General features: G+C 43.4%; 2 protein-coding genes across 2 annotated transcripts in view; one reads left to right on the forward strand and one right to left on the reverse strand.

Annotated features, from left to right (window-relative positions):
* The window catches only part of LOC119385135 (calcium and integrin-binding family member 3), a 6490-nt gene extending 1127 nt beyond the window's left edge, over positions 1-5363 (forward strand). Inside the window, exons 2-6 of the mRNA XM_037652667.2 lie at positions 98-132; positions 1138-1255; positions 2059-2206; positions 3101-3296; positions 4795-5363. Coding sequence (XP_037508595.1) covers positions 98-132; positions 1138-1255; positions 2059-2206; positions 3101-3296; positions 4795-4816 — 519 coding nt within the window. The 3' untranslated portion in view covers positions 4817-5363. The remainder of the gene's footprint in view (positions 1-97; positions 133-1137; positions 1256-2058; positions 2207-3100; positions 3297-4794) is intronic.
* A 15857-nt stretch (positions 5364-21220) lies between these two features.
* Positions 21221-50303, reverse strand: LOC119387506 (tyrosine-protein kinase JAK2). The gene is made up of 20 exons (XM_037654913.2): positions 50205-50303; positions 49064-49411; positions 44920-45101; positions 44577-44694; positions 43512-43676; positions 42470-42574; positions 41452-41609; positions 39246-39532; positions 38120-38358; positions 35301-35513; positions 33897-34018; positions 33657-33801; positions 32653-32809; positions 31165-31546; positions 29432-29540; positions 28528-28732; positions 25974-26095; positions 24010-24182; positions 21527-22556; positions 21221-21493 (listed from the first exon to the last, which is right to left on the reverse strand). Exons 2-19 carry the CDS (start codon positions 49337-49339, stop codon positions 22277-22279), a joined length of 3438 nt encoding a protein of 1145 aa, XP_037510841.1. The 5' UTR covers positions 49340-49411; positions 50205-50303; the 3' UTR covers positions 21221-21493; positions 21527-22276.
* Between the last annotated feature and the right edge of the window lie 3264 nt (positions 50304-53567).

The following is a 53567-nucleotide window of genomic DNA, read 5'->3' on the forward strand; positions in this document are numbered from 1 at the left end:
ACAGACTGCGCTCGTGTGAAATCACTGGCAACTTTAAGCAAATAAAGTGTGCTGCTTAATACTTGACAACACTTCTTCTCCCGCTGCCGCCGTAAAGGACTGCACCTACTTTACAAGGAAAGAAATTCTCAGGTAAGAGACGGATTATAATTAGATCAGCTAAACTCACTTCACAGTTGGACAAATGACAAGTCTTCATTGCATGTCAAAAACATGAAAACTGCGCTAACTGTAGACGATAAATACAGAGACTTTAGTGCATGTGCGATACCATAATCGCGATACATCGAGTAACAAAAGTGGCTGTTCACTACCACGAAGCGGCCGTGTCACTACATAGGATCATAAAGCGATCGACGTTAGTGGGGCAAAGTTTACAAAGGGAAAAGAAAAGATAAACAAACTAAACAAACATTAGCTCGACATCTCTCTGTTTCTCTCTCTCTCCCTCTTTCGTAGACTTTGCTCCACTCACTTCAACAGCTATGCATGAACTAGATCCTCAGCCCAGTACTTTGTTAAATTACAGATCATAACGCGGTCGACAGGTGAATGTGAGACGGCCACCCACTGCTAAACGGTGGCTTTACAAATATTAGGACTGTATTCGACTCATCTGGTCACACTGGATACTCCTGTCAAATGGTGCACAATGTAGATAAACAGTACGGACAAGCTTGTTTACTTCGCCCGAGTGCCTCGTGGCGTGCACTTCCTTCGTTTGCGCAGTGCTTTGAAGAAGTTTTTGCTCTTTGTAATGAATCTTATGTTTATATATCTCGCTGTTCCTTCTTAAGCTTTCGAACTTCCTTAGTAACATCAAATGTTGACACAACGTTGCCGCCACGTTGGGAAAGTTGCTTCAACGTTGTGGCAACATTGAGTGCTACTAGGGTTACTGCTGTTATTTCTACTTGCAAGATGCGTATCTACATTACTGCAATGTATTTTTTGTCACAAGTTATTATTTTTTCACATATCTTTTTATTACCCATTCCTGCCTTGGGCCTTTAATCAGGCTGGCAGTACGAAATAAGTAAACAAGCAACTTACGGCTGACCAACTAAAGTAGGTGTGTGCAACGAAAGCCGAGCGAACGTTCTAGCTCTGGGGGGACGCTTCAAACGATGCCTGCAGGATACAGAAGCGGTTCCGAGAGCTGGACAGCCAGCGGGTTCCCATTGTCATGACGGGGAACGAGGCGCACACCATTGTCGTTCCCATGGAGAAGATTGAGAAGATGCCCGAACTTAAGGTACGCCAAACTCTGCCCTAAAACCAGGTTAACAGGGCCGTATCGGTTGATCCAACAGGCGCGTCCCATTAGTCCCTCCCATTAGTCCATTTTTGAAAGCAGGCGTTTGCGCACGACCTGCACGTAGCTCTTAGTCCTTGGCGGACTCACCGTTCATCCGGTGGTCTAATGGTCTCACCGGCGGTCTAATGGCTTAAATAAGTCCGACTTTACCCGCTTTTGGCGTAACAACGTACTTAAAAGAACACTTCGCTAGGGCCTGTTAGTGCTTGACGGTATGTCACGCGTATTCGCAACAAAAATCTTACGCTAGAGTATGTCGTAAAAAAATATCCCACCAATCGTGATGGTGAACGAAGTTCTGTGGATTCATCTCTAAGTTGTTGTGTGCGTTGTGAAAAACGCACACGTGAAAACGTATATGCGGGATTTGTGTTGACGAAGTGTGAAAAAAGCACAGTGTCAACAGCAGAAGATCAACACGCAACCGTTTATGTGTGTGTGTGTGTTTTGTGGCGCAGGAAAATATCTGCCTGCATAACTTGAGAGTAATGAAAAATGAAACTTGACTTGAGGAAGACAGAAACGCAGGAAAATCTCAATTTATTGGTGCTTGATGAGTCTTGAAATACCTTAATTATCGAGACCTCTTAATTATGGCTCGGCCGGCACGACGTTTGACATTCGACCTCTGAGATTAAATGACGATCACTGCGCATAAATCTCGTGCACAGTCAGCCAACAAAACATCGAAGTGCTAACGCCTGCGAGCTGATAAGCCTGTCCTGTGATGTGTGTTGCAGGAAAACCCGTTCAAGGAGCGCATCTGCAAGGTCTTCTCGCACGACGGCAGCGGCAACATGACCTTCGATGACTTCCTGGACATGCTGTCCGTGTTCAGCGAACCATCACCACGCGACGTCAAAGTATTTTATGCATTCCGCATCTACGGTGAGCATCACGCGTTCCAGCCACTGTGCGATCTCTTCTCAGTGATCACGTGACAGATTTATGCTGAAAACCATCTCTGCCTGTCCAGGCTTGAACAGTGCTGCTTAAGTTTTATTTACCATGTGTTTTTTTTTCTTATTTATTTATTGTGGACGGAGATACTTCCGCTCAAACGTCTCAATGAGAAAACACAAGAGACCGCGAAAACTCTTCGTTATGCGGCCAGCTCGACTGTAGAAATTGATACATCTTCCCATTCCGCCCGTTTCGTTAATGCTGTATTCGTCCTCCCCCTTGCCGATGGCGGAGAGGGTTATATTAATTTTAATTATATTATTTTTATTTAATAATATTGCAGGCCTCAAAGTGATACAGACCCGTACTCTGTTGGACTACCATATTATATATATATATATATATATTATATATATATATATATATAATATATATATATATATAATTATATATATATATTATATATATATATATATATATTGTGAGCACGTTCCAAACGTTCGTGAACATCGTCCAACAGCAATGGAATTAACAGCAATCAGAAAACAACAGTTATGTAATTACCTCGCCATTTCTTAGTAATCATTGATGTGCGTCTATAACACTATTTCTTCGTGAACCACGCTGTTCTGACGTTGCGTACTGCTTGTGAGAAGACGCTTTGAGTAATATTTCACGCTTCGACAGCATCACTTCTTTCGTCCGAGGGCTATGGAGATAATGCGTTTCACCAAACTCCGTGCCTTCTTTCGCTTCATTACAGATTATAACGTTAGGTTAGGAAACCAACCGCTGAACCTCTTGCGTGAAGTACGCCGCAGTTGTTTCTCAATCGCAACGCAATCCACGCCTGTCTGTATATAATGTGCCACGTCGCAGATTACGACGAAGATCAGATGCTGGGTCCCGGGGACATCGAAAAGGCGACGATAGCACTGACGCGCTCCGAGCTGACACCCGAAGAGGTTCAGATCGTGGTCGAGAAAGTGCTGGAGGAGGCCGACATGGACGACGACGGAAAGATCTCCTTCACCGAATTCGAACACGTCATCACGCGCGCACCAGATTTCATCAGGTGAATGTACGGTGTCGTGTAACGATACCTACTGGTTTGCAGACAGTCTGGAAAACACCGCGTTGTGACGCAAAACGAAATACAATCATACCGCCAGAATGTAAGATCACGAAAGAGTCAAGACAAGTCGATATCATGCACAGGCTTTGCGCGTTTCGCATACGTTCAAAAGAAGAGAGCAATCAAGTTGTGTTCTTTGATTAACCAATTCCTTATTTAATACTACCAGCGAACTGCCAGTTTATCTGTAGTTCTGTAATAGTTGTGTTTCAATGCGTGAAACTAATGGCAGCGTGCCTTTACTACGCACCCTGCTTCATTTCCTGCGGCAGAGAATATGGTGTCAACACGATCGTGACAAACGTGGCAGTTGCATCACGTTTTCTATCTTTCTTTCATTTTTTTTTCTTCAGAAAGGCAAGCTAAAACAAAGTGCAGAGCAATAAAGCACCAAGTCCTATTATTTTAATTAAGCCGCTGAGGCTTTCCTCACTCCTTGGAAAGCGAGATCGCACCTTGTAATCGTCTACTGCAAGAGTGGCTTCGCCGCAGTAGAACTGTGTGTGCAGTGCGGCACGCTTTACAGGAAACAACCAACGAGATTAAAAACGGCGCTCGATCACCTACCTCACACTGACGTTTTCCAACAACAGTTTACATTTCAAAACGTACGTGAAAAGCTTCACAATGCGCTTGAAGATCATAAAAAGTAGAAGCTTTCAGTACAACTTCCAGAAATGTATATTTACTCAGCGGTTCATCATTCCATCGCTTGGAAGCCACAACAGCGTGCGAGAAGTAGTGTCCCTGAACTGCGGACAAACTATCTTTACACTGAAAGCCTTGAGGAAAAAATTTAGACATCCTAAGCACCACCAGAAAAAAAGACGCTACAGTAAAAGCACAGGAATTTTTCCCTCAAGTTATGTACCCAGCAACAAGTTCTCATAAGCTACACTGCAAGCCTCCTTCTTTGTGGAAAGCAGGAAGGGGGGGGGGGACTTGAGAATGGCGACGGCTGTTCTGAAAATGCACTAACTCAAAGCTGCGTGCGTCATCCTTGAATTGTTTAATACACAACCATCATTCTTGCATTGTTTAATACACGATAAGCTGTATTTATACTGATGCCCTGCGAATTCTACACCGTGCTATTGACAGAGAACGGTCACAAGAACCATGTGCATTCTTAACTACGAAGCTCCGTCGTTGAGACAACTTAGTGATGCCATAACTACAGCGAAATACACTATCAAACCTCTATCGCCCACTCCTTTGCTTTTATTTTTTTTCCCTCTCCCCTCGAACATCAGCCTTTTGGAGATAACACGGTGCTGCGGCCGCGTTGCCCATATACCAATAAATTAACAGAAATTCGTTCACTCATAGAGAGCTCCGGTGAATTCCGGTTCCCTGTTCAAATCAATGCAGAGATGATGCACTCCATGTTGACCTAGCGCAAGTCGATTAATTGGTGCATTTTTCTTTTCTTTTGCAGCGCCTTTCACATCAGAATATGAACCTCGTCGGGTGACACAGCCCGGAAAAAGCAAGCCTTCGTGATTGCCCTTTCTGAGAGAATAAGCCAACGTCAGTGAGAGGAAGCGAACCACAACACAAGCAAACTTAGGTCCAAACCACTAGCGGCCTTCAGTATTGTCCCATGTCTTTGGATTTCCTTTAAAATCAAGGCAGTCAACCCAGCACTCTGTCCTTACTGCGTCATTCTCGTTGGAACCTACGTTGCAATCAATGAACGACAACCAGTTGTACCGTAATGAAGTATTGAAATACTCGATGTTTGTCACATAATTCATATAGCGCGGAAGTCGTACTAACTGTGCATAGAGGGAGACGCCCGAAGTAAATAAGCGATTATTGTGACAGAAACTCAGAAATTTATTTACGCATGGTTCATTCCAGCTAAATGTCAAGAACAAGATGCAGCCAGACAGCCGACAAGTGAGAGTTCCCAACGTTTGCGACCCCAAAGGGTGGGCAAGTTTTGGTGCGCAAACACTCCTGCCCCCTGCCCGATCGTAATTGACGGTTATGATCGATTGGACAACGGTATTCCTTTTTTCGTAACAAAGTGCTTGACGCGCAAGACAACGAAATGCACAGTGATAGTTGAAAACCGGCACTTGCTTTTTTCAATGCAGTACAAAGTTGCCATAGCCCTTAGAGCAAAAGCACTATTTCTATCGTGAAAACCCGTGGCTCCTGTTCCCACAGCAACCATTTTTGGGGCTTTTTTGTCTTTTTCCTTTCTTGATATATGTCGGGCCTGAAACAGAGCACACACGAATACTCGCTCCGTTTTGCCCCACCGAAACGGAAACGTCGTTAGCTGGCTGGCTACAAGTCTACTGCTAGTTTTTATATAATCTAGAATCACAGATTAGTCTGACATATTTCTGCTGTCAAACAGAATCTAAGAGTCTACAAAGCTTGTTAAATATAATGCAGACCTACCCAATAAAAGATAAGTTTGATACTAAATCCAGCCATATAAGAAAAAGAAGTACTTTGTGCACTTGGTGGCACATCACCAATAGAAAGCCATTTATTCGAACATCATTACACGTATAACATTTGTACAAGGTTACATCATTTGCACAGTCCACGATGGTCACACAGAGAAGTTTGTAAAGGTACATACGTATCCATCACAAAAATAAGTGCACATACGTGCTAAGCATACCCCGATCGGCTTGAGATCAAATCCCTTCCAAAGCGCGTAAACAGTGTTAAGCCCAATGCCCATTTATTACACAAACTGGAAAAAACGACAGGTGAACTACGAGCAATCACTTTCGACTAGCACCAGAAACTTTCGAGGCGTACTGTTACACCTACGACACGTCAACAAAAGAAGAGAATCAGACAGATAAAGTTTCCAGTACTTTCGTGATGTTCCGGGTGCACCCACGACGATTTCAAGCAAAGCATGCATTCCCATGTCTCTGTGCTGACAACAGTGCACACTATGTGCAAGATGACTAAGAAACCTTGCAGCTGCATAATTCTGCCACAGAAATGCCCACACACATAACACTAACAAAACAATCCAGTCATGGCACCGCAATAGAGTCTTATATACGTATGAGGTCAGTATTCAGTGGAAAGTTGCAAACCAATGCAATGCAACAATCATAAAAGCACAGAGAATGAGTATGCAGTCAACACCCAAGGCTCAAGCAGATACCAGAGGCACAGCACAAAAACGCTCGCTGGCCAGAATGCACCACTGCAGCACAATAATAATCAAAACCGTAAAGAATTATTGTGATACAGCCACTTCACACAATAACAGGACTATGCCTACCTTGAATCCTGCTTCTTGTAATACACTTTAGTCGGTCGCATTCAGTGTTGTTAAACTACCAAAAATATGTTTCTGAACTTACCAAACAGACATCGATAAACATACACATTGCACAAAGGACTTCACAATGTCTATACCTTTTGTCCACTTTGATGAATCACCAACATTCTCTAAAGAACACATCACAGAGAGGCAAGCATGTGTCAGCCCCCTGCTACTCTGCACATAAAAGAATACATGTACTAACATTGATTCGCTTAAATTACAGTCAATGCACTTACATGCCTCATACAGTTAATATACACACTTGGTGGCCCACTGTCGCATGCCTGCTCAAAATCGTCAGCCAGACATGGCAAAGGCTAACTGAAGAAAATGCCAAGACTGTGCTCCGAAGAGAATTAGCAGAACCCAACATCACCTATAGGCACCTTAAAGATGAAGAAATGTGTGCCTGGCAACAGGAAGTGAATGCTGGCCTCATTACCAGGTCTAGGCAGGTTTACATTCTTACCATGCAAACATAATGGATTATTGGATTATTGGCATACATGACTTTAGGTGCCACCACAGCAGACATTTTCCTATGCCACCATTTGGTCATTAAAATATTCCAACATTTCTCACCCGCCAATGCTCTGCTGGGAAGTCATTTCATGAATTATGATGATAATAATAATGGTAATAATTTGTGGGGTTTTACATGCTATACACACTCCTGGGCCACAAAGCGCATCACAGTGGAAATGTACAGATTATATTTAATCCCTTTAGGTTAGTTCACATGCCCCTAAATCTTGAGAACTCTTGTGCATTTTTTAAAATTTTACCCTCGTTGAAATGCTGCTTACGGTGTGTGTACAAGATTTCAATATATGCATCAAAATGTAGCCAAAGTAAGCAATGTCAGCGAGAAATTTAAAAGTTGGCTGCCTCGATAGCATTGGCTTTTTACTGACGAGCTTGAGTTCATGGGTTCAATTCCCAACATGAGGAACAGCATCCTGATAAGGATGAAATGTAAAAATGCTTCTGTACTTAAATTTAGATAGACTGATTAGAGGAATTCCAAGTTGTCGCGATTATGCCATGATCCTTCTTCGCAACCCTTGAGTTTCTCTAGGTAGTAAAACCCCATATCATAATTTTTGAAACATCTAAATTAATAAAATGGCCAAGACATGTCAGTAATGCCTATGTTGTCCTCAATAGCCTTTGTTTCTTTTTAATAATTCGCTGGCCCCTTAAAAGCCAGGTAATTCAAAGAACTGCAATATTTTCGAAGTTGGTATTAACAAAATTCCATTCAATCCCATCCATTCATCAATTCCAAAGCTTGCTAAGCAAACATGTGCTTCATTCATTAGTGATTCATTTGAGGACTTAAACATTGGAGAAGGGTGACACACAAGTGATACTACTCTGGAATTACATACTCTTGAATATACATGCATACTATCACATATGTAACAAATGACCAGAGGTAATGGGAATGATTAATGTGATATATTCACAGCTTGATATAAAAGAGGAAACTAGTGTTGCAAAAATATGGACTGCACAATGAGCGAAATGTTTTAGGTCAAATAAAACATGCAGCAAGATACCTTATGCTACACACACATTAAAGGTAGGCTGTGTTGATATACAGAGCTAAGAGATGTACTTAAGAACACCTAAGAATGTGTCAAATTTTTGAGAACCTACTCGAGCGTCTTATTACGTCATTATCAAAGAAACTCTTAGTTCTTCATAACAGGCAACTGCTATGGTTTTTCCAATGAAAGCTAGTATTAGGCATCCTAAGACACAAATGTGAAATCAGTATAAAAAATAACTCAAAGCACAATAAATTTTAAATGTTGCATCTTAAAATAGGTAATGGAACCATGAAACAGTGAAGACATTCTAAAAATATGTGCAACTGATTAATTCTGACAACAAGTCTGCAGGATTAGTCATCGTTCGTAAATACTAAGACTACATAAAGTGTCTGAGCTCAGTGCAACAAACCTAAGCTCTGCTACAAAGTTACTACTCATTTTAAAAAGTGTGTGACAAGTTCTAGACATAGAAAAGTATGCTTGGAGCATGCTTTACACATCAGTGGTGTTGTTCCCATAGAGGTATGAGCAAAAAATTCGTTCCACGTTCCTCACAGTGCTTTAAAGCACATGTCCAAGGTGCAAGGTAATTTTGCTTAGAGTACAAAAATAGCGTGAGATCCCACTACCATTTAGAAAGACACTGATGCTGTTAAGAATCACAATGTGAAGCAGCCTTTGAACTAGCGATGCCTATTTTAATCGTGCAAAAGCACACTATGGCTGGCGTGTGCTGTAGTTACGTGCTATGTCTGACCTTAAAAAGAGTATTCAAAAGTCAATTAGAGTATTCTTTTTTTTTTTTCGATAAACAGTGAGAGCTGAAGCACCATGAATTTATTGAGATATACAAGGCAAGGCCAAGAACGCGCAGCTAGTATTTTAAGCTTTTCGTGATTATAATCCATGATTATCGAAATTATTCACACTTCCTGGATTGAGTAGTACGAGTCAAAGCGGTATATCCAAAGAACAGCTACAGCTGAAAGCAATAGAATTCCCCATGCTGCTCTGCGTAACTAGTGATAAGATTTCACAGTAATGCTCTCAAATCACGTCAACGTTATAAATATGGGGTACACAAAATGTGTGTACCTACTTGTACAAAAGGCACAGCTCTCATTCAGCAGGCACTTGAAATTAGACAAATCTCTTTCCCAGAATCACCTACAAGTGCCTGCAACCAAGTGTACCCACACGCTCGAACACCGTATCTTGTCACAATGCCTGGCAGCACGATAGCAAAGCTCATGCTCTTTGAAGCTTTAAAAACTGTCAAAGATGTAACTGTTCTTGGTATTAATATAAGCTCTGTACAAGAGCTACATTAGCAAGGAACAAGCATTTCAAAGCAAAAGGTGCAGTTTCACACGGAGCAGTTTCACAAGGTGCAGCTGCGCAAGCAGACAAGTCATAAAGATAGGGTCAGACAGTGGTACGACACCTAACACAAGAATGTTTACTATTTCAAAGAACAAGCAATTGAACACAAAAAGATTGCAAGAGATTATAAACACTGCGAGACAAGATTCAAGTGTGTGTGTCAAGATATAACAGGTCACATATGAGCTAACCAACTTCACGTATCCCTCCACTGTGACCACATTTTATGCATCAATGAGTGAATCCTTATTTCCACACTGACAGCTTTTTTGTCTTGACCCCCCCCCCACCAAGATCAGAGTGTTGGTAGTCTTGCCTTCTTCTGTATTACTTGGCTTGTTCTTGGGAACACAATATTCATCCGAGAACACCACTCCTGACAGACTCTCACTGTGTTTATTCTTTCCACATTACCATACTCTATTTTGCCTATAGAGTAGTTCTTACCAACTGACCCTATCTCCTGTGTGACTTATGAAGAGCGCTATACAAGACAAATGGATATATTAAAGCATATTAAACTATCAGAATAAACAGTAAAGTTATATCGACAAGAATCGTCAGGAAAAAAAACTAGTACGCTCTCTTTGTGTAAGCTGCTCCTATTTCTATTGTATCACATGAACACACAAAGCCAGTTATGGCTGAATGCTTGGCTGTTCAACATGGTATAATAGCAAGCGTTTATTTATCACCTTACAATAAGTTTAGAGGTGTAGAAATCCCGACACCACTCTTTACATATAGGGGAATGCCTGGTTGAGATCTTCCCATCACACCCTGCTTTGAGCTATCAAAGAAGTAACAGGCTGTGGTAATACTAACACTGAGCACACTTCCTGTCGTACACTGCGAAAGTGAATGTTAGTACGAATGAGCCTAGATATTCAACCATCAGTCAATTCCTTAACATCAGTGAATGGAATGCAAAGAACAAAAAGGTTGTCTCCTATGTGACAGCATGTCCTCTTGCAAATATCAAGCAAGCTGAACATTGTATACACTTCCTATGCCGAGAAAAACTCCCTTACAAGCTCTCAGAATGTAAAGAATTCCCATTAAATGATTATGCAAACGCACTCTGAGCAAACATGCGATACGATGCCAAGGCATTTGACAGATATGACGAAGGTGGAAAACAGATGTGTGACAAAAGAAAACAAACATTGAAGATGCTCGTTATTTCAATAAGTGACTTCACGTCATTGCACCATTTCTTACATGTTTTCTCTCAGTCGGTCTGTCCAGACAAATTGATTTATCTTCCACATCCAATCAGTGCCAATCTATAATAGAAATTAGTAAAAAAACGCCAGTAGAATACTTGCGTCATGATTTGTAAGGAGAAATACCACCTGTCAAAGAGGGCCTAAGTACAACATCAAGTTCCAACACATCAAGTGCAGCAACGTCATCATTACTGTGCTGAGAAATAAGAGATCATGAAGCTTTCATTTATATGGAATCAGTTGGCAATGACGAAAATACACTTCAAATACACTTCAAATTAAAGGCCCTTAATTAATCTGCTCAGGTACATGATCAAGCCACTCTAAATTGATGAATAACATTGCAAACGATAGCCCATTTAGTATTAACAATATTCAGATATAGTAAATGCTACAGTAAACCTCTATAATATATATACACACATCCAGGGATTAGCCTATATACGTTAAACAAACATACAGATATTTATGTATGTGAATCAAGACACAAAGCATTTTCAAAATAGATGTTTCAAAGCCAGCGGTTATTTTGTTTTACAGGTCAAGTGTCAAATATTGCAAAAAACGTAATTGACAACAAAGCAAGACACACAAGTTCAGGTTCAAAGAGTCCAAAAAAGCTAGACACAAATCCAACAACATTGTTGGCAACTCTGTGGAAGAAAACAAGGCCCAAAGTTCCTTTCTGTATAAGGAAAATAGGGAGGATATTAAGGTGCTTGCACTCCATTTTCTTGAAATAACACAAGTCGCGTGCAAGAGACTAAAAACTGCTTTCACACAAATAAACGTACAAGTATGCTACAAAAGCAAAAAGCAAGGTGGCATTATGCCTAAAAAAAGCATAAAACATAAAAAGTATAAAGCATAAAAGTTATATCTCCTGTTCACAATACGAGTAACAAAAAACCACTTCCAGCACTACATTTTCAGAGCGGACATGAATGTCTTATAGTTCCATGATACCGTTAAGTAAACGTTTTTAATTATTTAAGCCACCTCCAATTTTTATTTATTTCAGGCTGCAAACGATCTCAAATCACTATACGGAAAATGTTCAAGACAAGTGTTTTCAGCAGTAAATGTAATCTTCAGTGAAAGCTTGTAAAGACATATATCTCTTGGCTAAGGTGGCAAAAAGTTACCTGTTTCAATGCTACAAAAGACAAGCGATGCTCCATTTCTGCAGCATATGGTATGAACACAAACTGATGGTATCTTGAATATGTCATAAGCAAAATGTCCTCACTCGTGTTAATCTAGCTAACATGGCTTCAAGAAATAAAAGAAATAAATAACGAAGCATTGTCGTTTTACAGTCAAAAATAATTTTCTACACATTAATAAAATGGTAACAATGCTTTGTGAAGCTCTGAGAGACTGTAGAGTCTGTCGAGCTAAAGTGTGACTTATATTTAGAAGCACTTCAAGTGATAGCTAACCACTGTCAACGATGCAGAGAGCTCCACGTCTTATCCAACTAAATAGAACATTATTTTATGGTTGCAAAGCACTGAGAATACAATAAACTATACTGGTGTACAGCAAGGCATTTGTTCCATAGCAAAGTTTAGTACAGCTTATCACATGCCCTATGCCAGAGGTCCACCGACCTATTTCCGGGCATCGCTGAAAGCCGAGACAACTTTTTAGTGCCTGGAGAAGTCTTAAGCAGAAAGATTTGTGCGAGCAGTCTATGTGCAGTGGACATCCCATCAGATGAGCGTAAAGAAAGGAGTGCAGCTTAACCTTTTTCAACCCCAAATCCCAATTTTCATGACTTCTTAATTATGAGTTCACAATTTGCTATGGGACAAGCAAGCATGAGAAAGCCAGATTCTGATGTCATGTCCCACTGTCCTGTACACAGCTAGCAGCATTTCCTAATGACACGTCTTGCAAATACAGTTGAACCCCTTTATAAGAGACACTGATATAAGAGACACGTGGGGTATAAGAGATACCAGTGTGCTACATGAAAGTAAGGGTTAATAGGAAAATGCATAACTTAATACCCTGCTTATAAGAGACACCTCATATAACAGGCAAGAATTTCTCCCCCATGTGTGCCTCTTATAAAGGGGTTCAACTGTAGTCATGACCTACACAAGAAATTTACAAAAAAGCAGAATGATCCAAGAAACCTAAAGGGCTGCACTCTTGATTCAGCTGCAGATGTGCAATGTTTTATGTCTGCAGCACCATTTAAAATGTTGCCAAAAGATAGAAGACAGCATTTTCAAAGCATAGATCAGACAGTGAAAGAAAGTCACAAGAATATCATTGTCACCATGACGCGAAATTGCCAACTGCCAAAGAAAAGGTCTTCCTCAGCAGCCTATGTTTAACCCTATTTTGTGTAAAAAAATTCTTGCCAATGCCTGCAAATTTTCTGTTCTTGTCACATCCCCTGCGCAGCCATGCTTGGCTACAATTACAACTTTTCCTTTTCTTTGCAGAATCACAGAACACACAACACTTGTTTAAATTTGGGAACAAGTACTGTTGCAACTAGAACTGCATAACTGGATGCTACAAATCAATGCCACATATATTATGAGGCAAGGAGTGACCTTTAGTGAGAGTTATGATCATACTGGAAAGAACTCTGATGTCTTAACCACTGTTTAGGTACGAAATAACGATGCATGAAAACAGTTTGGCACAAACTACACATCTGACACAGACAACGCATTTGACATAAATGACACGAAGTAGCCGACATAAAATTACAAAGTAGAGCGCTGACACTTGAAGACGTATCTGTACCAATAGGTTTCCTTAATGTGATAGAAACGGCTCCAATGATATGCTTTCAGTACCTAAAAGTGGTAAAAAATTTATATGATGTTAATAGAAGTAACATGCGAAAAAGCACCATTCTTTTGTATTAAACTGTCACACACTGCAGCTGAAATGGCAAGATGGTGCAAGTCGTGCAGCATGTAATGCAGCATGTAGCCTGCTTTATCGCCTGACTTGCTACTCGCTTGTGCAAGTGTATGAGTGACTGCATGTGCTATTTGTTTATATATGTGATCGCTGTACATACTATAGATAAACAACAGTAAGCTAGCTTGGCACATGCAATCGTTACTGCAATGACATACATAAAACAAAGTAATTTTCTAGCTGCACATTGCACTATGGCCATAAAAGTCAACTTTCGAGCCACATAAAGACACTTTTTAACATGATTTCTTTGCACCTAACTAACAGCATAAAATTACAGCTTCCATATGATCGTACTCATTACATACGTTTTTAAATTAACTACTTCAAATAGTTATAGTCTAGGTGCAGTGGATTACTAAGAACTAAGCTGTCCTAAAAATAAGCCAGAAATATTGCACAGGATAAGTCACAAAAACCTAGCTGCAAAAAAAAATAAATAAAAAAAGCGTAAGAAGACATATACAGAAGTTGTGATCACATGAAGGTACTAGTATCTGGTTCATAAGGTACAGACAAATGAGATAAGCAAAGGTTAGGATATTGACATAAAATGACGTATTGTAATCTTCATAGTGACAAAAATATATATTTGGCAAGTGCACAAAACAAACAGTGCAAGATGTAACATGTTTCATGTGAAACTCTCCATTAAAACAACCGACTATGTTACGTAGGCTGTAAAAGTGATCAACACAAAAAATGTATATACGTACTCCACATGAAAGGGCCTACCTTTACTACTATACTACTCATAGAGTGACATGCAAGATAAAAGGTTAAGATTAATAAGAAATGGAGTGTGGCTAAAAATAAGAGATTAAGAGACAAACTGAGAAAGGATACAAAGAGTACTGGGCCTCTTACCAGCCACAAATGCAAGCTACATACACAGGTATAAACAGAATGTTGCATCAATAACGGGTACAGGTATAAACAGCTCTTTCAGCTAAACCAATGGCTCGATAGCGCTCAAATTTCGCATATAGGTGGCAGCCCAAAAGTCATGTTGTGGGTAATTGCCACGTTTAAATGCAGTACTTGTTTTTTCCATTCAGGATATACAAGCTGTCTCTGGCAATGCGAATGAAGAACATACAAAGATTTTTTTCAATAGAGCATATGATAGTATCATTTATTGCCATTAGGCTCAAAGCTACTTTTCATATTCTTTCTACTTAAAAGTGTTCTTTAGGGTTGGCATCAAATCACCATAATGCCAACTTCTAAAACTGAATCTGGGTGAAAGTGAGCGAGAGAAGTGAATACTGCATCCGAACAGCGTGTTAAATGTGTGCTATAGAATTTGGCCAGAAAGTAGTTTTGTGCTGGGCTCTTTGTGCGCGGAACGACTGCTTCCGGCTTGTTCGCCTTTTTTCCACCTTCAAAGAAGATGCAGTGCACACAGTACGTTCTCTCAGGCTTCGGCGACTTCTTCGAGCAATAGTGCGTTGCCTTTGTTAACGAACTGCCTCCAAGCCACTTGTGCTGAGTTTGCGGGCTTGTGACTTTGTTAAGTGCCTGGCTGCCGAGCGGTCACGTCTTGTGCCGCCTGTGCAAAGGTCGGAGTGGGGGCCGTTTCCCTGTCGAATGCGGGAAGTTCGAAGATGTCGAAGTCACATCGCAAGCATTCAAGCGGCTCGACCTGGAGCAGCTCTGCGTTTCCTGCATCAACGGTGGCTGCGACTTCGTCGGCAGTTTGGCCAAGCTGCCGAGCCTCGTGTTGGAATGTGTCAACTACGAGGTAGAATGTGACAAGTGCGGCGTGCACGTGACTTGCGACGCAGCCATCGACCACCGCCAACAGTGCTGCCTCAACATGCTGACCGAGGGAGCAACTGGGAGCGCGGCTGAATTCCCAAGGCGTTCGCAGCATCGACCACCGCCAACAGTGCTCCCTCAACATGCTGACCGAGGGAGCAACTGGGAGCGCGGCTGAACTCCCAAGGTGTTCGCAGCATGATGCTGCGAACAACTCCAGTAGCTTGGTCGAGCTGGGGAAAAACTTCCAGCAAGTCTCGAGTCGTGTGAAGAAGACGTCTAGCGGTGAACTCAAGGAGGTCTTCCCCGGCGCGTCCTCTTCTGTAGGAATTGTCCCACGCGTCATCACTCCTGGACCTTACCTCAACGCTTCCAAGCCGGATGTCTTCGTCACATTCTGCAGGTTCGACAACATTTACGAAAAGAACAAGGAGCTGTAATATAATTTACTGTATTAAAGCTCTTCGTACTTTTCGTAAATGTTGTCAAACCTGCAGAATGTGACGATGCCCGGCTGGGAAACAGTGCGGTAAGGTCCAGGAGTAGTGACATGTGGTACGGTTCCTGCAGAATACGATGCGTCAGGGCAGACCTTGAGTTCACCGATGGCGTTCTATTCATGCGGCTTCAGACTTGCTGGAAGTTCGTACTCAGCTCGACCAAGCTGCCGGAGCCATTTTCAGCGTCATGCTGGTCACCTTGTTCTCTGGACGTATGCTCGGTCAATGTCCTGGCGCCCCTAGAGAGTTCATCCGCCACAGTGACTTCAGACGCGTTCCCAGTTGTTCCCTCGGTCACCATGTCGACGGAGCACTGTTGGCGGCGGTCGACAGCTGCGTTGCGAGTCACGTGCACGTAACTCTTGTCGCATTTCACCTTGTCGGTGACACATTCCAAAACATGGCTCAACAGCTCAGCCAAATTGCCAATGAAGTAGCAGCCGCCGTTGCTGCAGGAAACGTGGAGCTGCTCCAGGTCGAACAGCTCGAATGTTTGCGATGCGACTTTGACATTTTCGAACTTCCTGCATTGAATGGGCCACAGCCCCCACTCCGACCATTGCACAAGCGGCACAAGACATGACTGCACGGCAGCCGCACACTCAACGAAGTCACAAAACCACAAACGCAGTACAAGCGGCTGGAAGGCAGTGGGTCGACAAAGGCAACGTGCCGTTGCTCGAAGAAGTCACCGAAGCCTGAGAGGATGTACTGTGTGCATTGCATCTTCTTCGAAGGAGAGAGAGAGAGAGGTTCTGAATCAGTGGAAAAAAGTGAAAAGCGGGAAGCAGTCATTCTACGCACAAAGAGCCCAGCACAAAACTACCTTCTCTTTGGCACGCCTCAAATCCGTGAGGTGGGCCAGATTAACAATGATGCAAGCACGCGCATCAGTGCACCGTTGGTACATTTGATGGTGCAGGAATTAACGTTCCTTTCTAGCAGTTGAATAAATTAGCAGGAAAAGAATTAAAATATATATATATATATATATATATATATATATATATATATATATATATATATATATATATATATATATATATATATATATATATATATAAAGAGATAAATAAATGCACACCCCCCTAAGCTATCTTTCTGATAGTTTGATTTTGTACTTCCCTGCGGTATCACATTAATTTTTGTGCTCTGTTCAGAGTGGAGATATTTTTTGGTATGACTGCGCTTGCGCATAAGCTTTTGTGGTGGGAAGCTTTTTCAGAATAAACATCAGCTGCAAGTGAGCGTCTTTCCTGTTCTCTGCACTTTCTTCTGAACCACTTCTACACTCCCCTACGCAAGATGCTGAACCAACTAGCCCAACAACTCATTATTTTGAAATTTATAGAATGCTAGCTCTGCAAGAAAGTGACCATAATTAAGGCAGCAGTTTAGATAGTACAGCCATTTATACCAGGCAGCCTCACTGATGCAACAACAGGTGCTAATTTACGTAACCTTTGACATAAGGATGACAGTATATGATATATGAAAGCACCAACTGATTCAGCTTTCCATAGGGCTGAGGGCACATTTCCGATTATTGCAGATTACTGCATCAAGCATTGCTAAATACTGCCAAGTTTTCCATGACTATTACCAAGCATGCACCCAACAGGAAAACAGACACTTTGTGATAGCTGTTACAAGCTTAGCAGTTTTTGTACTAGCACCCTGTGTTTTGCCAAATAAGGATACTCGAAAAAAGTCACGGTTTCACTGCAACAGTGAAGCAATGAATGCGATAGCAACAAATTAGAATGTCACACGAAGAATGGCAAGCAGCTCGATACTTGCAGCGCACCACACCGCTCAAGTGCAAAGGACTGACGAAAAGAACACACACAGGACGACCACGAACTAACAACGGTCACAGCTCGACCTTTGCAGCGCACTGTTCAAACACAAGGAAGGACACTCGAAAAGAATGCACAGGTAAACACAGGACGAGCGCGAACAAATAACTGTTACGGTTGTTACATCTTCATGTTTCAGCAGCACGCTACAACCCAATACTCTTAGTCTTCTTTTTCTTTAAAACTTTGGTGGGCAGCGTGTGGAGTGACCCCTCTGCGTCTCCTGCCGCGCGATGGCGTTCGACACATTGTTTACTCGGCGTTTCCACATCGTCAATGGCTACAGAAATGGGCCACTTTTTAGTCCGCGTCTCAAGGGCAGCTTTAGAACTGAAGGAAAATGTAGGAGCGTTGCTTTAAAGCGCGCTCTTCGGGCAATCTCACGGGTGATACTACACACTGAAGCACCTCCGAGCTCTGCGTGCCATTAAGCGTCAAATAGTGTATATAAATAGCTCGCCGTTGTTATGCTAAACAGCCGGTGGCATGTGGCAGGGTTGTTTAAAGCAGCACGCTGCGGAGCGAGGGGTCGCAGGTTCGAATCCTGGTAGCGCGCTTCGGAAATTTTTTTATTCGGATCTATTTTTCTTTGTGGCTTTTATTTATATATACATACATATACATATCCGGGACATGACGGCGACGGCAAAAACCAGCCGAGAGTGTCCATATAATTGCTATCACAATAAAAGGAAGCAAGAGATAAGAGACCAAAACAGTGGACACAAGCCAAGGTTACTAGAATGCAACGAGGAGAGTCAAAGAAAATTAAATTTAGGGGTTTTACGCGTCAGAACTATGATCCGATTAACAAGAATGTTGCACTAGTGCGCTCCAGTATAATTTTGACCAAACAGAGTGGTTCGCATGCAACTAAATCTAACTACACAAGCATTTCTGCATTTCATCTCCATTGAAATGCAACCACTATAGCCGGTATTGAAACCACAAAACCAGATGGCTGAAACCCGAGATGTGACAATGAAAGTAAGTACTACAGGTGACTGAAATGAAGATGAAGCATGCACTCATTTTTCTTGCCTGTTGTAATTGTTTTGGAAATCCTCTATAGGGGTTCAAATGGAGACACTACAGTATTACTGGCATGAATACCTGAACCCAACAATAATGCTGCTAACTGTTGGGCTCACAAGAAATGCTAATGTCCTCCTCATCTATACTACAAGTTGCCAATGACTCTTTCCGACAGCAAACAAGCACCATTATATGTCAGAAACACCTCCCTTATCTGGGGGTTGATTGTTGCGAGATATGGAAAAAAAATTGAAATCTATGGTAATGTCACAAACAGTTGTATCTATGTGTGAAGTAAGAAGGAGGGGAGTTCAGCAAAAACCGCAGGTCTCAAACTGCGCAAACAATACATGCAATGTTCGCACCTTGAGGGAAATGCGGTGCCTCACCATACATTCAAATTAATTTCGTACGATAAGCAAACGGCGTTTGTGGAGTCGTCAGATGCACAGCAACCCGACAGCTGTGAAACCAAACTTAAGGGGAGATGCTACTCGAAGACACTTTTACTTTAATATTCACCCTAGGGCAATGAAACTTGAGCTGCTTATAGAACTTTTTATGCTGATTTCAAATATATAATTAGTTTTCTTTCAAGCTGCATACTTTTAGTTCTGCAACATGACAAAGTGAAAAACTTAGGCCTTTTGCCCCCCCTCTTTTCAGACCTAAACTTCAATAATTTTTTACAATTGATAGTTCATAATGTTTCAAATAAAGTGTGGAATGCAAGTAACTAATTAGGAAGTCCATACAAAATATGTACTAGACGAGAAAAATTTTAACGTGGGAAGTTCATATTTCTCCTACCCTAGTAAAAGTTTACATAACTTTTTTTTATTATATAACAAGAATATTGAAACTTAAACAAGATAATTGCATTTAACCTACTTTGGAAAAAATTTGGGAAAAATTTCATGCAGATCTGAGCAGCAGAAGTACCCGAAAAAGGAGGGGCACATTGACAAAAATGGGAAAATTTGCGTTTTGAGAAAAACGAGTTTTAAAGTCAAAATTGCATGTTTATTTATCAAAGATGTCATTGAATGCGACTAAATTTGTACACAAGAAAGAGCAATCCTCCTTGTAGTGGCCACTGCCATTAAAATGCGCCAGCACCATAGGTTTGGCCCTCACAGCTCTTTCGAGCTGACTCCTCGACAAGAGATTTTTTTCTTCAGCGAACGCCGACGAGCCCTTGCTTCTCCTGTTAATTTTTGAGACATTTTTTTCTGGCGTGTGCTGTCCCGTGATGTGCCAAGAGCAACCAGATCATGAGGCGGGAGCACGCCAAGCTCTTCCAGAACACGTTCAAAACTGGAGTGCCCTCGATTAAACCAACATGTTCAGTGCTGTCATATCAGCAATCAACGAAGACTCGTCGTCCTGTGATTTTTTTTCGTCTTCGAAGAGTCCGATCTTTTTCTGGGAGGCACTCACATATTCGAATGCCGCGGCAAACTCGTCGGACGCATCGGCGTCACTGCCACTACGCCTTGCGGCAGCAGACGCTCTTTTCGTGGTTTGAGTGTTCGGCTTTGATTTGCGCCGGCGTCCTCGAAATTTGTACGCCACGTGAAACTTCACAGGCCGGTGACCGCACTTCCTATGGCTTTCTTCATCCATAACGGATAAGCACTCGAGAAAAGCGTTGTTCAGCTGCGCTGCTCAACGAGACACGGATCCTGCAAGTAGGCTTCACAGCACACACAGGCGCGCAGCGGCCAATGGCGGCTCCCGATCCGTACCACGTGGTTTAAAGCCAGTCGCGGCGCTCGAAAAAGGCGGCAAAAGCGTGCGTCTCTTTTTTTCTTGCGCTGCAGCAGCGCGGGAAACCGTCGTTATTTGAACAGTGAGGCTCGGCTCTTCGCCTCATGCGGTCGACAATGGCGAGCGGCGGCGCATTATCGGCGGCAAGGTGCTCGAAGACGACACACTTTCGGCCTTTTGACAGCCACCTTGTGCTCTTTAGACGCAATTTTAAAGAGTTTCCAGTTGAGTCTCGGCATTGATTTTTTTTTTCAGAACAGTAGAGGTACTAATCTTAACAAAACAGGTGAAAACAAAAAATCGATAATTTTTTAGAAAACTCGCGTTTTTCGACCCGCATCTCCCCTTAATGGACTGATTGCTTGAAAGCGACGCAGCACAGCAACAGCATGTAAATCTTGTACTAAAAGAACACGAGAGAGCACTTAATGTGGAAAAAAAGTGGGCAGACCAGAGGACAATGAAAGTTATAAGAGATCAATGACTTTCAGAGGACAGAGACCTCCTCCCGCATTTGGAAGGCAAAGGAACCTTGCCCTGCATGTTGAGCAACACTCAAAAAGAACTCGACAGAGAAAAAAAAGAACATGAAGCAAAGAAAGTGAATATACAAAGAAACAAAGATAGTAACTGGCTTCCGCACTCTATCAATCAATAATGAGAGTGCTATTCCACCCCTAGGGGTAGAGCCCTTCCAGAGAAAGAACAAAGTGAGCACAAGGCAGTGCAGGCACTGACCCTAAAACTCTGTGGGAAAATCCATTCAGAATTTGTACCTACCATATTCTTTCAACACACACAGGTACAACCATATTCTTTCAACACACACAGGTACATTGAAATGTGAACCACTTGTGACACTGCCTAATGTGACTTCACACTTCTATGTCTGCCCGTTTCTGTGAAACCTGCATGACACATGCAGGCTTAGAAGCAACGCTTCGAAGCCATTGCATGCTTAGCAACTGGCACTATGTCCCGTGTCAGTCAATTTCAGGGATACGTTTGCAGTTGCATGGCATAACAAGCAGAGTAAGTTCTCGCTGGAGTGGCAGACATCCCATCAAATGCATTCAATGACAACACGGCGTGAAAATAATACTGATCACAGATGTGTCACCTTGTTCATTACATCGTCTTTCTTTGGCTTAGCAACTGATGCCTCTTGATAGAGATATCACTGAAACTTATTGACACAGTAGAACATCTCCTCAGTGCATTTTCAGACGGTCACATATTCGAAGGCGCTCTTTGTGATTTTCACATTTCAATTTAAACTGGCAGTACCAATAACCAGCCCCATTCCACATCCTTGTTCATCAACCTGAACCACAATTTTGTAGTGATGCCCTTCTTCAAAGCTAATGCCTTCCATGCTTTTCACTATACGTCAGCAGCCAGAGCAACGGTGTAGCCCCGTTATCAACGGGATCGGCCAACTACAGGCCATGGGTGATAAGACGAGCGTAAAATTGAGGAGGCATCAATCCAAAATAGCGGACCTGGTTCTTTCAGAGTGACAAAAGAGAGAGAGAGGGAGAAGACAAGGACGAGAAGGATCACAGACTGTGTACCATGTCCTTAATCTTTCTGAATTCGGGCCGCTTGTGGGCATCATTTGCCCAGCAGAGGAGCATCAGCTGGTAGAGGTCGGCCGGGCAGTCAGTGGGGCAAGCCAGTCGCTTACCCTGGAGCAGCTCGTTGCCCAAGTTCTCCTGGGTGACCCCCTGTATGACAGGATCCTCACCGTAGGAAAACATTTCCCACAGTGTCACACCGTAGCTCCACACGTCCGACTTGGTCGAGAACTTGCCGTAAAGGATGCTCTCGGGGGCATACCTGCATTTTTTAACAGTGGAGCTGCTTAAAGCTTGGCAAAACCCCAGGTAGCATTAACGAAAACCAAGAAGGTATTTGCCAAGCAGCTCCTAGCATAGCATAGCCATGCATAGTATAAGTTTAGCAAGGGGATAGGAAAGGGAAGTGAGGGTGAGGAGGAAAAGGAGGAGGTTAGAGGGTAAACCATAGCATAGCCATGTACACTGTCGTCCTTTATGAAAGGGAGCACGTGAGCACGTGCCTGGGCTCTGCAGCGGCTGCCTACAGCTCCATTAAACAACAGCTAAAGAAAGCACGTCCGCTTTTGGCGTCATCTATGGGCAAACAACATAACGAGTCACGGCCGGTGGACAAGTGCTGCTAGATTACGTTTCCTCTCCGCTCGCGCGATGGGCGATGCCTGCAGATGACGCCAAAAACGGACACGCTTTCTTTCACTGTTGGTTGACGGAGCTGTAGGCAGCCGCTGCAGAGCGCAGGCCACGCTCTCGCTTGTTCCCTTTCGTAAAGGGTGACAGTACAGCAAGGAGCGGGAAAGAGATGTGAGCGTGAGTAGGAGTGATGTGAGGGTTAGGAAGAGGAAAAGGAGGAGAGGACAATATAGAAAGATAAAGGAAGATGAAAAAAAAAAAAGAAGAAGAAGATAAAATATGAAGAAAGAGCTCAATCTGCATTTGCCAGGTGGTGGCCCTTACTTGCCAGCTCCAGCGTTTATACTCAGATTTCACAGGTGTGGAATTGGCTTTTAATTTTTTTTTTAGACAAGCCCAAGGTTTCGAGTTCAGTTCATTGACATCATCTCGTGGCAGTGGGTACTAACACGAGTAACACCTAAAGCAGTTGAAAGTAACAATTTTAAACGGAGAACTTTTTAAAAATATACTTTTTTTTTTTTGCAGCGTATAAACACCCCAGAATGATTAGCCCCAGCCAGATTTCTGAACAGCACCTACTTTGAAGTGCGCAGTTTTGGTTCTAGCTACATGCGTGAAGTAGTAAGCTGAATGCACTTTGAGTGTGGCATTTCAGCCAGACAAGTAAGTACAGCTCATAGAACTCTATGCTGAAAAAAAACTGGAGAAAATATTCCCATAGCTACTAGTTATTTAAGAACTTATCACAAAGATACATATTTCGTTTTTTAACATGCAAGTGTTTTATGCCGAGATCTATGAAGTGATTTATGAAGAAACCCATGAAATTATTTATACCTTTGAAACATAGGAACGTCGACTTTAATAAGTTTGCTATATATATACTAATGAAGTTTACCACTGCAGGTATGACTTCGTTATGTCAAGATTTGGCTGTATAGTAGCAGCATGACACTACCTAGAAAACCCCATGGTTTTCACGAAAAGAAAAACTTCCTTCAACTTCTGGATTTCCACATAATGGCTCACACAAAACAAGCTAGGAGCAGTTTGCTGAGTTTGCTGAGATGTGCTTGTACCATTTCATGGGCAGCTTGCGGTTCTTGGTACGGATGTAGTAGTAGTACTGGCTGTCCGTGAACTGGGCAAGGCCAAAGTCGCTGATCTTGACCTGATCTTTAGAGGCCACCAGGATGTTCCGTGCAGCCAAATCCCGGTGCACAATGCGCTTCTCCTCCAGGTACTGCATGCCCTGTATAAAAACGGTACGAAAAACACCCTTCTAGTAGGAATCTGTGAGAAGTGGTACTGTCTTTAAAAGAAATACTGCTGTTTTCTTTTTATGAAGTACTAAAATATCGTAAGAAATTAGCTAGGGATGGGCGAATAGTGGATTTGAGGTTCGAAGCAAATCCGAAGCGAACAGTGTTTTGGTCGAATAATTTCAAATCGAATAGTTCGAATAGTATTTACCGCATATTATTAAGAAAAATGAGCATTTTCGTCATGACCCTTGCACAATATTTTTAAGGATTGGAACTAGGTATCAGTGAACGTCATTTTTCTGGTTTGAAATGAAGCAGCCTTGAATAGTATCAAGATCTGAATAGCAATAGGCAGGGGCGTAGGCAGAAATTTTTTTCGGGGGGGGGGGGGGGGGGGCACCTCCATGATCTGAAGTGGGGGCAGGGCAGGCAGATGTGGTCGAATGTCATGTCATTTTGTGCTGTGTATGCCATGGCAAAAAATATACGGGGGGGGGGCACGGGCCCAGTGTGCCCCCCCCCCTGGCTATGCCACTGGCAGTAGGGTGCAAGTTATAAGTGGTGCACTACGTTACAATTTAAAAATTACTATACTTAGCGCATATAAGCCCATATAACACGCTTTTAAACTTAAAAAAATATGTACATTTAATCTTGAAGTGTGGCTTCGCGGCAGTGCAGATTTCCCCTGGATGGCAAAAATTACTTAGCGCAATACAAACACGACACACAAGAAAGGTGCATAAGGGACAAGCGCTTGTCCCTTGTGCACCTTTCTTGTGTGTCGTGTTTGTATTGCGCTAAGTAATTTTTGTCAGTACTATGCACCAACTAGGCCCCTAAAGGTCCCCTGGATGGGTTGTTTCATGGCACAGCAACCAGACGCTGCAGTGAAACCACCTTTACAGGGGGTTATGTGCGGTCAAATTTATACATATATTCGTTCATTTCAAATAATCTAAATTCGTATCGAAGCAAATTCGAATACTGTAATATTCGTTCGAATATTCGAAGCGCCCGAATATTCGCTCATCCCTAAAATTAGCAAAAGGCAATCAAATAAACGCATTCGGCTCTGTGATACATGAGCTTCTGCAGTGATTGGTAACTACGACATTTCTTCCAGGTATCCTATGAGTAATGTGGTCTGGGACCCTCATTTTTACTTTGGCCTCCCTGAGCATCTTGTGCTCAATTACAGTGAAAAATACTTAGTTATATAGTACCTATCAGGTACTCCAAAGCTCTTCAGATGTGAGAAATGCCATAACCTTTTCATAAGTGCAAAGGATTTCGATGTCTTAGCATCACACATATAATGTGTGCATAAAAATGCACATGTGCGTGCATTAAAGTAAGCCAATGAAGGAACCAATCATTGTGCAAGCACACTCTGTTTTCAATATGATAGCACAAAGCTAAATCAGTAGGATTCAGGACAAACGGTACACTGTAGTAAAGAGACTGACCTTATTCCATTTAACAGAGGTTTGGTGCAAGCTTCACTTGACTTTGACTGCCGACTACAGTTTGCTCTCACATTCTGCCACCTCTGGCACTCAATTTTAAAGTGAGTTACAAAAAAAATAATGTGCATGTGGGCTAGCTTGTTTCTAAATTTTTAACTAAGATCAAGTTTTCGGTTGTCTTTATGCTGGTAATTTAACTTAGTGATATGGTGCAATACTGCATCTCAAGTAGGAGATGTGCAAGCACTTACAGAATGATGGCCAGTGTATAACCTATGAAATTAGAGTTAGTGCGAAGGAGTGACTCACATTAGCAATGTCTTCACTGTACTTGATGAGCTGTGGATGAGTCACCTTGTCGCGATACGTCTGTAGGTATGTCAGCAGGGAGCCCATCTCCAGGAACTCCATGACCAGCATCACCTCGGGCTCTGAATGAAAATGCACAAGCACACAAATAAAAACCAGTCAATGAATTAAGCAGACTCTTCGTGGGGAGTTGCTCGGAGGATTTCATGCAAGACGGACGTGTCCCGCGATGCCCTGTTCGCCCGCTCAGGACGGACTCGTGCCCCTCGCCGTAGACGCCCCGTGACGGTTGCCTCGTCCGCCATGCCGTGCGCCTCTCAACGACTGGGGCTTCGCCGCTCCGTCGCCTATGTGCATCGTGCCTCTAGCCGATCGTGGTCCCGTCCCTGAATTCTTGTGACCGGCTCCCACCCCATCTTTCCTATCTCTTTCTTCTCCGTCGCTGTGCCCTTACTACTATCCTTTTTCTTTCTACTTTTCTTTTTATCCCCATCCCCCCACCCCTACAAGGCACTGCGCCGTGTCGCCTCAAGGCAGACAGAAATTAGGTGCCTTTTTCCTTTCCTCAATAACCACTGAAGACTCTCCGTGAAACGAAATCTCTTAAACGGAATCGCTGCTTAAATGGAACAACTGCCTCTAATACGATTGATTTCATACTTGAGTTCTGAACCCCCATTCATCTATCAGTAAACGGAACTCCTGTTAAATGGACCCTATAGTCCTTGTCCCTTCAGGTTCCATCAAACGAGAGTCTACTGTGTGATTAGAACCACCAATTTCTAATGAGGGCAGCAGCGATGGAAAATTCAAAGGCTAATTTTGAACATCAATAGTAACTGTGCCACAATCTATACCTTCATGTTTCAATCTGAGCAGTAGCTAGCATTTCGTGCATCCGTGAAGCCGAGTGCTGTCAATGTAATCGCAAACGGAAAACTAACCGGCTGCAAACACTTTGACCAACACACCCTTCCAGGCACTCTGCCCTCGACTCTACTTGTGCCGCTGACGTACTGGTACACTCTCGCGTTTTTCTCCCAGAGCACCACCGACATACCCAGGCGTTTTCCGCTCTCTTCAACAGTTGCGAGCTCTTAAGTGATTGCACCACATGTTGTATCATGCTGCATCTTTTTAGTAGCATAGTACTTGCTCCTTTCCATTGGTTTGCTCGTTCTAGAATTTGTATGTGTGTGTGTGTGTGGCTGCAGAATGCACCCACTTGAAGTTGCGCTTGTGCTGTGCAGAACAGACGCGCTCCCACAGACAGAAAGGATGGTTTGTGGACTGACCTGTGTGCGGCAGTAATTCTCCATTTAAATACTCGTGCCGTAGAACAAGGCACCCTTTTCATGCAAGGTTTTCTTTTTTCCTTCTCTCGTATTCGCTGGGGTGGCCTAGTGGTTATGGTGATTGACTGCTGACCCGCAGGTCATGGGATCAAATCCCGGCCGCCGCCATTGCCGCATTTCTATGGAGGCGTAATGCTAGAGGCCCGTGTGCTTAGATTTAGGTGCATGTGAAAGAGCCCCAGGTGGTCGAAATTTCCGGAGCCCTCCACTACGGCGTCCCTCATAATCATATCCTCATTTTGGGACGTAAAACCCCAACAATTCTTCTGGGTCATGCTTCCTTTCCAGCATTGAAGGCTGCTCCTCTTGGTGGTGTTTTCATCTGTTGCTAACTTTTTTGTATCAACAAGCTATTTCCCATTATCCATGTAATTTTTTTTCTTTTCTTTGCAAGCAAAAAATAAACCACTGTGTTGCTGTTATAATGGGAGGAAAAAACGTGTGCTGGGGTCTGTCACCTCCAAAAAATTGAACACAGAAGGGAATAATCGAGGCTCTTTGCCTGTTAGAGAAGCTGTGAGCTAGCTAATAAAACGCTTAAATGCTCAGGTCTGAGAGGAACAAAAGAGATTACAAAATTACTTAGTTGACATAGCAAATCATAAGGTAGGGTAATGCTATAAAAGCAGAGTTTCATTTCATTTCATTTATTGATTTACTTACAACAATAACGTTGCGGGAGACCAGGGGAAAAAAGCTGATCAATCAGCTTGAGGGTGTCCTGGACACCCTACACGTATGTCAGCATAAACGGTGGCTACAAACAACAACAACAAAAAAAATGCACACATAATATATTGCACATGGCTCATTTCCATGCAAGAAAGAAGCGTGCTTGCATAGACAACATAAAGAAACTCAAAAACTTTTCCTTTCAGAGGAAATACTAGTTAATACTAAAATGAAAAAAGAAATGCACAGAAATATGCACAAAATATATCAATACAGTCTGACATTATAGGAAAATTCTTGCAAGTTTCCATCATCATTACAGCTACAAACAACACAATTCAGTTTGTGTAAATCCAACAAAATGATGCAGATGGATGTGCAGTTATTAAGACGCAGCAGCTCACACGCTGTCGTGCCCCACAAGTGCAGAGAACATGAGGAAAGTGGCATAAACATGTGGCTTTTCTGAAAAAATGTAAAGCAATATGGTTCGTGTTCAATGTGCCCAGGCAGAGCATTGCACATACCTTCAACGAGGCCCTTTATTTCAACAATGTTGGGGTGCCTGAGGCTCTTCATAATCTCTATTTCTCGTTGCAGGTCACGTAGCCCCGACTCGCTCTGAAAGGACTCGAGCAGGGACGTCTTGCGCATGCATTTGACTGCCACCGTCTCCTCTTGTAGGCCGGCCCATTTTTTTAGGGAAGCTGCATACACCTCCCCAAAAAAACCCTGCACACAGAAGCGTGAAAAAGATTGTCTGGCACCAGCAGAAACGAGTTTGCCCATTGAAAGCTACAAATCAGCATCGGATATATGTTGTACGTATTCGTACGTGGACTCAATTCAGATCCATGACCATAATATCCTATTCACATTTCATTTGGTTGAGGAAGACTACACAAGCCTTCGCATAACAGGCAACCAAACACCCAGTGCCACGTGTGTATCCTTCTTTCTTCCTCTAATTCTTTCTCTGCATTGCTTCCCGTTTTGAGATGCATTTCCAACGCATCCAAGCTTTTAACGAGCCTACCACAAAGGCGAATACCTACAACAGAACACTGCATCTACCCCAAAGCCAAACAGCATTTCCCAAAAATCTAGCCCAATACACATTGTTTGCATTTGATATTCTTGTGCTATCTTGACAAATGCTTACAAGACGTGAGCAGCATGTAAAGCCTGGATCTTTTTGTTGCACTTTAGATATGTAGGCTGCTAAAACAGTGAGACACAACGCTGGCTGCATGTCATGAAAGAATGCTGCAACTGTGACTTCCAAAGCTATGCACCTTGACTTCACAAAAATTCATATTTTTCTATCAGTAATTGTGGCCTGGCAATTCTGTGACACCAAAGGAATATAATTATATATCAGCAATAAAATGAAGCCCATGCACTTCTCAAGAAACTTGAAGTTCCCCTTACCTGTCCAAGTGGTTTTCCTTTTATCAGTTGCTGACTGTCAATGACCCATGGTGAACCAGACACTTCAGCCAGGGGTGATGTGTTGCCAAATGAGATAATGTTGTCTGCACTGAAAGTGAGGAAGAAAAAGAAAGGTGTGTGAGGGGCAAAGAAAGAGTTGGTACTGCAATTTTATAGCACAATAGCTACACTGCAAGCAAGCCTTTTGCACATTACACTTGGCCACCATGCAGCTGTCGTCAAACCTCGATTTAACAAAATCTTCTATGTAACAAATTGTTTTTATTTCCCAAGTTAATTGCATTAAAAACCACGTATTTTTTTGCTCTTAAACAAAGTAATTTTGTCACACGGTCTCAATACAACACTGTTTTCGGCTATTTTAAGCATGTACTTATGGCATTTGAGGCTAGTAAGTTTAGCAAAACTCTGTAGAAGGTCAACCAAGGCAGAGTTCACCTGTACAGTACTCATGGACTGAAACAAGAAAATTTAGGGCTAAGTAATGCTCGTACTTTCTTTCCTGCATCTACAGTTAGTCATATCGGTGTAATTTTTACTTGAAAACGTACATCAGAGCCAACCTTATTTTTGGCAGCCAAATTTGCAGTGACATGACAGGTTTCTTGTGAGCAATTGCTCATAGCAGTTGTCATACTAAAAAAATGATGTTCCTTTTCAATCCCCGAGTACTGTATATGTCATTTAAGTGAAACATTCGAGTAGCAGAACTGCCGTTGCGTGCACTTTCTGCATTCCTATTGCGTGTTGTGAAAGAAACACTAATGTGTCATCTGTCATGGCCATGGGGTGCGAGGCTGCCCACACATAGGAGTTGATGTGGTTAGTGGTGTTGTCACAGCTCTGCGAGCAAGGTGGTGTGCCCCTCTAGGACTTTACTTTTTATGTCCAGCAATGCTCAGGCAGTCACAAATGATGAGTTGGATGATGACAGTACAGTGGGGAGTGTGAAGAGGATTCTGATGACGAGGTTCAGCTAAGAGGCACCGTAGCAGTGGCAAGCGAGGTTCTGGATGCCCTCGGTGTGCTGGGGCAGTACACGGGCACACATTCAAAAGGACAGGCATTGGCTGTACTGTCGTCTAACGAACATCAGATGGAGCTGACTTCTACAAGGTGACATCAACCAGAGTGCTCTGAATAAAAGCATTGGCACTTGAGAGCCCGTACCTTTTTGAGAATGCAGGCAGCTGCTAAAGAAATGCTATCCCCGAATGACCTCGAAAGCTACGGTGTTTTTTTTTTGTATACTGTCGAAATGCCAAAGCCTCGACATGTACGACTGCGTTATATCGAGGTTCAACAGTATTAATACTTTAGTTCCCTGCCTAAGTTTCTTTTTGCAACAGGATTGCACATGAGTGTACTAACCACCTGCCTGACAGTTGGCATGAATAATATTTTGTGTCTAAAGCTATACAGGTATTATAAAAAGGCAAAAAGTCGATTATCAAGAGACAGTCAATCCATTACACTCAACTTTTTTTACTTAAATTTTGTCCCTTGTGAGCTACCTTACACATGAATGCAATCTCATACTTCAAAACATGTAGCTGCTATTAAGGGAAATGAAGATTCGAGAAAAAATTCAAGTTTTGAGCTAATATTGCCATTACACCTATGTTGTCCTGAATAATAAAATTCATTACAGGTTTAGTTAGCTTACCAAGGGGCTCGAAACCAATTTAAATAACTAATATCTGACGACTTACTTCTCTTCCAAGCTGACCAGGCTTTCTACATCGATGCACGTTCCTAGGTCGGACTGGAGTGTCGCTTCAGACTGAACTGTCGAAGTCGAACAGCTCGAAAGGTTGTCATAACTGACTTCCGATGTGTGCAAGCGGAAACGATTCTTTCCCCACTTGAATCCACGCCTCTGCGACAGAGCTTCGTTCGTTGAGGTGGCAGACATTCCAATGGGAGCGTGATGCTGCCTAATTGTTTCTGGTCTCCGATTCGCCTCTGCAGATGCAAATGATGGCGACGCCGCTTTTCCCAGCATGGGACTTGCAGAGTCTGCGGACAGCCCGGTCGGCGAAGAGGCCTGAGGGTAGACCGAGGCATACGAGTGACTCCGCCTGGAGTTGTACACTGGGAGAAAAAAAAGAAAGCCGAGAGAGAACAACGTCAGACTGCAGAAGTTTTGTGTTAATACTAGTGAGCACTTTCACGAGTCCTTTAATCAACAACCAGCAATATACCCTATGCGTAACACAGCCTGACCAACTTTCGTTTTAATGTCAACTAAGACGCGCTGTCTTATACTATGAGCTCTCCTTCCATAAAGATCAACTCCAACAGAATTTCACTTTAACTAAATATTTCTCGAGTGAGTATTGTTGAAGCAACCTTGCAAAACTGAAAAGCTGGTACTTGCTTAGTTTTATCCTTGGCAGCCTTTAAACAGCACCTAAGCAGATGACATGTATGATGTATGAAGCAACCAAATGGATCTAACAGACAGTTAAGTCAGGGAAAGCATATGGGCCATTAATGTTGTCTTTAACATTGTTGTCTAAAGACAACAATTAGTGGCCCCTATACTATCCCTGGCCTCACTGTCTGTTAGATTCATTTGGTTGTGTCGGACAAACAAGCCCCTCGGAAAAAAATTCCCTTCTTTCGTTTTTTGTGTGATGTATATGTGCTAATTGTCGCTATGATACAAGATCCAGCGTGCCACTTCTGAGATGTGAGGGGGCCTTTTCTTCTCTCCAAGGTCATGCTCAGGAAAGACACAATCTAGGTCATATTCTAGTCACGTGTTGTCATTCCCACCAAAACAGTAATGGTGGTGTCCTTTTCAGTTTTGGTACAAAAAAAAAAAAAAGACTATGTACTTTTTGCAAACTTTTTGAGATGCTTCTGCTCATATCTCAATAGTCAAATTTTGCGTGGAGGCTCCTCTGTATCTACACTGCCTGAAACTGGGCTTTTTATGTGGCTAAAATTTAAATGCATTTGTTATTGAACAAATGCCTCGAACTCTCAGTGCTTTCCTTTGTTTTTGTGTTAACTTTTTCCTTACACGGATGCCAGTAAAATGTTACAGCTCTTGAAGAGACGACCTAATGAAACCAACAGACAATGAAGCTTCATTGTCTTCATTGCCTGTTGGTTTCATTAGGTTGTGCCTAACAAGAGAAATGAGCCCTCAATCAATGCCCCCTCCTTGGCTCTTGAAGAGGTGTATTTACCCTCGTAAAATATTTGGTTGATGTCTCGCATGACAGTCTGTGGCTGAGGCCGGCTGTCTGGGTCCAATGACCAGCACTCTTGCAGCAGCAGGCGGATCCCCTCATGCATGTCAGCTGGAATAGGCAATCTCTCCCCTTCCCTGTACCTCCTTGTTGCCTGGAAGTGGAGCAATAATTATGATAACAAACAAAAATTAGCAGTAAAAAAATTTCAGCCAGTTCTGCACCGTGAATACCGTTTGACAGCGAAGCTATAAGCGCGCAAGTGTATGCGATTGGCTAGAAAGATCACGTGGTGTCGTAAATCCACCACTAGATTTGAAATAGGCGCAATTACACATTTCGATCATCATGATTATAGTTTTCATCATTTTGAGCATCATTATTATCACCATTCACATGGTGATAATAATGATGTCACACAGAGGGTCATGTGAACTGTGTGACGATGACGACGACGCCGCCGCCGCCGCGTGGCATGCGGCGGCTGTCCGGATAACGCCCACTTCTGTGGGATTATCCAAGTGGTCATGCAGCCATGTACGGGAGCCTCGGACACATCCTTATCAAACTAAGCCCAGCGACCCTGTAGGAGTGGCTGATGGACTCCTTCCCAGACATCATGAAGGCACTGCTCGAACACTTTTAAACTTGTAGGCCTGTCTAATGACTAGGTCTTGCTCTTTTTAGTGGACATGAACCAGGGTCTGTTTTAATTAAAGTTGTGCTATAAAATGTATACAATACGTATTATACCTCTCTATAATATGTATATACTTTATTTTTCCAAAAGTGAATAGACATTGCAAGCACTTTACTGATGCTCTTGCACTTGATTGATGCAGTCCCACGTGAAAATTCCACTGCTGTCTTGAAGAAATTTCAACTAAAATATTCTAGACTGAAGTGGTCTGACAAACTCAAATGCTACTGGTTTAAACGGCATATACGCAACTATGTTCGACAGCATCGCAAATGGGAACACCAACAAAATAGCATCTCACCTCAGTGATAGGGACTCCCGCCATTGGTGGCTCCCCATAGCTGAATATCTCCCACAGGGTCGTTCCAAAAGCCCAAGTATCGGCCTTGATGGATGATTTGGCCATGTTAAGGTTGTAGTAGAACTCTGGTGGGATCCAATGTATGCTGCGCAAAGATCAGACACAGATGTGCTCTCACAATGTGCTCTAAAGAACCACAACTGTAACAAGAAACCCTGATCAAGAATTGGCTCAACTTACTCCTCATTCATGTAGACAAGCAGTCCCGGGTCTGAAAGCTTGACATAGAATGCATTGGCTTCGTGCTGGGAGACTAGAATGTTTCGGCACCTGATCTTGCCATGAACGCAGCCTTGCTCTTCCTACAAAGGATGTCAAAGGAAAGGAAGAAAAAGGAGTGCATTACGTACAAAATTAGAACAGAGTGCTCTGGAACCTTCTAAAATCTAGTATACATGATATGGCAATGCTCCCAGTGAGATGCAAAAAAGAAAAGCAGTATGCAACTTCAAACATTTGCAGATGAGAAACTTTTAGTGAAGGCAGAAAGCCTGGAATAGCTTGGTAAACAGCAGAAACAGGCTAACTAAATCTTTTCAACGAAGAAGACGCTACCCTAGTCTTAGTGCCAGAACTATCAGCAAGACATTAACGTGTTAAGGATCTTTGATAACAAGCTCTATCAGTAGTTCACTATGCAACAGCACTCTCATGGGCTTTGCAAATCAATTCAAGAATAGGATGCCAGAACTCGTTACAATTTATGTCATAATGTAGGTAACTGCACTTTATTTGCCAAGTGCATGCTTGGCAAGGAGGAGAAGAACAACTAATTGCAGGATCACCTAGAACTACAGATATATGTAGGAAATCACTCTACCCAAATGCTATTTTCCATTTGTCATGTTCTGTACATCCATCATGTCTAGCACCATGTCATGGTGCTAGCATCAAGTCCAACATCATGTGCAGTGGCTGATCAACAGCCCACTGTCGCTTTACAGTACAATGCATGGAGGACAAAAGTTGCCCAGACCTGACGTAGGTGGGATTACATCAAAAATTGTCCGGGCATATCTAGAAGGAAGGCGGCAAAGAAGATAGAAAGAACACTGTGCACAAGGTAACACACATTAATTGGCGGCAGCAACAGTGGAGACTAAACATGACTATAAAATCAAGGCTGCGCTACTGCTCAAGGCAGCTCAACACTGACGAGGTTCATCTGCTATGAAAGCCAGCAACCTGCACGCAATTCACGTAACACTGCCTCGCAGGACAGCGTATTCATAACAAAGCAACATATACCACAAGGTATAAGGCATGCTTTACGGGTGGGATATGGACTAACCTTTATAACATAGGTTTACTCAATGGGCACTTCAAGTCTTTAAGAGTTTCTGCATTCCACCCTTATCAGAAAGTGGCCACAGTTCCTTGGAATCCAACCTGTCACCTTGTACTCGGCAGCAGAATGTTACTGTCACCAACATCTGTGGCTTCTAACTAACGATGCTGTTTAATAATAAATAATTAGATAAGCACCTCCAAGGAACAATGAACTTGGGGAATGATGCTATGGGTAGAAGGAAAGCTGCACAGCTTTAGTGTGTCTTCCAGCAATGTGACAAATTGGCAGCTCACCAGGTACCAGAGGGCACGCGCCAGCCCTTTGGCCGCTTCAACCAAGTCAACAGCTTGAAGTTGCAACCTGTGCTGATGGAGATAGGCATCCAGGGAGCCCAGAGGCAGGAACTCGCACACCAGGCCAAAACTTCCCGAGTGCACCATGCCAACAGAGCTCACAATGGCTTCACACTGCCAGAACAGCATCCGGTCACACTGCACCATGAACTCCTGCGCACAGGGTACAAAGGAACGACAGCTAGAACATTAAGATTCACTCCGCTGTTAAAAGAAGTTATCTTTGCCAAATAAAGACACTTTGTCACTAAAGAGGTGCCAAATAATTACCTCTCCCAGCGAAATACGAGCAGCAGAAAGGGTGCTAAACAGAGAGCTACCAATTCCACTGGTAACACACATACTCATTTCGGAATACAGTGGAACCCCGACTATATGACTCTGAGGGGATCACGCAAAACCGTCGTATAATCCGGGCATAGTATAATCGAAACACTAAGAATATAGGCAGTCACACTCAGCCTTGCCCAATAAACAGGTAAACGCCGCCTGAATAAGCACATGGTGCGACCCTGAACTTCTCCAAGTAAGGTAGATTAAATTATTTTTGAAAATGGCAGCTAAGCATTAAACTGAAGGAGGTGTGAGCGAATCTTTATTCTCAGCCTAAAAAATATTGAATTCAACACACATCTTTTTTCTGATAAATGGAGTCCAAAAATTGCCTGCGCGTAAAAACAAAACTGAAACGTTGTTGGCAACAGCCTCCCGTCAGAAGAGTCACATACAGTGTCATTGCCATCACCATATGGGCACGGAGCATATTTTGTTGCGAGTTTGCATAGGATGCGTTCGTGCGCGTCGTATTTCTTCCCTTGTGAAGTGCAATTAGTGATGTGCCGCTGTTATTATGAACACTCATGTCAAGGGAAAGTTATTTTGCACGGTGAAGTACTGTGTCGAGTCCTTTTTGCGTGCTCGAAGCCTGTGACCGAGTACAGCAAACAAAGGGAGATCTTCAGCTCTATGTCGACAAGGAAAAGTTTCCACGGCCCGAAAACAGGAAAATATCCAGATATCAAAAACGAGCTTTCCAACTAGCTGAAGCTATTCCATGTGGACAGAGCTTGTTTAGGAAACGACCGTGGATACACACGCAATCAAGGCGTATCCAGAAGAGATCTTAAAGCCAGGAAAATAAATTTTCCCTTCTAAGAAGGTATACTGTACATATGTCACTCTATTTTTTAGGGGCGAAGCTCCTTATAGCATCACCTGGTCGGTCCTCGCTCTATCCGGCGTTCCCCCGCCGTCGCGTCGCCCGTATCATTCAATAGATGGCGCTGTCACATAGAGATGCATGCAAACTGCAGTTGTGTGACGATATACTAGATGGCGCAGTCCCATAGAGATGTGTGCAATATGTGTGCAAAAGAAAGAAAAAAAGAAAAAAAAAGCAGCGGCACCCTGCACGCTAGATGGCGTGCAGTAATCAAAGCGGTGTATCGCTTTGATTACTGCTGGGCGAAACTACTGAACATTTCACGGTGTAACCATGATTGCTTCAGCAGCTTCGCACAAGCTCTTCATCATTCACCTGTGGATATGCTGTGAATTTTTTCTAATTGTCAACCTATGAGCACATGAGGTTTTATTTTGCACCCACGAATATTTGGTCAGCATTAAATACGAGTAAAAAGGTGTTTTTTTTCTCGGACAGTATCAGAGAGCCATCGTACAATGCAGGGTCGGCGCAAAATTGTGTCGTATAACCGAGGTTTTTAATACATTAGTTCTATGGGGTTTTGCCGGGACCAAACCAATTCGTCCTAAAATGCAGGTCGTCGCAAAACCGGGGGACGTGTAATCGAGGTTCCACTATACAGAAAACACAGATGATAATGCCAGTGCTAATAGCGGTATGCCATAAGATTGTATTGAAAGAGAATGGGACCAATTCTTTTTGCAGTGATTAACCATGTCATGTTTATCTGCTACTTTAAAGGCGTCTGCGATGACATGCCAGGGGTACTTTTTTGCCTCTACTGGCTGCATGAGTGTAGCTAGTACAGAAAGCTGCCTTTTTTTTTTATTCTGTGCAGAAAAAGCTTCGCTTCGCCCACCTACATGAAGCCACTTTTTATAGCAGAAGTGTAGTATGAAAGCTAGTACACCGTAGTTTCGGTGAGTGTAAGGCAGCAGACAACAAACACATGTGCTGCAAATGCACTGCGCCATTCTGTCTACAACTGACAGAGCTGTCAACATGCTTATGTGGCAACAATAGCGAAGTTTTGAAGAGAGGACGGCAGCGAAAGGATGGTGTCACCACATGTCACGAAGGAAGGTGAATGCATATTCCAGGTCCATAAAAGTTCTTATTCATGGATGGTGTGAAAAACAAAAGGCTGTTGGGTCACCTTGCTGTGAAGTTGCCTTCGTGCACCAAGAATTCGTGATGTATGTAGCCAGAGTTTGTCAAGATTCGTGGCTTAGATGAAACTCCTCATTTTTTAATGGTCAGGCAAGGTCATATACGCAGCCAGTGGGTGCAAATTAAGGCAGAGTATGTAGTCGGGTACTTTTCACCACAGACAACGCCAATGGTTTCGTTAAACACCCTGTGACATGATGTCACCTTAACTGGTGCTGTTTCCATCAATATCTCCGATTATGTTAATGCATAAATGCCAGGCAGAAGTCCTAATCTTTTGGGTGCCCGATCATTTCAGATGCTGATGAATTGTCATTTTCCATCCACCTCACAAAAACATCGAGGTGCCCAGTTAACAAGTGAAACAGCTGGCTGAGTCACCCACCTTGAGATGGCTATCTTCCAGGTGGGGCTTCAGGGCTTTGACAGCAACCTCTCGATACTGATTTCGTTCCCGATGCAGGAACGCCCGCCGCACCACAGTGAACTTGCCAGGCAGCTCATCCTTGCGATTCTCCGTGAACGTCAGTGCCCCTGAGTGGATGCACTCACGTGGCTCTCGCTTCAGAGAAGACTTTTCCACGTCAAGGGATGGTGGACGGCATAACAGCAACTGCGTTTTGTCTGCAAAGGAAAAACAAAAAACTTCAGTGTCATCACAAGTGCATGGCCTAGGATCTTCAAGTGAGACTGATGGTAGTTTACAAAGTTTTCGCAGTCTCGTGTGACTCAAATGAAGCTAGCAGTAGCAAAGATGTCATTATGAGGATGTTCTAGTTGTGGCCTGTGGGTCGTTGGAACCTCTCGCCTCGAGGCGCTAGGATTTCTCACATTGTACTCAATTTAATGCACCACTGTAGTTTTGCAGGTAATAAAATCAATGCACACGCTGGCCCATTTCCCAACTTCATGCCTTTCTTACTGCTGCACGGTTGACATGCTGCTCCTTTTACCATGACAGGTGCCATCGAGCTAGACTTTTCAACCTTGGCCTATGTAAAGAATCCCATCCAGAAGTGGCTGGAGGTATTCACTACAGACTTACATTAATTTGGCTTTGGTCAACTTGACCTTTCCTTTGATAGCAAAGAGCCAAAGAAAGTGTTCTTCATGGAACATGAGTGTGCAATGGACCTGTCCAATTTACTAAACTAACCTAAGCAGATGCAGTGTAAGGATCAGCAATCTTATGAATAAGGAATGGCAACTGTATACTATGTAATAACAGTGTGCAGATTTAAACTTAAATATCTTCTCAGAATAGCTAGCAGATATAGTGATTCTTTCTAAATATGAGTGAAAAGAAGGCCTCTCTCAATAGTGATGGTTTTCAAAAGCACCAGAATGTCAAGGCTGTTTTCAATCCTTGACTAAAGTGATGAAACAGTACTAAATGAAAGAAAGTGCTGCAAGAAACAAGTTCACAGGAGAGAGATTGGGAAGTCAGAGGGTAAATAAGACAAGCCAAAATGTTTAGCAGAGGGCCAGAAAAAGACTCGCTTCTTTCTCACCATATTCAGATGGAGGTACACAGTATCCCAGCTCTACATCGAGGGTAGGTCGAATAGCCTCACTGATCAGCTTTGCCAGTGTCGGATAAATGCCCTCTTCCGGTGCCGCTTCGTCCAGTGCGAAGCGACCGTCCTCAAGCTGCACAATGCGCAGCGTCTCCGGCACCGCGTTCTTTCCCAGAAAGTCCAGCCGATACTCGTGGTAGATGGACGAGCTCTGCCGAATCAGGTACCAGCCTGCTTCGTGCCCACCTTTCTCCTGCAGCTTCTGGTAGGCAAACTTGGCCCTAGGATAAAATTAAGTGGTGTAGCCACTAACACAGTGCACAGTATGCGCTCACTCACACAAGCTCTCTTTCTGCGCACTGTCCAAATGTACGAGATGTAGTGATGCAGAACTATCAGTAAATTGACTATGGATAGCATCGATAGCTTTTTTGAAACTATCGATAGTGCAGACAAACTATCGATAGTACTGCTGTCGACAAACTCTTGATAGTGATCAGTAGTACCATGGTTAATATTACTAGCGATATTACTGCCACGCATGCTTATTGCTTTGTTTTGATGAATTCGGGTTTCACTCACTGTTAGCAAGACTGTTAGCAACATTAGACGCAGACTGCACCGTAATGTTTGAGAAGCTTCACGACTGTTTGAGATCATTCTGTTAAGATTACGCGGCGGACGCGAATAGTCAAGTTTATTCGAGAGCTTACGCGAGCACCAGCGATAACGCTGGAAGGTTCATTGAGTGATGTATAAAAGACGACGCTTTCCATCGATGATCAGATCACTCGACGGCCGACGACTTTTCTCACCACTATCAGTGCGCAGCCTGTATCGCTTGTATTTTGAGTTTTGATTTTCTGGGCACAAGATCGCCCAAATAAAGAGCTCCGTATTTCCCAGTCTTGTTGCAGCATTCTTCACCGTCACAACCACGTGACAATACTATCGATAGTGGTGTGAATAATGATGCTGTTGCGGGCCGGACATATTGCCAAAATATTTGTTAGAAGAATAGACTGTTGGGCGAGTTGCTAATTCATGATGAATGAAAATAGCGCGAAAAAATGCAGGACGAGATGATGAAGGCTACAGCACAGGCACATAAGAAGCAGCACAAGCGCACAAACGCTTGTGCTGTAGCCTTCTTCGTCTCATCCTACGTTTTTTCGCGCTATTTTCATTCAAAATATTTGCGATAGCCTACCATCAGCTTTGCTTAGTTTATCAGCGATTCTAGGCGAAAGAAATAAATTATTTCCGCAGTAAAAATGGCGGAATATGTATATCAATAAATCAATCAATTCACATCCAAAAGCAACCAGTTACACCTTACAATTGACAAGCTTAGTTCATAATGATATTTGTTTGTATTTTAAAATCATAAAATGCAATATAAATTTGAAGCTGCGCAGTTCGACTACATGTAACGCCTTCCTTTCCGCTATAGCTGAATAGTTTCACTTTATGATCATGTGTCAGCAAAGCACTCAGGTTAAGAACACAAGCATGTCAACTTTCTTGCCCTTCAGCCTGCTCCTCCGGCTCCCATATGTACCACGCGTGCGGGGAACCAAGTTTATTCTGCAGTGAGTTTGTGCTGTTGATTTTGTACTATCGATAGTACCATCGAATTTTTTACTATCAATAGTATTTTTTACCATCGATAGTTCAATAGTGACTCGGCTATCGATAGTATCGATAGTACCATCAATAGTTCTGCATCAATAACGAGATGGCCCGACAACACAACACAACCACAGCGGTCCATGGCTGGGCACTGCTCGACAAGTTCTTTCATGGTTGATTCACACACGTTTTCTCTTAGCATTACCGTGCCATCTTAAATAAGTAAACTTTTTTTACTTGAGCTTTGATATCTTTAATTTCGGACCGGAATGGACGGAATGTGAAGAGGTTTTGGACCGCAAAAGGTTAAAACTAGAAAAACTGCCAAGTGGTTAAATGCTCATGATCAGAAAGTGTTAAACGGAGTTGCAGGCTATACAGCACAGTTTTCAGAAACCAACTCTTCTAAGCATTGCTAACATACAATATAAAACAAAAGAAAAGGAAGACTGGTAGCTGCAGGTTTCTGTAGTTGTGCGGGTTACTGTTGTCCCTGACTCACATCTCAGGCAAGACTATGAAATTTGTTTTTCAATCTAAAAATGAAAGAAAGAAGGTGACTTCTCACCCCACTGGTCCATGGCATCTCATTGCTCGAAGCATGGTCAGTGACGGTGTTGGCAGATTAATGCACAAATTCACTGTCCACTTCTCCGTTAACCGATAATAGCCATCCAGAAGAGAGACAAAGGAGTGCATCTGGCTGATGCTGTCAAACTTGAGGTTCTGTATAGAAAGTGACACAACTCATAATGTCAAGGACAAAATCATGCACTCAGCAAGCTGCCCAAATCTGTTTAGCTGTACTGAGTATACAGCTGCATTCAAATGCACTGCCATGCAAACTTCAGTAATACAATACTCTTAATGACTATTCGTAAATGAATTTCTAACGCTGCTAACAAGTGATCACACATAAACAGCATTTCCTCAACAGTAACATTTATTGTCACCCTAGACAGATAAATGCATAAAGATGGTCATTCTACTGCCTCTAGTGGCCTGCTTCTCTAGAGGGTGTGTTAAACATTTCCTTCACAGTCCATATTAATTGAAATAAAGAGCACTCATATTGGATAAATTATAAAAGAGACAATGACTTCCAGCACTATTAGTTAAGTCAAGTGAGATACTTTTATACAAATCAATTAGCATTTTTTAGATACTTTTGTAGGTGGACAAAACAAATGGCAGTTTTTCTGTTTCGAGTTTTGCGATCATACCACACTACTACCAGTACATTAGTACAATGTCACAGATTTCATTAAATTTTTTGCATGTTTGGGCAACTGTTGCTTTAAATAAGTATTCAAAGATCACTAAACTGATCTTTTCGTTCTTTTAAAACATACTGTAATCTCTGCATATCAATAAACAATTATATTTACTCATACTAAGCTAACATTTGACCTGGCTTACCAAGATTCTATTCTCCTCAAGTATGACGTTTGTGGTAATCCAGAAGTGTAACCTGACAATTCAACTTCACACTTCTCTTTGACAACATGCCCATGTGACATGTTAATGTCAATGTGAACAGAAATGTTACCTAATTACAGAAGTTTACAAGCACAGCAAATTCACACCTGAGGTATGCCATTCCGACGGCTGATTTCAACTGTGCAGTTAGATGGAACCATGTTCACGAAGCAAAGATCACTGATGGAGCAGATTTGTGTCCATGTTATGTTCTGTAAAAAAAAAAGCATTCTTTTTTTTCCCAGGTTGCATTTTTGCTTTGCAAAATCCAGTATCTGTATCAACAAGAGAACGCATGGCTAATCTGCTGACGGGCTACCAAGCACTGCTGCATTATAACACACTTTACTATGATTACACATAGACAGTCGTATAAGCATAGTGATACCTATGATATGCATGTGCTTTCTAAGTGGGAGTAATGCCAGACTGTCTTTTTTTTTACATGTTTACAGAAGAATGGAATGGAATCGAAAAACTTTATTTAGGTCCTTCAGGGCATGAACTAGCACGTAGTGGGCTGCTCCCACGTCAGGACAGGTAGGCCTAGCCTCTCCGTCACGTCGCGGGCCCGTTGGACAGCCCATAGTTGTGCTTCCAAATCCAGACTGCATAGGGCAGCATCCCACTTGGACGACGTAATGCAGGGCACCACCAGAGCATGCGTTCTAAGCTGGCAGTCTGAGCAAAGCGTGCAAGTGTTTGACGTCTGAATTTCAGTATAGATACTGTGCAAGAGTGCAGGGCTAAGGTGTGCCCTGACCTGCCAGAGTCTGAGTGTCAATGCCTCAGGCCTGTTCAATTTACTGTGCTGTGGCAGATACTTTTGCCTCCCCAGATGAAAGTTCTAGACCACAAGAAAACTCAACTTAACATGCATAAGGCAAATTCAAAAAACATTGCAGAACGCTGCCCTGTAAACAACTGTATCAACTGTGGGCATTTATGTAGGGCCTTATTGCCACAGTGCATAACAGCGTAAAATGTGGCCTGAGTCAAATTGGCATTTTGGGTGCCCATTCTCAATGATTATGAGAGGGCCAAGTCGTAATTCACGCATGTTAATCTTTATGGACTCTACTTTTGCTGATACGAACAATCAAAAGCAAAACTATTCATTACAATGAGCAGCATGCAAGAAAGACCTACTTCCTTGGGTCCCCTTGGGCGCATACGTAGACCCGGTAGCTGTGGATGGTATGGGTTGACCTGCAGGATTACCTCCCACACCCGACCATCAGTGTCTACTTGAGAAGCAAACTGCTCGCACACATAATCAGGTACTATGCTTCTGAATTCATTTACGTAGATCTCCTGCAAGCAAAAAAAAGAACACGAATGACATATGTTGCACACTAATGCTGTCGCAGTGATTATGAGTTCACAGTACTGTAGCATATTTCAATGCTGAATCCTGTCAAGCTGCACATTAAAGCCTTACAAGTAAGCTAATTATAGCTGCTAACTTCAGACATTGGGATATTCCGATCTGTGCTTGTTCTTTAAATATGTGGGCTCAAATTTTAGGAACTTGCTATTAATTAATTTTATTCTGCAGCAACCTACATTTTTTATTTAAAAATTAAGCTAATGAACCAACATGTACATTACAAAAGACATCATCACATTTCACATCATCACATGCAAGAAAAGGTACATGTTAGGATATTTATACCAACAGTGAGCAAGTATAAATACCCAAATTACAAGTGTGTTTCTTTTTCCTTTTTCTTTGAGTTCGGGAGACACAAGTGCAATCATAGATCGGAGAGCATAATGTGAAAAACTGAAAATTACTCAGGGGCCCACATTCAAAATTATTATTGTTTTGTGTGTTCTTTTTGTCCTTTATCCTTGATTCTCATGCTACTGCAGCACCACTATTGGCAGTATTCATGGCCACTACACACGGCGGACAATAAGAACAATGAAAGAAGGTTTTCATGAAATACAGCACCAATAATTTTTAATTTTCAGTTTCTGTATAGTGTCCAGAAGAATGCACACAGTCTTCCACTTTCATACGTGTTCACTTTACAAAGAATGTTGAGATCAAATAGGTGTTGTTACAAAATTCTTTGCGATCTTGCCATACCTCCAAAACATTGTGGACCTTTTGGTGATTTGTTATGCCTAAGTTCAGCCAATAATTAACAGCTGAAACACTTTACGGACATGTGACAGAGATACTGACAAAGAGGTGAATATGCTTGCCTTGACACGTTGAGCATTTTGCCGACTGTTCTGCCAGCATTCATTGAGGGCAGTGGTCATTCTGGTCTTGAGCACACGCATTTTCCACGGTCCGACAAGAACTGAAGGCATAAAGTCACTGCAGACAAGAAAACAATAAAAGGGCCATGACATCCCCATCAAGTTCCCTTAATCATATGTGAAAGTGCAGAGGCCAATATGGCTACACATATAAATACTGTGCTCTAAGTGCAAATTCTAACCCAAAATATCAAGACTGAAATTACTCCCTCTAAACCATGCCAGTGACTACAATGTCAGCATGGCAAAGACAATTAATGAAGTCACATGACAAAATGCAAACCTGAAACTGTAACTGCCTTGCTGAGGGGTCTGTCCCAGCTCGATGAGATGGCGCACCACGTCTGTAATCACCAGGCCCAGAGTTCGGCTCTGCACTTTGCTCTGATGCAGCTCGGGTACACGACCACACACAAAGTCTTGTCGCATCTGATGGTACAGGTAGTTGAGCACTGCTTCATCCTCCTGAAAGTTGAGACAAAGAACAGCTCTGCGACATCTAACAGGTTATTTCAAACATGCCCTAATCCTCGCATGGACTAGTGTTTTTTAACACCACTTAAAGAATAGTACCGATGGCACACAGGGAACCTTCAATCACAATCATGCCCAGTCTAGAACAAATTTCTCAGTTGCGATTGGTTCCTCAGCACAGCCTGCAAATGCGAACCTATCACAACCCAGAAATTCCATCCGGGTCAGGCATGATCACGAGTTGCATTGACAAGTTGCATTGACGAGAGTTGACAAGTGCTTGTCATTGAGCAAAGAACATTTACTTATAACATTCTTTCCTCATTGAGAGAGTGCTACATTTGTGTGTATGCTGCCAGCCACTTATTGCATTGCTTCCATAGGTTGGCAAACTCACTTATGAGTCGACTCACTCAGACTCAGATCGTGCCGTGAGTCTGAGTGAGTCCAAGTGAGTAATATTTTGGCGAGCTTGAGTCCGAGTGAGTCTGGATCAGAAAAATTTTAGTGAGTCTGAGTCCAAGTGAGTCCGGTAGAGGGAAGTTTTAGTGAGTCTGAGTCCGAGTGAGCCCTAAGCGCAAAATATTGTTACGCTGAAGCGACAACGGAGACAAAGGAAGAGGAGAACGAAGTGCGTCTGTCTTTGAAGCAACTCGGGATCGGCGCGGCAACCCTTCGCTCCTTTCATCTATTCATTCGTAAATAAACACACCCCATCATAACAGTTTTTGGTGGAGGTGCTGGGTACGATAACGGCGCCCCCATGAACGACGACGCACCGACCACTGAGGCGCAATACGTGGAGCTTCACCAAAGTCGACGAATTGCTGGCCTGCCAGCTCCGATGGCCTCCGACGGCAACAACAACAACCTGCCACCTGCTTCCTGCATTCCATGGCAGCCCTACATCGAGCTCCGAACCTTCACCGGACAACCTGGGGAAGATCTCGACGCATGGCTCAGCTTCTACCAACGGGAGAGTCGGTTTAATGGCTGGAATGCTACCGGCCAGCTGAACAATGTAGGGCCTCTTCCTTAAGGGAAAAGCATCTCCATGGTTTGAAAACCACGAAGAAAGCTTGACGACGTGGCAGACATGCATAGATGAAATTAAGAAGTGCTTCGGAGATCCTGCAGCTAAAAAGAATCGTGCCGAGCAAACTCTCATGCAGCGAGCTCAAGTTCCCGGGGAAACCTGCACAATGTATATCGAGGAAGTGCTCAAGCTGTGCAAGGGCCTGGAACCTCGGATGACAGAAGAGGACAAAGTTGGTCATCTTCTAAAAGGGATTGCGGAGGACGTATACCAGTTCCTCATCGCAAAAGACAGTCTGGAGTCTGTAAGTGAGGTCATTATGCACTGCCATATATTTGAAGCTCTGAAAACTCGACGAATTACACCAAAGTTCGGACGCCTGACCAACGTAACTAATGTCGCCAGTGTCGACGTGCTTCCAGCCCCATTCGACCTCGCGCCGGTGATTAGGCAAGTAGTGCGCGTAGAGCTCGACTGACGTGAGGCGGCTTCTCTCCCGACTCCTAAGGTCTGAGAGCCTTTTCCTCCCTGTGACTTTGGCGCGACATCCATCAACGCCGCCTCCATTGATGCCTACAACTTCGCGCCTCGTGCTAGAGTACCAAGCCCTTCTATGAATGCGCATCCGAGTTACCAGTTGTACGATGGTTACGCAAGCAGACCACCTGCAGTTTCTCAGGAGTGGGACAGCCGGGCCATTCATCTTTCTACTGACAATATCAGTGTGTCCCGTGAGCGCCCCATATGCTTCCACTGCGACGTCTGCAGCCACGTCACCCGATTTTGTCCTCATCGCCGTCGCACATCAGCACCGTCCTATGAGCGACCACGTACTTTCTATCGGTGCAGCAATCAGCACGTTGACAGGACACACTGGCCCTCTGACTCTGATAGCAGGATAAACCATCGGGTGAATTACTGCAGCGACTCGCCGGCTTCTGTGCGGAGCTGTGCGTCTTCACGCCATTGAAGGTCCCCATCTCGTCAACAACGTCTCACGTCACTGCTGCCGGGAAACTAGACGGCGCGACCGATGGAGGTGAGGTCACCAGTGATCTTCAGCTACACGCCCCTATGCCTCCGCCAGTCACCATGTGTCATAACAAGATTTGTGTTTCTGTGGACAATATTATTATGCTGGCTTTAGTGGATACGAGAGCGAGTGTCTCTGTTATCAGCATGTACTTCAAAAACCAATTAGGCCGTAAGGTGACGTTTCGGTGGGATAACGATAACACATTTCGTGCTATAATGGAGAATTGCTCCGACCCGACTTCTTGAGTGAGTCTGATGTTGAATTCCAATGGCGGAGTTGGAGCAAGCTATTCTGCTCCTTTTAGAGCAAGTGTGTTCCAATGGCAGAGTGAGGGCGGGAGTCAAGCATTCCAATAGGAGAGTCGCAGTGGATTCAGAACAGGAGTCTCCGTGGAGCAGGAAAAGTTGCTCCGCCAAAATCGGCGGAGTCGACCGGAACTCGGCGTGACGTACTTCTTTTAACACGTTTGCCTGCTTGGGGGCGCTGCCGCTGTCGCATGTTTTGACAGTAATGGCGGACGACATGGGCGTCTGAGCAAATCGTGCTACGGTCCCTAGAATATACTAGGGACCGTAATCGTGCGACACTGCTTCCGCTGATTTATAGTGACAGCTCCGGGTCAGAAAGCTCCAGTTTCTGCATGAGCGATTCATCGGATAGTGACAGGGACATTGAAACTGCCGCGTACGAGCGAGAATTTGACAGTGGATTTAGCAGAATGGAACAACTACACGGAAGGTATTCTGGGCAACTCAAGCACTTCCGCTTCCTTCTTGCTCCCATGCTTGCTCCAGCGGCGCGAATTGTTTTCCAATCGCGGATTTGGAGGCGTTGCTCTATGCCAGAGTCGAGTGCTCACTCGCAGAGTCCATTGGCTGCTCCGACTCTGCCATTGAAATTCAACATGAGTGAGCTCCACACTTCTTTGCCAACCTATGGTTCTATCTACGCAACTCCAGCATTACTATCAGCCTTATGTCGGCGCACGTTTATACTCCCGCCAACTCACACCTACTTCAAAGCACTAGCATTCATATGCCAGCGCAATATTTATTAATCAGAGGCGTGAGTTACGTAGAAGGGGGGGGGGGGAGGATGACGTCCGCCCCGCAAGCTCTTTCCCAGGAAGTTCTTGATAAAAATATCTCGTGTGAGTGACCACTTTCAATAAAAATGTCCTTACTGAATTGCAACCACTGATAACTCATATTTGAAGGTTCGAGATCAAAAGGCGCCAAGTAGAGCACCAAATATCTGAGATATTGGTGTTGAAGAGCACTGACACCATGGTCAAAAAAGGCAATTATACGCTAACGGACTCATGAGTCGACTCACTCAAACTCAGATATACTTGTGAGTCTGAGTTTGAGTGAGTCTGAGCGAGTAATATTTTGGAGAGTTTGAGTCCGAGTGAGTCCAGCTGAGAAAAATTTCAGTGAGTATGAGTCCGAGTGAGCCCAGTTGAGGAAAATATTGGTGAGTCTGAGTGAGCTTTAAGGGCAAAATATATTTCATGAGGGAGTCTGAGTGAGCTCCACATTTTTTGCCGACCTATGGTTGCTTCTATCACAGCTAATAAAATAGAACAAAATTGATCACCTGAAATATTCAACACAAATTGAATACTTCTGAAACATGTGTCCCCTGGTGAACTTGCTCAGGCTCCCAGAAGCGCATTCCAAACAAATACTCTTAAATGTCACTCATCACACATCCTGTCAAATGTTTCCTTCCATCGAGAATGACACCTTGCGACTTTCAGCTATGCTTAGAAGTTTTGTAGGTAGTTGAGTGCAGCAGTTGAGTGCAACTCTTCTAAATTGACTTCCGGGCGAGCACATCGCTGTTAATCAAACGATAAGAAATGAAAAGTTTTCTTACTCTGATCCTGTCCATGTTGGGAGGCTTGAAACGCAGGCGGAAATGAACATTCACTGTTTTGTCTTTGTCTTTCACGGCCGCCGACGGTGCAAACCATATGTCCAGGTCCGAGCAGTACAGACCGAAAAGCTGGCACGTTACGGGACTGATACCGCATGTTTTGGCCGCTAGGACACACAAGTCTTCAGCAATGTGCACTCCACCATTGTTAGGAATCACCAAGGGATCGCGAGGTGTGTAGAAATGAATGCGCACAGCTTCGTTTGCAGAAACCATGGTTGCAACGCTGCCCTGGGTCACTGACTGACTAGCTTCCCAATCAGTTGGTAGTCCTCGACTTCAGCCCATCTGAAGGAAAACAGAGCAAACGCAGTAATACCAAAGTTTCGAAAGAACGTGTCGCACTCCAAGATTCGTCAAAACCCCAGTTACTGCAACAAAACGCTGTGATGTGTACTAACGCAAGTTCTGTGCAGTTGATCAGACGTCAAATCATGCAAAACACTTAGCTAAAAAGAAAGGTAGTACACAGGACGGGCATAGCTTTCTTTATCCGTGTCTTTTCGCGCTGTCCTGCTAAGTGTTCTGAATGCGCCAACTGGCACAAAACAAAAACGTTATTGAACCAAAGATGCGCGAGCTCGTATTTCCTCCATCATATAAAAAGGAGTTGATCGGCTACTTAAAAACCAAATTAAAACGGATGTTCTAGTGCATTTATCCTGTGCGTAGTGTCAGGCGGTGAAACGGGGAAAAAGACACGGAGACAGCTTCCGCGCGTCACGAAAGCGCGTATTTATGCAAATACAATTGCGCGTGGTGGCTGCAAACTAGAAAAGCCGGCTCTGCAGCTTTTCCTACTGCGCGCTGACATAACAGCATTATGTTCTGGGGCGTAAAACTTTTAGAAGGAACCTCACCCGGGAACACGGTGCTCGGGAACAGTGACAGGTTGTTGTCCTACAACTAGAGGAATGTCAAGACCGAGATAAGTTCATTGAAACTTCATTGATAAACGGCGAAGTGAGTATCGATAGCAAACAAACAATTTCATGGATCGGGCGCAGTCATAGCCGTACCCGGCGGACGAAAACGATGTTGCTATAAATAGGAACCGGAAAAGACACCGTTTATAGCTTACCAAAGGAAGATATCTGCTTGTACACACGCCAATCTTTTCGCCGAAGGCTGGGCATATCGCTATTTACCATCTGATCATTTTTCTCCGTAAACCGCAAGCAACGTTGCCAACCTCGTTTCAAGACGCCCCCAAACGCCGCGGCGTTGAAAGCGATGGAATCGCCAGACTCCAGAGCACGGTGTTAGAATTCCAGAGTCACCAGACTGGTCACAGTTTTAGTGGAGATTCGTAGGTAGAAGGCATAAATGGGTCACCAAAGCCAGGGCAGCGCTTTCGCGCATAGAACTTTTTTTTTTTTTTTTGATGATGACGCGCAACAACCCCGTTGCAACAAGCAATCACAACTCGAATGAAGTAAATGTGCCAACTAGCATCGTTTTTATTAGTTTTTTTTATTTGCATATATTTTACATTTTCATTTCGGGCTGTCTTTGTTCGCTTTCCTCCCTTGCACTCTTCCGCTCGTTTCTTTTTTCTGTGAGAGTCCGGCGCGCTTTCAAAAATGAAGTGTTTCGGAGTGTTCAGCTGGGAGAAAATGGCCAATTTCGCAAACTCTGGGGCACGTGAGGATTTTTTTACTGGAGAGGAGGGGGGGGGGGGGGCACTCACAGCAAGTTAGTTCCTTCAGGGGGGCAGGGAGGCAGAGAACTCATTTATTGTGTTTTGAAGATATTTCCTCTTAGGGGGGCAAAGGGGGGGGGGGGGGTAGGCGAAAATTTGGGGGAGGGCTGCTGCCCCGTGTGCCCCCACTGGCGCCGCCCCTGCGCAAACTCCTAAAATGACGTCACTACACCACATACCCGCGGACCCGTAATCAACGTGGGATTTATTGCAGCGAGATATATGGGTCTTGACTTATTATAACATCGATCCTCGTCTCCTTCTCGCCCAACCTCACATTTATTTCGAAACATTCGGATACTATCATTCTCGCCACAACGAAACTATAAAACCACAGTTTTGGTAAATGCTAAACGCTAACTATAACCACTACCCTTGCGTTTGTTTTCTTTACCAAACCGCAACACAAGGCATGCAGCAAACGGCACATTCAACCTTCTTTCCTGCAGGAATGCATATGGCGAAAGACTAGTTCGTAAATCCATCGTGTTGTTTCTAAACTATATGTGAATATGTCAAGTCGATCCACGCCCTTTTTTTTCTGAACTTTTAAGGATTACGGTGTACTTCATGCACATTATATTTTCCACTGCCGCATTAATCACTTGTAGCATCATGATTTCGTATCTGCACAAGAACTACATAATACTATTGTGCTTGTATTGTATTGTTCTTATCGCATTCTGTTATCTTAATGCTTCTTGTATTGTATTTAGAGTTCATTTCTTACGGTACTGTTTTTTATTTAGTAAGATTTTTTATTGATAACCAAATAAAAAGAACTTGCACCGTTATTGTTTATCATGCACTACTCTGGACCGGTGGCTAACAGTCCAAATATTTTTGCAACCATGTATATTGTATTCGCTAACAATAAAGCTTTGCTTATTTGGCTCCTTTGACAAAGGTAGGTCCACTTATCGAAGCGTCGGCCAGCATGTCCGAGTCCCTTATTCCTAGTTCATAAAACGTCTGTATTACAAGAAAATTATTACTAAATATTTCGTGTTATTTTGAAAACTGTTGGATTATTATGCTCATTGAGCATAATAAGTGGGCGTTAATTTTATTTAAAGGTCACAGCAGCGTCATGAACTGCTACGGCATTGTATACATAGGCGTGCGCAGGGTTCCCGTACAGGGGGGAGGGGGGAGGGCGAAGGTTCGTCGCAGCGCTTCCCCTCCCAATTATGTCAATGTATGGCGCTGGCATTCCGCCCCCCCCCCCCCTCTTAGGTGAATAGTGGGGGGGGCGCCCCCCTTGCCCCCCCCCCCCCCCCCGTGCGCGCGCCTATGATTATATAATAAGTTATGCGCGGCAATACGCAATCTCAAGGCAGCTTCCTGAAAGCATCGTAATAACGTACGTAAAAGCCATTTGCACGTCCCCATATTGGCTTTTCTCTGTAGTCGGGCAGTTGTAAAACTTTCAGTAAATGCCATACGGCACATGCTTTGGACACGTTTTAGTTGTGTTTTAGATATATAGCGCAGCGAAGCGTCTTTGCATACCCAAAGCTCCGTACATACGACTTGCGCGTTCTATTCTGTTCCTGTCCTCCTCTTCTGTACTGTTCTGCCTTCAGTTATACACCCGGCCGCTTGCATCCCCAAACTTTAGGTGAGCAAGTCGTAACCCATTTTATCGAGGCTTGACAGTACCAGGTTTGTCTGTAGTCCTCATTTCGCACTACGTTGGCCCGGATGCTGCATCATCAGCATTAAAGTCACGTGGCATGAATGGCAGACTTCGAAGTGAGCACGTGGTCATATAATGCTTTTATAGCCCTTCAGCAAAAGTGACTCAGCAGCCTGATGACGCAGTCAACGTGTAGACAGCGCCAATATTGAAATAAGTGCGATCGAGTTTGATTCTGTATACTGTGCCTTTACTATCGCAATAGCTTCTTTCGTATGGAACAAGGATACTTACCGTAGCTGTGACCACGCTCTTGGCTGAAGGTGTGGAACATAGTGAACGAGATCATCGTCATCGTCATCACCATCACGATTCCGCTTCTCAAATGAAGGGAGCCATAGAATCGGGCTTCCCCACATATATACAATTTCAGTGGCGAAGCTACATTACAGGAACGCGAAGACCTTACGCACGGACACCGCGTCGATAATACGTAATAATCATGAAGGTATGACATACACGGTACTTGCTTCTTCTTTTGCAAGTAAATAGCATTGCTGCACCACCTCTTCAACGTATTATAGCTGGCCACTGAAACGCTCGATCCTTATTCCGGACACCTCGTACTTAGGGTGTACACCTAAGCTTCGTCAAAATGCACCCATCACTTTACGTAATCTTTTTGGCCTTCTTATTCTTGCTTTTGGGTATATGAAAAAAAAAACTCACACATGAAAAATATGTCGTACGGCCTTTGAGTGGCCTCGTTCTGATGTGTACGTTGGAGCATTGGAGCCACGTACTGCGTGGGAATTTAAGCTCTAAGAGATTTGCCTGGTTACTCGCATAGCGCACTGCTCCTAAAGTCCCTAAAAAGTGAAAAGATCTAAAGACTTTAACTGCTGATCAGTGAGGCCTCCGCCTCTATCTGCCATAAGCTGCTCCACCGGTTTTATTTTCGTTTGATCGATTGACTTCGCCGCGCATTCCTTCTTCCTTCTGATTTGTTCAAAACAATCTGAGCCAAAAAATATGGTCTGGCCCATGTACCAGCTCTTCGTGTAACCATTACTCGCGTAATCAACTGTCGCTTGGAAAGGCAA

This window comes from Rhipicephalus sanguineus, chromosome 3, assembly GCF_013339695.2.
Source record: "Rhipicephalus sanguineus isolate Rsan-2018 chromosome 3, BIME_Rsan_1.4, whole genome shotgun sequence".
Lineage (NCBI taxonomy): Eukaryota > Metazoa > Arthropoda > Arachnida > Ixodida > Ixodidae > Rhipicephalus > Rhipicephalus sanguineus.

Coding starts and splice junctions, on each gene's coding strand:
- LOC119387506 (XM_037654913.2), bottom strand. CDS start 49,339: ATGGTTTCTGCAAACGAAGCTGTGCGCATTCATTTCTACACACCTCGC. Junction 41,610..42,469: donor GTCGGAATGGCATACCTCAG/GTGTGAATTTGC, acceptor CTTTCTATACAG/AACCTCAAGTTTGACAGCAT. Junction 39,533..41,451: donor AGATGCCATGGACCAGTGGG/GTGAGAAGTCAC, acceptor ATTTTATCCTAG/GGCCAAGTTTGCCTACCAGA.